General features: G+C 40.5%; 4 protein-coding genes across 8 annotated transcripts in view; 1 reads left to right on the forward strand and 3 right to left on the reverse strand.

Annotated features, from left to right (window-relative positions):
- Positions 1–5,398: 5,398 nt before the first annotated feature.
- LOC124863181 (DNA-directed RNA polymerases I, II, and III subunit RPABC2) lies at positions 5,399–12,703 on the reverse strand. Its single transcript, XM_047357449.1, has 5 exons — positions 12,466–12,703; positions 12,270–12,339; positions 12,001–12,131; positions 5,911–5,982; positions 5,399–5,815 (listed from the first exon to the last, which is right to left on the reverse strand). The coding sequence occupies exons 1-5, from the start codon at positions 12,483–12,485 to the stop codon at positions 5,725–5,727; spliced, it is 384 nt and encodes a 127-aa protein (XP_047213405.1). The 5' UTR covers positions 12,486–12,703; the 3' UTR covers positions 5,399–5,724.
- A 612-nt stretch (positions 12,704–13,315) lies between these two features.
- On the reverse strand, positions 13,316–35,466 carry LOC124862935 (MICAL-like protein 1). 3 transcript variants are annotated; one of them, XM_047357149.1, is made up of 17 exons: positions 35,348–35,466; positions 35,046–35,132; positions 31,949–32,149; positions 25,502–25,550; positions 25,248–25,389; positions 23,291–23,361; positions 23,061–23,200; positions 21,338–21,786; positions 21,152–21,188; positions 19,608–20,262; positions 16,509–16,631; positions 16,233–16,359; positions 16,041–16,128; positions 14,993–15,066; positions 14,776–14,884; positions 14,655–14,692; positions 13,316–14,538 (listed from the first exon to the last, which is right to left on the reverse strand). In XM_047357149.1, the coding sequence occupies exons 3-17, from the start codon at positions 32,089–32,091 to the stop codon at positions 14,414–14,416; spliced, it is 2,370 nt and encodes a 789-aa protein (XP_047213105.1). In that variant the 5' UTR covers positions 32,092–32,149; positions 35,046–35,132; positions 35,348–35,466; the 3' UTR covers positions 13,316–14,413. The 3 variants fall into 3 exon arrangements, with proteins under 3 accessions (XP_047213105.1, XP_047213103.1, XP_047213102.1); XM_047357147.1 differs by lacking the exons at positions 35,046–35,132; positions 35,348–35,466 and adding an exon at positions 32,402–32,484; XM_047357146.1 differs by lacking the exons at positions 35,046–35,132; positions 35,348–35,466 and having other exon boundaries at positions 31,949–32,503.
- Positions 35,365–51,044, forward strand: LOC124862936 (ADP-ribosylation factor-binding protein GGA1-like). Of its 2 annotated transcripts, none has more exons than XM_047357150.1 (17): positions 35,365–35,503; positions 38,314–38,398; positions 40,405–40,480; positions 40,600–40,698; positions 40,773–40,920; positions 41,088–41,188; positions 41,299–41,379; positions 45,935–46,072; positions 46,179–46,260; positions 46,389–46,499; positions 46,605–46,751; positions 46,870–46,943; positions 47,050–47,237; positions 48,476–48,687; positions 48,848–49,017; positions 49,258–49,368; positions 49,868–51,044. In XM_047357150.1, the coding sequence occupies exons 1-17, from the start codon at positions 35,386–35,388 to the stop codon at positions 49,976–49,978; spliced, it is 2,052 nt and encodes a 683-aa protein (XP_047213106.1). In that variant the 5' UTR covers positions 35,365–35,385; the 3' UTR covers positions 49,979–51,044. The 2 variants fall into 2 exon arrangements, with proteins under 2 accessions (XP_047213106.1, XP_047213107.1); XM_047357151.1 differs by having other exon boundaries at positions 35,366–35,503; positions 40,797–40,920.
- Positions 51,045–54,758: 3,714 nt separating this feature from the next.
- Positions 54,759–71,131, reverse strand: part of LOC124862539 (transmembrane protein 184B-like) — a 23,490-nt gene continuing 7,117 nt past the window's right edge. The window contains exons 3-10 of one of the 2 annotated variants that reach the window (XM_047356514.1): positions 69,471–69,636; positions 65,337–65,427; positions 65,107–65,182; positions 63,825–63,916; positions 63,518–63,687; positions 60,403–60,597; positions 60,084–60,110; positions 54,759–57,429 (exon numbers count right to left, since the gene is read on the reverse strand). In XM_047356514.1, coding sequence (XP_047212470.1) covers positions 57,200–57,429; positions 60,084–60,110; positions 60,403–60,597; positions 63,518–63,687; positions 63,825–63,916; positions 65,107–65,182; positions 65,337–65,427; positions 69,471–69,636 — 1,047 coding nt within the window. In that variant the 3' untranslated portion in view covers positions 54,759–57,199. The remainder of the gene's footprint in view (positions 57,430–60,083; positions 60,111–60,402; positions 60,598–63,517; positions 63,688–63,824; positions 63,917–65,106; positions 65,183–65,336; positions 65,428–69,470; positions 69,637–71,131) is intronic. The other variant, XM_047356515.1, reaches the window with a different exon arrangement.

Consider the following 71,131-nt stretch of genomic DNA (forward strand, 5'->3'; position numbering starts at 1 on the left):
TGAAAGTTAACCAATTTGCTCTGTTTATATGAGTGAAACTGATGTGTTACGAATACATTTAAAACCTGACTTCACTGACAATTCTATTGGTCGTGGGGGCCCCCTGCTGGTGTGGAGACCATCAAAAGCTGCTTAGTTTGCTTATGAGTTAAGCTGGCTCTTATCTGTTAAAATATTTCCTCAACCTAACTTGATCGGATGTAGCCTTAGGGAGGTATGACTGTTTTTGGATTCCTGGATGCATATTTCAGATTTCTTCTGTTCTGTATATTTGGTAATGCTTCTCAGTGTACTGTGGGTTTAGCTTGGCTCCTAACTCCCTCCCTGTAATCGGCTGTGTGATACTTTACAAAGACAAAGAGGGCTATTGATGGGATGCTGGGGGAGGAGGGAAAGAAAGAGGGCAGTGAGGGAGCTTTACCCAACTAACTGCCGTGCCTTGTAGCTTCATAGGGATACAAAGGGACCCTTACTCTCTGCAATCCTCACAACTCATACCCTCCCCATCACTTTCTCCAAAGCTTACCTATGAAATAAACCAAATGTGCTTGTCACATTTAATCTGTGATGGAGTAAAAGATGCAACATGTTAGAAAGGAGAAATTAATGGTGTGATTCAGTAAAGTTTGCAAAACTGGACTCTCATTGCAGGTGTCATTAGAGATCTACAGGCCAGCAGCTGTTAGAATTTCTTTTGATTTAAGCATCCGATCCTAATCATAAATCTGAAGAAGCAAACGTTGTATACAAGCTTAAAAGTTATTATAGCAAGAAAAAAGTATTGATTTGAAAGACAAAATCTGACACTGAGCCACAGAACAATGACCATGTAATGCTGTTAAACTTAATTCAAAGAATTAACATTAAAACTCTGAGTATTGTGAATCAGCCAAATTTAAATGGTTTGTTTTTAAGCCAGTCAATCAGAAATCATGAAATACTATTTATCAAATTTGCAACGGGTGAAGAAGAGAGAACATGTTTGAAGTTAAATAAAATCTTAACAAACCAAATATAAGGGACAGCAGCCATTGCTGAAACATAAAGAGACAAAGCATGAAGACTCAACAAGAAACATCCTGTTTGCTGGCTTTGAGGTAGCCTGGTGACCTTGCAGTGGTTGGTACGGGTGAGCATCACATGAGCTGCCCTCTCTACCCCAGGAAACAACACAGTGTCAGCCTCAAGCACTGTCTCCTCCAATCAAGACTTCTATATTAAAGAGGTTTCAAGCAAATTATTAAAAAATAATTATAAGAAATAACTGTCCAGATCAAGAACCCCACATGACGACTACAAAATTGAGGCACGTGACGTCGCCCGGTACGGCTGAGCCGGGGTCCCACCCTGGAGCCAGGCCTGGGATCGGGACTCGTCGGAGAGCGCCTGGTGGCTGGGTTGCTCCTCGCGGGACCCGGCCAAGCCCGAACGAGAGACGTGAGACCATTTCGTCTCTTCTTTTTGCAGATGACGTGGTCCTGCTGGCCCCCTCTAGCCAAGACCTACAGTATGCACTGGGATGAGGATCAGCTCCTCCAAGTCCGAGGCCATGGTTCTCAACCGGAAAAGGGTGGCTTGTCCTCTTCAGGTTGGAGGGGAGTTCCTGCCTCAAGTGGAGGAGTTTAAGTATCTCGGGGTCTTGTTCACGAGTGAGGGAAGAATGGAGCGGGAGAACGACAGACGGATTGGTGTGGCTGCCGCAGTAATGGGGGCGCTGTGCTGGTCCGTTGTGGTGAAGAGAGAGCTGAGCCGAAAAGCGAAGCTCTCGATTTACCGGTCGGTCTACGTTCCTACCCTCACCTATGGCCATGAACTTTGGGTCATGACCGAAAGAACGAGATCCCGGATACAAGAGGCTGAAATGAGCTTCCTCCGTAGGGTGGCCGGGCACTCCCTTAGAGATAGGGTGAGGAGCTCGGCCATCCGGGAGGGGCTCGGAGTAGAGCCGCTGCTCCTCTACATCGAGAGGAGCCAGTTGAGGTGGCTCGGGCATCTATACCGGATGCCTCCTGGACGCCTCCCTCGGGAGGTGTTCCAGGCACGTCCCACCGGGTAGAGGCCCAGGGGACGACCCAGGACACGCTGGAGGGACTATGTCTCTCGGCTGGCCTGGGAACGCCTTGGGCTCTCCCCGGATGAGTTGGAGGAGGTGTCTGGGGAGAGGGACGTCTGGGCGTCTCTGCTGAGTCTGTTGCCCCCGCGACCCGGTCCCGGATAAAGCGGAAGACGACGAGTACGAGTATGAGGACTGTCCAGATTTCCAATAATATCCATCAGGTTTATGCCCATGTATCAAGTGTTCCACCTCAAAGTACAGTGCCATAAAAATGTGTTTGCTCCCCTTGAGACTGTTGAATGATAACGGTTAAACAAAGATGAACTGAGTAAATAAAAAAACATTTTCAAATGGTGACTGCAGCTTTTAAGAGGAGAAAAACTATTCAAACCAAACATGGCCCAATATCAAAAACCAATTGCTTCAATTCTAATAACTGGTTGTACCTCCCTTGGTGTCAACAGCGGCCATCCAGCATTTGGGATAACTGGCAAGGTGTCTTTTACACCGTTGGGGAAGAATTTTGTTCATCTTTTCTCTAGAGAATTGTTTAACTTCAGTCACAGAGGGTTTTCCAGCATGAATGACTTAAGGCCATGCTGAATCAGATTTAAGCCTAGGCTTTGACTGGGCAAGACCAAAACTTTCATTATGTTTTTTTAATCAATCATAAAGTAATGACCAGTCACAGAGAGCAGCAAATTGTCAGGGTCCTGAAGCAGCAAAGCAGCCACAGCCCCAGATCATAACTCTACCACCCCCATGTTTGACAATCATTATGATGTTCTTTTACTAAAACTTCTACCTTGCTACCTCTCTGAGCAAAAACCAAAATAAAAAAGCCAGATTGCATAATGACCACCGTTACATTTGGAAGAAAAAGGAGGAAGCATGCAACCCTGAGAACATCCCAAGTACAGAAGTGGTAGCATGTTGTTTTGTGATGTTTTTCCTCACGAGGGACTGCTGAACTTCTCAAAACAGATGGCATCATGACGCAGGACATTATGTGGAGATATAGAAGTTATAACTAAAATGACAGCCAAGAAGTTAGAACTTGGACACAAGCTGGGCTTCGAAATGTACAGTGAATCTGTTCAAACCTCCAAATTAATTACAAAGTAGCTTAAGGACAACAAATCTAATGTTTTGAAGTGGCCGTCACAAACCCCTGAAACTTTGGGGGCAGAGCTAAAAAGTTTCAGTTTCACCAGTCCTGTCAGGATGAATGGGCCAAAATAAATCCGTCAATCAATCCATCCATCCAACTTGAAAACTGCTTTCTGATGTTAAGTGTAACAAAAAAGCAAAAACAGAAGACATCTGTAATGGGACAATCACTTTTCATGGCTCTGAAGATCCCATGCACACATTGCTAAGCAGATCATTTCTCAATCTTTTCACCAGAGTCACTTAGGCTTTTCTGCAACAAAGCTGGTAATCCTGTTTCTTGCAAACTCTAAACCTCCTCTTTCCTCCAGCTTGCATCTTTCTGCCTGAAGAGCAGGTAATTCCCACAAAAACAATACAGGGACTGTTTAGCTGCTTTGCATGTGCGTGGTTGTATGTGGGAAGAGGAGGGAGTCTCATCAGGATGGTTAATAATGTTGTTTATCAGCTGGAGTAAACTGGCTACTGCGCTTCAAGGCCTTTTCTGCACATTTCCACTTAAAATATATTAGCAGCTTTTAAAACATAGATAAAAGTACACTAATCTGACGACAGTGAATCCCCCATCTGAGTCAGCCCAGATGAAATATTGACACTTCCCTCTTTAATCAAATAGGTTTTAAATTCATGGGAGCTTTAATCAGAGAAGCAGCCAAGAGGAAAATGTTACCTCAGAGGAGCTGCAGAAATCCACAGCTCAGGTGGGAGAATCAGTCAAAAGGACAACTACTGGCTCTGCACTCCACAAGCCTGGCCAGAACATGGGGCTGCAACCTATACAATCCAATGAGAGCAGCTAACGTTACATGACCATTTGAAAAAATATGGCTCATCATTTTTGATAAATATCTACTGTAGGAAATTAGTAGTAATTTTTTTTTAAACACCATTTTAGTTCTATTTTTAGGTGTTACAATAAATAACATTAAACTTTAGCAAAGACAATGAATGCATTTCTTGAATAGACTGTTATGTGTGGAAAATGATTTAGAAAAAAAGCACCTTTCAACCTAATGACAAGAAAATAGATCTAAACATATGATTCGTAGTTTTGGTGTCATTCTGTTTTGGCAATTCAATGCAAATATTCTGTGAAGCAGAAAAATTGATACAACCTGCATTTGTTTTTACATCTATATTTAAAAACATTAATTGGTTCTTCAACATTTTCAACCAAACTTATTAAGAGCCATCGAGTAAGGTCCAAAGAGCCATTTGTGGCTCTAGAGCCACAAGTTGCAGACCTCCAGGCCAACAGAGTTGTTGGAAGAAAGCCATAAACAGTTCAACTTGTAGTTTGCCAAAAGTAATGTAGATGATACAGCAAACGTGGAAGAAGGTGCTATGGCAATGAGACTGAAATTATTTGTGACCAAAAAAAAAAAAACACTGCACATTGCCCTAAACAATCATTACCATTGTGAACCAGTGATAGTGGCAGCATCATGCTGTGGGGGCTTATCTGGTCATATTTGAAGAAGATGCTAAGAGTTGATGGGAAGATGGACGGGGTGAAACACAGATTAAACTAACATGAAATCTGCTAAAAACTTGAGATTGGGGCAGAGGTTCATCTTCAAGCAGAACCGCACTAAACATAGTTAGAGCTACCACAGAATTTCTTAAACCAGGCTTCACAAAATAAGGAAAACATATTGTAATATTATGGCTATTGCTATGCTACTGATTGTGATCAACCCAGATTTTCTTATTTCGGTTATTTAACGTTTTCACCACTCTGCCTGAGCTTTAGGATCATGGTGACCATTGTCTAATGCAGGAGTAAACTCTGTCCATAAAGGACATCAAAACTCCATCTAAGGGGACAAATATATTACTGGCAAGTAGTAATTCATGGGTTCCAAGTTATTTATTTAATCTAGTTTGCACCTCCTGCTTAGATTAAATCATATTTGTTAAAATGAACCAAAGTCAAAACCCATCACACAAAATATAATGCATTAGTTTGTTGTTGCAACAGGACAAAATGTGTTCATTAGATGTGAATCCTTCTACCCCGTACTGTGGAAAAACAGAAACCTGGCACTGATAATTGCATATTTGTATAGTCAAATCATAGACAAATAACTGATGTTTCACATGTAAGTTCACACCCACAACAAACCTGCTTGGCACATCATGGTATAATTAAATAAAATGAGAAACAGTAGCTTATAGAAAAGAGTTTATTCATATCAATAAAACATTTATTTTACACAAATAATTTCTTTGGAAAACAACTAAAGGAATCTTACAACACAGGACTATTTAAAGAATAAAAAAAGGAAAGAAACGTGTTCAGCTAAAGTTTTGTTTCCCCCTTGTGGTGCCTTCTTGCACTACAGCTGTTAAAATTGTGAGAATAAATTAAAACATCTGATGGTGTCTCCTTAAATCTGCGTGAACAGGCATGTGGCAAACTGCAACATAGAAGATTGTGAAACACAGAGAGCTCAGATGTGATGCGTGGAGCTGGAAGACTAGGCTGGGTGAGATGTCTAATCAGTTACTATGAGCTCGTCGCAGCCCCAGTCTTCATAGCTGCCATCAGGGAGGTACCTGCGGATGATGATGGGGATCTTTCTGCTTCTGTTGGAACAAAAAACAAAAAACAAATAGAGAGTAAAACAATGGACAGAAAGGAGAGGATTCAATGAAGTATTATGAACTACTGAAAGACTTACTTAAGTTCCTTCATAGCTATTTGCAAGGGGTCTGTTTCTCCTTCCAACTCCACCATGACTGGAGCACACATGCTGTTGAAACAAGGCATCAGGATAAACATTCACTATACGAATTCACTGGAATCATATCCTGTTAAGATGGTGAATGTAAACACAGGACTAAGAACACAGTGCACTTCCAAATAGGAATGATAGAGCATTAGATTTCCCCCACTGTGTGTAGCATGCACAAAACTTCCAGGAAGAGGTCATGGTTTAATACGATGGTGGCAGCAAATCTGGGTCCTGGGAACAGAAGGGCTGACCTGTCCACACCTGTGCACTCAGCCCGCTGGTCATTAAATAATTTGTATGAATAGCGGCAAGCGTCCTGTGTCAAGGGCATGCCACCAAACAGAATCCCATGATAAGGCCCCTTGAGCATGGGGCTTCCAGTTGACTAGGAGTTCAGAATCAGAATCAGCTTTATTGCCAAGTTCGTACATACATACAAAAAAGGAATTTGACTCCAGTACACTTTGCTCTTTGGTTTTGTTTTTGTATTGTATTACAGAATATACATATTTACAATGTACAATATACACATATATGATAAAAAGGTGCATTTGCACCTTTAGTTGTAGCTGGGAAGAACACACACACACCTCCAAATTGTGCATACAAGACCCAGAGACCAAAGCAAGCTGTGAGTTTTTAAGGCTGAGGTTTAAAAGTAAAATATATTTGTGTTTCTCTGCTTCTTTTAGATGGGTGTGTAGGTCCTGAAACCCATAGGGTAAAATGCTCCTGATTTTAGAGAAATTCATCATTGGACAACAGTTCTCACAGCACTCCTGGTATATATTTCTGATGAGTCTTGAGCCTAATGTATGGCTAGAGAATGTGGGACGAAATATGAGCTTCTAAAAAAACACCCACAAAATATGACTGAGATGTGAAATATTTTTATAAGATATTCAGATACAAAAATAATATGTGGTTAGGTTAGCACTCTGCTAAAGGTTAAAACTTGTTCTCACTTTTTTGTTAAATATTTCCATTCATAAGTATAATTAAATAATTATTTGCACTATGGATGTTTGTCATTTGAATGCATTAAAACTTCATTGTTACAAAATGATATGAACCATAAATCAAACTTCTTCTTGAACTGTAGTATTAGTATCATAAGCTCACTTAGAGCTGGATTTAATTGTGATCACTGTTCCCCCTGTCCAAGTCTCTTTGATTACATGTCTTAACCACGTTAACACTGTGGATTAATTGTTGTAATTGATGAATTTTGTTCTATAGCGGAAAATCCTGAAGAGTATCTGCTCATTAGCTCATGACCTTAAGCACAAGCACAGTTGGGTAATGCACTCCCCTACCAGCTGTGTGCTGATAGGACTATGCGGCCGATTGATAAAACCTCCACCTCTCTTCTCAAGGACAATGTCAGTGTTGACAGTCTAATTCTTGCAAACACACTCAGACTTATAAGTAAACTTAAGTACCGTATTTTCCGCACTATAAGGCGCACCTTCAATGAATGGCCTATTTTAGAACTTTTTTCATATACAGGTCCTTCTCAAAATATTAGCATATTGTGATAAAGTTCATTATTTTCCATAATGTCATGATGAAAATTTAACATTCATATATTTTAGATTCATTGCACACTAACTGAAATATTTCAGGTCTTTTATTGTCTTAATATGGATGATTTTGGCATACAGCTCATGAAAACCCAAAATTCCTATCTCACAAAATTAGCATATTTTATCCGACCAATAAAAGAAAAGTGTTTTTAATACAAAAAACGTCAACCTTCAAATAATCATGTACAGTTATGCACTCAATACTTGGTCGGGAATCCTTTGGCAGAAATGACTGCTTCAATGCGGCGTGGCATGGAGGCAATCAGCCTGTGGCACTGCTGAGGTCTTATGGAGGCCCAGGATGCTTCGATAGCGGCCTTTAGCTCATCCAGAGTGTTGGGTCTTGAGTCTCTCAACGTTCTCTTCACAATATCCCACAGATTCTCTATGGGGTTCAGGTCAGGAGAGTTGGCAGGCCAATTGAGCACAGTGATACCATGGTCAGTAAACCATTTACCAGTGGTTTTGACACTGTGAGCAGGTGTCAGGTCGTGCTGAAAAATGAAATCTTCATCTCCATAAAGCTTTTCAGCAGATGGAAGCATGAAGTGCTCCAAAATCTCCTGATAGCTAGCTGCATTGACCCTGCCCTTGATAAAACACAGTGGACCAACACCAGCAGCTGACACGGCACCCCAGACCATCACTGACTGTGGGTACTTGACACTGGACTTCTGGCATTTTGGCATTTCCTTCTCCCCAGTCTTCCTCCAGACTCTGGCACCTTGATTTCCGAATGACATGCAGAATTTGCTTTCATCCGAAAAAAGTACTTTGGACCACTGAGCAACAGTCCAGTGCTGCTTCTCTGTAGCCCAGGTCAGGCGCTTCTGCCACTGTTTCTGGTTCAAAAGTGGTTTGACCTGGGGAATGCGGCACCTGTAGCCCATTTTCTGCACACGCCTGTGCATGGTGGCTCTGGATGTTTCTACTCCAGACTCAGTCCACTGCTTCTGCAGGTCCCCCAAGGTCTGGAATCGGCCCTTCTCCACAATCTTCCTCAGGGTCCGGTCACCTCTTCTCGTTGTGCAGCGTTTTCTGCCACACTTTTTCCTTCCCACAGACTTCCCACTGAGGTGCCTTGATACAGCACTCTGGGAACAGCCTATTCGTTCAGAAATGTCTTTCTGTGTCTTACCCTCTTGCTTGAGGGTGTCAATAGTGGCCTTCTGGACAGCAGTCAGGTTGGCAGTCTTACCCATGATTGGGGTTTTGAGTGATGAACCAGGCTGGGAGTTTTAAAGGCCTCAGGAATCTTTTGCAGGTGTTTAGAGTTAACTTGTTGATTCAGATGATTAGGTTCATAGCTCGTTTAGAGACCCTTTTAATGATATGCTAATTTTGTGAGATAGGAATTTTGGGTTTTCATGAGCTGTATGCCAAAATCATCCGTATTAAGACAATAAAAGACCTGAAATATTTCAGTTAGTGTGCAATGAATCTAAAATATATGAATGTTAAATTTTCATCATTACATTATGGAAAATAATGAACTTTATCACAATATGCTAATATTTTGAGAAGGACCTGTATAGGGCGCACCGAATTATAAAGCGCATAGAATAGAAGCTACTGCAGTCAAACGTTTGACTGGGGTTGCGTTATGCATCCACTAGATGGAGCTGTGCTAAAAAGAATGTCAACAAAACAGTCAGATAAGTCAGTCAGTCAAACTTTATTAATACACTACAAACCAGCGTTCTGATAACTCCATTCACTCTCATGGTAAGGTCTCCTCTACATAGAAATCTATTGAATAGAACCAACTGCACGTTAGGAATGCATTGGAGTCTATGAAGTTGAAGTTGAAATCAAACGTTAGTTAAAACGTGAAAGGGAACTTTTCCCTGATTCAGTAAACACGTAAAAGAAACAGTTTGATGCACTAAATCAAACGTTAGTACTGTTAACCTTTCCTGTTTCTGTCCCCTGACCGTAGTCTGATGACACAGGGGAGACGCTTTCTCCAGGGCCGAAGTTACTAGTTTCCTCGGGGTTAACTCCCTCACTCATACGTTGCTGAGTTGAGCATGAAGAAACAGCATCAAAACACTGAATTGTTGACGAGATTCTGGGTTCTTTTTAATGACTTTGCAGCACGTAAAAACACAGGGCTTACAGACTCATACACCGCTGCTCCGGTCGCCGTCTCTACCCACCCCACACACACAATAATACCGACGTCACTCCTTCACTCTTGATTCTCAGCTACAGCAGCACACAGCGCCACCTCTGTCCGGAGGAGTAATGTCAGCATCTTCCATACACACACACGAAACATACACCCCACACACTGAGCTTCTAATCACATATAGTTCAGGCAATTCCTGCAACAGTACATTCAAACGTTATACACACACAAGTGGTGTTGGACTAGGAGGAAGCACAGTACAGGTGTTTACCGCTATTACTTCGGCGACGCCCCTGACTACGGTAGCCGTAATGCTGCAAGCGGTGCGGCTTTGTAGTTTACCAGTCGTACTGAAACATTTTGACAGAGCGCCGTGTACAACCAGTATGGATCAACCAATTAACCAATTGATCCATATATAAGGCGCTCCGGATTACAAGGCGCACTGTCATTTTTTGAAAAAATTAAAGGTTTTTAAGTGCGCCTTATAGTGCGGAAAATACGGTAAGTAAACTTTATTTATATAGCACCTTTCACAGACATGGAAAGTCACAAAGTGGTTTACAGAAAAGGAACATAACAGTAATAAAAACAATATAAAACCAGTGAACAAATTTTAGCTAAAAGCCCACCTGAATAAATGTCTTGAGACTTTTTTTAAAAAGAGTCAGTGGAGTCGGAGCAGCGCAGTGATAGAGGGAGAGCATTCCAGAGCCTCGGGGCCACCACCTGAAATGCTCTATCACCACGGGTTTTAAAATAAGTTCTGGGTACTGTCAGCAGCATCTGATTAGAAGACCTCAAAGTCCTAGAAGGACAGAGAGGCTTCAAAAGGTCCACTATACATTTGGGTGCCTCACCATGAAGTACCTTAAAAGATAAAACCAAAATTTTAAATTGAGTCCTAGAGTGCACAGGGAGCCAATGCAGAGAGGCCAGAACAGGAGTTATGTGAGCTGTTCTGTGGGTCTTAGTTAAAAGCCTGGCTGCAGCGTTTTGCACAGACTGAAGGCGAGCCATGAAGGATTTACTTAGACCCGCTAAAAGGCTGTTACAGTAGTCTAAACGAGAAGAAATAAACCCATGGACAATCATTTCTAGTTCCTTCTGTGATAAAATAGATCGCAGCTTTGAAATATTCCTTAAATGGTAAAAACAATTACGAACTAACAGTTTACAATGATTGTTCAAAGACAAAGAACTATCTCAGACAACACCCAAACTTCGGAGACTATTTTTTACCGAAGGGTTTAAAAACGCAAGATGCTTCCTGATTTCAGCGATTTTATCGTCAGGAGCAACAATAAGAGTCTCAGTCGTGTTTGCATTTAACTGCATGTAGTTGTCATTCAGCCATATTTTGATGTGAGACAGGCAGTTACTGAGTTCAGTCAATTTATATATTCACACCCTGAAGATTCCACTGTACTCTTGCTAAATCTTTACTTATGTGTGTGTTGCTTACCCCTGCTGAGGTTTTTTGTACTATTTCAGACTCTATTCTGCTAAGAATAGAGTCTGAAATATGATTTTTTTCCCCTCCTATCTTACTTTACCTAAATGTGTGATTTCATTACTTTTCATAGATTTTCAGATTTCTCAGAAGGATTACCAGCAAAAGCCAATTATTATTAGTATTTGAAAATTTTACAACAGCTGTTTTCACACCAATGACCAGAGATTTTTAGATTTCTTAGAAGGATTGTATTACAACAATTTCATACCAGTGAAAGATAAACATTATTAGTATTTAAAAAGTCTGGACCTACCAGTGACCCAGCTTCTCTACTTAGACTTCAGTGAGTTCCCATGACTGTTACTATTTGAATGATGGGACCACAGCTGCCTCATCCAGCGACCTCAAGGATTAATATTATCATTTTTCTTGTAACAGAGGATGAATTCCTTACCACAGAGGACTTAATTAGCTAATTACCTCTATTAGAAAGATTGGATTAGAACCAGCTCTTACCAGTAAATCCCCAAGGATTATTAATGTCATTTGATTTGTTTTTCTGTATCATTGTAATGTTTTTCCTCATGTGCAGCACTTTGAGTGCCTTTTTGCTGAAAAGCACTATATAAATAAACTTGACTTGACTTAATAAAGGATATAATCATTTGAAAACTGTTTCTATTTAGTCAGGTTATCTTTGTTGGAAAAATTACATTTGTTTGATTATGTTAAACATGCAAGAAAACCTGGAAAATCATTAGAAATCTGTAAAAGAGTATTGCACAGTGGAGAAGAAGTGTTTGGGGTTAGTTTTGAAGCCCTAACGGTGACAGTGTGCTGTGTTCAGGTGTGTAAACACTCACGCTATCTGCAGAGCTCGGGTCCCCAGCACTCTGGCCCTCTCATACTTGGTCATATACGGTGTGGTGATCCTCTTCTGGTTTGCCTGCTTACCCTCTCCCGCAGGAAGGATCTGGACATTCTCCTGATCCTCCTGCTCAGAGGAGAGAAAACACAGAGGTTCAAACTGGACGGCTGCACCACATAGACACAACAGAAACCCCGGTTAGATTATCCACATTATGTTCGCCTTATCATCCATACAGAGGGTTATTTTTTTATCGGCACTTACGTCTTCAACGTTCTCAAGATCGTCTAATCCCTCATCCTCCTCGGCGTAATCGAAATCTCCATCATCGAAGCTACACATTTATTAACACATGTGTTAGTTAACTCGCTACCCCTAGTTAGCATCAAGGTTAGCTCATATGCATATTTCCGCAAACAACTAGCTTAATGTTTTCTGTTAGTGCTGAGTCAGTACTTACTTATCCTCGTTGTCGGACATGTTTTATTTGGAAACGTGTATTCCTTGTAACCGCTAAAACTGTTAATCTATTTCAGGTACACTTTTTGTTGATAACACTGGCTCGCATGAGCATTACATGTAACTTCCGGTTCATTGGTCCGCCAGGAAATAATCCGTGTGCGTAAGGAGGAGGAACATTTGAGTTCTGGTTCTTCTCCTTTATTTTATAAAATTGTATGCTTTGTACCACTGCCATCATCTGGAGATATCAAGTTCCACATTCTTTACACAATTAAATTATCCATATTTCACGTAGTTATACTTAACATTATTAATACTTCTGGCTGAGTTTTAAACTTTTTTCTTTTTCTACCAAAGGTTGAGATCATCTGCAAAGAGTATAAATTTTTAATAAATAAACCTTTTAATTTCCTGTTTTCTCCTCTCTGTTATTGTGAATAAAGAAGAATAAAGAATTGTGAATAAAGAAATGTCTCCTGGCAAGTTCTGTATTTTCTATATTCTGTTATTTTTCAACATGACTTTTGCTTCTTGTCTCATAAATCAGAATATTGAGGAAAGGTATAGTAATTCAATTCAACAAGTGAAACTTATATTGATTCATTATTCCTTATTGACATTTTCTATTCATTTTAATGATTACAGCTCCCAGCTAATGAAAATCTAACATTTTGTTCCTCAAAAAGTGTAAATTTCACACAAGACTAATAAGTAATTATATTTAATGCAGAAACTTTACGTTATTGCCATGTTATCATCTACACAATCAAGGGGAAGACCTCTGACCTGACAATTGACCAGCAGACAGTCACTGACACACTTCAAAAAAAGGTTAAGCCATGAAAGGATGGTTTTATCTAAACATTTTAATGGAAAGTTGAGTGGAGGGAAAACATGTGGTAGAAAAAGGTGCACAAGCATCAGGGTCCACAGCAGCCTTGAAAGGTTTGTTAAGCAAAGTCCATTCAAGAGTTTGGGGGAGATTCACTAGGACTGTAGCTGGAGTCACTGTTTCAAGGGCCACCAGACACTGACCTATCCATAACATAGGCTATAACTGTCACATTTCTGTTGTTAAGTCACTACTGAACCAGAGACCAGGGTCAGTGTATACCATTATGGTTTCTGACTTTTTGATTCTTCTTGCTCTGTGAAGATATCATTGCCATCTGCATCAGTTTTGGTCTCTTTGTTCTCTTGAGCCCCCAATAAGATCCAGAGTTTCCCCCTGCGTCCGGTTAAACTGAAGAGTTGTTCCTCCCATATGTCACCTTATGTTTGCGCTAAATGGGGACAGCTGAACATCACCATTGGAACACTATACCCACAGTAAAACACAGTGGTGACAGCCTCATGATCTGGAGTTACTTCTCTTCTGATGGAAGTGGGGTTTTTTGTTGAGGTGGATGAAATGATACTCAGTGTCCTTTAAAACAGATTTGTCGCCTCTCCCCAAACCTCGGTTACATGTTTCAACACACTATGAAACACCAATACTGTAAAAGATTATGCATATTTATCATTGTAGATCTATCAAGTAATACAGATGGGAAAACATTCGATCATAATGTTAAACTAGGATAAAAAAGCATAATATAAAATGTGAAGCAGCAGATAAACAGTAATTATGAAGCCAGTCTATGCCAAACAAAGCTGAATCATTAGTGAATCCAAATATAACTGCTCGTGTTTGAAGATTCAAGAACGATACATGGAATAACACCATCAGTTTTATCAATGGGCCTAAATGGTGGGACAGATATTCTGTTTGGATCCTTTGGATTCTTCTGGATTTAATACAGACACTCGGCAATTAGAAAACAATGTGCAATTAATGGCTAAGAACAAAATAAGTATTTTACAAATAAAAGTTTAAATCCGTATATTTAGCATTGTCTTGTTGAGTGACCTAGAATATGGGTTGTTATTGTTGTAAGACAACTTTCTCAGTTCTTTTTCTCCACTGGCTCCTTGCTGCTCTCTGTTTTGTGGTTCAGCATTTTAAAGACTTTTGATGCCTTAAGCTTTCCTTTAGACTTCTTCAGCTCTTTCAGCACCTCCTTCTGAAAGCCTGCGAAGAATCCAGGAGACCTATCAGTTAATAATGAGGTCCCTCATAAACGTAGTGCACAGGACACCTTTGTAAAGTAACTTTGTATGTAAAAAGCATTTTTACTGATATCTCACCCTTGTTCCTTGTGCTTTCAACATCTTCATCTCTTTCTCTAAAGACAAAAAAAAAAAAAACATCGTTTTACACTTTCACCCGGTGAATGTTAACAACATTCTTTGTTTTTCCCCTGTATACCTGTCCTGATCCAAGCTGCTGATGATCTGGTTCCTCTGTTCAATGATGGTGACCAGCTCGGCCATCAGCTGCTCTTCTCGGCCTTGGTCCTCCTGACTCCAGTCTTTCTCTGATAAAAAAAAAAAAAAATCCATGGAAATTTAACAGAGACCCATGAATCAATCGTGTTTACACTATTAGGATGCATAATACTGACCAGAAAAACAGAGAAGCCTACCGGGTTTATTGAGAAGACATCTGACCTCATACTCAACATCTGCTTGTCTGTCCTCTAATATTAGCTGTTTCGTGCTGGAAAACAAAACAGGGAATTAAATCACCATATTTTGCCTGTTGAATAATAGTGTCATATACAGCATACAGTGTCTTGCAGAATCTCATCTTCATATCTCTTCTGTACGGGGATTGCCTCCAGTTATTACAAGCTTGTTTTCCAGTGAGGGAGAAGCCACCCCACCCATCACAGTTCCTCCACTAAAAGCTGTCTGGCAATGGCAGAGAGGGTTTGCTCTGCTGTTTAGCCCACAAATGAATTTCTCTTCAAATGTAATGCCATTTAATGGGAAAAATAGGCTTTCAAACAGTATAAGATTTATAGCAAAGAAGGAGAGTAACAAAAAATTCAAACAAACACAAATTTTCTTAGTTTTTGTGCACAGTTTACTTCCAGCTTAGTCAGACTGGATGGAGAGCATCAGTGAACAGCAGTTTCCTCCATGGTTGTCCTTTATTGAGCTCCATCTGTCTTCCATCAACTCTAACCATCTTCCCTATCCCTGCTGAAGAAAAGCATCCACACAGCATCATGCTGCCACCACCTTCCCTGGCCTGTCAGTTTAGGTGGACTGAAAGGTTAGCTCTGTGCGATGTCCAAAGCTTGGAGTATTGTTTTATACTCTACCCACCCTGTTTTTTCCTTCTCCTTAACTTTCTCCCTGATCTGTTTGCTGTGTTCCTCAGCCGTTATGATGCTGTTTGTTCACTAAAGTTCTTTAACAGATCTCTGAGAATTTTACAGAACAACTGGCTTTATACAGAGAATACACCGAACACAGGTGAACAGGGGTTGTCATATTTTAGTTGTTTTTTGGGTGAAAAATGTAAAAACCACATAATATTTTTCTTGCATTTCAGTTCTGGACTTTGAGTTAGTCTATCACAGAAGATCTCAAGACGATTTAACAAGGTTTGTGTTTTTAATGTGACATAATGGAGAAGTTCATTGTGCTCTATACCAGAGGAGAACCTTAGTCTAGTCTACTTACCAATAGACCAGTTCTTTACTTTTGCACAGCAGAGTATGTTGCTCATGGATAAGACCGAGCCACTCTGTCAGCATCTGTTCTTCTTTACCTAAAATAGAAACAAATGCATTTGCCAGAAATTATAAATCAGTGCAAAAAAGCTAGGAAAATCAATCTATCCATAAATTCTTTGGGAAGGAGCATGAGATGTACCCATCTTGCAGTCTCGAATACTCCTCTCCAGTTCGACTCCTCGTTGTTCCAGGGCTCCCAGTTGTCCATCCAAGTTTCTCATCTGCATCTCCAAGTCCTCCGTGGAAACGCCGTGGTCTGTCCTCACCTGTCGTGCACAAAGATAGATATAAGAGAACATTTCAGCAATGGAAAAACTCAATTTGTTTTTCAAAACACCTCAAACATATTATGAATGCAAAGAACCCATACTGTAACTAAAAGCATCAGAGGTTTATTTAAATTCAGCCACCGTACCTGCCTCCTGATGAGAGGGAAACCATGTCCAGGAGCAGGCCCGCGAGTGGACGACAGGTTCTGAAGTGTCTTTGACCTGGACGGTTCGGGTTGTTGAGCCAATGAATTTGTTTTACAGAAAAACTAAAAATAGAAAAAATAGATCATTTTGGCATCCTCTTCTATCCATCCATCCATTTTCTATACCCGCTTCTTCCGTACAGGGTTACAGGGAAGCTGGTGCCAATCTCCAACAGTCTACAGGCGAGAGGCGGGGTACACCCTGGACAGGTCGCCATTTTGGCATCATCTTAATGCAATTAAATATGGACTCTTGAAATAGTCTAGTAAGTATTGTATGGACATTGTGGAAATTAGAAGATTACATTTTATATAACACTTTATTACATGGAAATTAAATTTTGCACACATCCTAACACCCGCCATCATCTGTGGTGGTTGATCTTTGGGGCCTACACTTTTTTATAAATGATTTGGGACAATAACTAACTGCAGCCAAAACACATTTACAATTCATATACACTGTATAAAAAGGACATGTAGGCTGTTGTTTTCACTGTCTGACATTAAATTTGACTAAACCTTCCATGTTTATTAGTTCTATTTGTCAAATGCAGAGTAAACATAGAGATAATCTTTCAGAGATTTTTTAAGTTACTTTCTTGAAAGTCAGAGGTTCACATATAATAAGGCTACTATGCCTTTAAATCATTTGGAAAGCCTACATAATGATGTCAAGGCTTTATAAGCTTTTGATTAATTCACAACATTTGAGTAAACTGAAAGCATACCCATAGACATATTTTAAGGCAATACTGGTAAGAAAGAGCCTTTATTCACAGTGAAAGGAGTCCCATACTGACTGGAAGGCCACTCCGAGCGGAAGAAGCCTTAACACCAAAAGCATCATAAAAAGCAAATGTACCCTTTAGAAATGTACTTGGGGACAAATAACTTAATTTTTAGAGACATTTCCTGTGGTCTAAAGGAACTAAAACGCTTGAAGGCCAACGTTACATTTGGTGGAAAAAGGAGGAAGCTTGCAAACGTGAGAACATTATCCCAACTGTGAAGTACAGAGGTGACAGCATCATGCTGCGAAGGCATCGATACGGCCGTAAGGTCTGCGGTACCTGTCGTGGCGGCAATCTCCGAACCCGGTGGTGGACACCTGCAGTAAGGGATGCTGTCAAACTAAAGAAAGAGTCCTATCGGCTGTGGTTGGCTTGTGGGACTCCTGAGGCGGCTGACGGGTACCATGAGGCCAAGCGTGCTGCGGCCAGGGCTGTGGCAGAGGCAAAAATGGTGAGACCATGGAGAAGGACTACCGGTTGGCCCTGAAGCGATTCTGGCAAACCGTCCGGCGCCTCAGGAGGGGGAAGCAGTGCTTCGCCAACACTGTTTAGAGTGGGGTTGGGGAGCTGCTGACCTCGACTGGGGACATTATCGGGCGGTGAAAGGAGTACTTCGAGGATCTCCTCAATCCTGCCGTCAAGCATACCCTGGTGGAAGCAGAGGCTGGGGACTTGGGGTTGGACTCTTTCGTCACCCAGGCTGAAGTCACAAAGGTGGTTAAAAAGCTTCATGGTGGCAGGGCTTGGGGGGTGGATGAGATCCGCCCTGAGTAATTCAAGTCTCTGGATGTTGTGGGGTTGTCATGGTTGACACACTTCTTCAACATTACGTGGCGGTCGGGGACAGTGCCTCTGGACTGGCAGACAGGGGTGGAGGTCCCCCTTCATAAGAAGGGTGACCGAAGGGTGTGTTCCAACTACAGGAGTTCACACTCCTCAGCCTCCCTGGTAAGGCCTAAGGAAGGGTATTGGAAAAGAGAGTCTGGGTTGATAGCTGTACCTTGGCTTCAGGAGGAGCAGTGTGGAACACTAGACCAGCTCTACATCCTCTACAGGGTACTCGAGGGTTTATGCGAGTTTGCCCAACCGGTCCACATGTGTTTTGTGGACCTGGAGAAGGCATTTGACTGTGTCCCTTGCGGTGCCCTGTGGGGGGTACTCCAGGAGTACAGAGTCGGGAGTCCTTCATTAGGGGCCATCCGGTCTCTGTACAAGCAAGCAGGAATTTGGTCCGCATTGCCGGTACTAAGTCGGACCTGTTCCCGGTGCATGTTGGACTCCGGCAGGGCTGCCCTTTGTCACCGGTCCTGTTCATAACCTTTATGGACAGGATTTCTCGGCGCAGCCAAGGGCTGGAGGGGGTCTGGTTTGGGGACCAGTAGATTTAGTCTTTTCTTTTTGCTGCTTTGACGTATTTGACGTGATGACGTGGTCCTGCTGGACCCTCTAGCCAAGACCTACAGCATGCGCTGGGGCGGTTCGCAGCAGAGTGTGAAGCGGCTGGGATGAAGATCAGCTCCTCCAAGTCCGAGGCCATTGTTCTTGACCGGAAAAGGGTGGCTTGCCCTCTTCAGGGGATCTTGGGTTCTTGTTCATGAGCGAGGTGAGAATGGAGCGGGAGATCGACAGACGGATCGGTGCTGTTGCCGCAGTAATGGGGACGCTGTGCCGGTCTGTTGTGGTGAAGAGAGAGATGAGCCGAAAAGCGAAGCTCTCGATGTACCGGTCGGTCTATGGCCATGAACTTTGGGTCATGACCGAAAGAACAAGATCCCGGATGCAAGCGGCTGAAATGAGCTTCCTCCGTAGGGTGGCCGGGAGAGAGATAGGGTGAGGAGCTCAGCCATCCGGGAGGAGCTTGGAGTAGAGCCATGCTCCTTCACATCGACAGGAGCCAGTTGAGGTGGCTCGGGCATCTATACCGGATGCCTCCTGGGCTCCTTCCTCAGAGGTGTTCCAGCAATGTCCCACCAAGAGGAGGCCTAGGGAACGGCCCAGGGCACGCCAGAGGGACTATGTCTCTCGGCTGGCCTGGGAACGCATTGGGCTCCCCCCGGAGGAGCTGGAGGAGGTGTCTGGGGAGAGGGACATCTGGGTATCTCTACTGAGTCTGCTGACCCTGCAACCCGGGCAAGGACGAAGCGGAAGACTCAGAATAGATGCTGAACATAAAGCCTTCTAGAACCCCAAAAAAATAAAGTATAAATATATATTGGATTTTTTCTCTAGTAGTTGCATCTCTTACCTTACTTTCACACGACAAGACGGAGAAATTGTCCTCATGTAACCCTGAAGGCATAGAGTTGGTTTCAGAGCACTGAGATAGTATTGCTGGCACAGACAGACTTCTGGGTAAAATGGGGCTCTGTGCTGAAGATAACAGCAGTTCTGATGCTGATTCTGTCACATCTGATGAGCCAGTCTGACCACTGTCTGCAGGTTCTTCGCTGCTTCCATTTGACCCACTGTCAGCAGTCACCCCCTTAGCAGGGTGAGTTTCTACACCTTCGTATTCCTCTTTGAAACGTCTCCCCGGACACTGTTCATTCGGTCTTTCATCCGTATTCGGCTCAGACTTGCTGGCAGGTTTTTCTCCATCATGTGAACCAACCTCAACATTAGCGATATCACTATTCTCTGGATGAACAGCAGCCGCAGAAGGTTCAGTCTGATTGGCTGACGCATGTTTAGGAGCTTTCTCCTGAGCCTCATCAACCTCCTCCTCTTCGTCAAATGGATTAGGATGATACGTTCTGGGTCTGTTCCATTGAATCTGTGTATTAGAGACGGATTTGGACCGAGGTAGAGGTACTGGAGGTGGAACAGGAGGCAGCTGAGTCCATGGTCCAGGATGCACGATGGTCATCCAAGGATGGTTGGTTGTCACTTTAGGGTTTGCGCTGCATACAAGCATTAACACATGGAGAGCAAAAACAGGTGATGTCACAGGTTTGCTCTCACACTATTTTAGCATTTCCTGTTTGAAACAGGCACTCATACTTAAAATTATAATTTCACTAAGTCTCACTTAGGCTTTTTATATAGGAGCCATCTGAATCTCCATTGGACTCTTGGATGAGACAAAACAAGGGACCATGAAGTAAAAACCCTTTTTATCATGAAGGATTTCCTTTTTAGTAAAATAGGTCAGTAATCTCTAAATGTGCATGCTGTCAAAATTCTGAATGTGAAACTGCTTCTACTGAGCAGAATGGTTTTAGGTTTATAATACACTGAATAAGGAAAAGAACAGGTTAAATTTTCACATTGTATTTAAGGTATTTTAGCCTACTTCATGTTGTAAGACAGGTTCTGTTTAAGGTGTTTTTTTGTTGTTTATTGTACAGGTCAAGCAATAATCAGGCCTGAGTTAAACTAGTGTAAAAAAACCAAACAAATATGGTCAATCAATGTTAAAACAATTAGTTTGATGATCTAAAATATTTAAGTTTAACAAAAAAGCAATAACAGAAGAAATCTGTAGTGGTGGGGTGGGGGGCTAGTGTACGTGTAGCATTGGGGGCAGCAGAGAGTGCTGACGTTTTTACAAGCAAACTAAAAACATATCTTTTAGGCCTGACTTTTAATCAGATAGAAATGTAAGACAATAATTAGTTACCAGGGGTTTTCAGCATTTAATCTAAAAGAAAACCCTAACTAAAGCATACAATATATAAAACCAGCAACTTTTGAATTGTTCTTTCTGCCATCAGTTTTAAATCAGTTTATCAAAAATGTGCCTTATATTATTGTTTCAGTGAGACCAAAATAAAGTCTTAGTACACTTACATGCAAGAAGGATGTGGTTTAGATTCCCTTTGGGTTTCTGAAATCAGTCCACAGAAAAAAGGGGGAAACCAAAAATATCTTATTTTGATGCTTTGTACTGCCATGTATCAGATAAAGATGGAAAATGAACAGACACAACGTCATTCAGAGAACGTTAAGCAGCTAAAGTAAAACAGTGTTGTTTACCTACAGCAGGGGAGCTGTTTATTGTTTGAGCAGTTCTGGACCTGGGTCCAGGAACAGGAACAGGAACCACAGAGGAGTCCACGCTTCTCCTGGGAGCTGGGACAGGATATGCATTTCCCTCCGTTGCTTGTGTTGAGCTTAAGGAGAGCTCAGAGGTCTTTGATGCCGTCTTTTGTCCCTTACCGTCTACCACAGTGAGTTCAGCCAGTCTGCCCCGTGACTCTGCTCTCTGAGCATAACGAGGCACGCTGCAGATAGCCAATCCACTCAGAGAGTAAAGACCTGTCTGGAAAGAACCTTTAGGCTGATTATCAGCAGATCTAAATTGTTGGTTGCTGTCAAAACCAGCAGCTTTTTTGTCTGTTACATGATGAGTGCAGGTGAAGGACTTCGTATCACTTCCCTGAGAATAGGACCCCGGTAAAAGAACACAGCTGCACACTTTGCACCTGAAAGATAAGTGATCAAATAAAACATGTTATAATATTAAAGGTCTCACAAACTTTACAGTTCAAATGTGCTGCAAATACTGAATAACGTGCATTGCTTGAAAGGCACTCTATTAATTTCTAATGTGGTGCCTTGCAAAAGATGCATGTGACTTGAACTTTTTAATTTTTTACATTACATCAACAAACCTCCATGTATATTATTGGGATTTTATGAAATAGACCAATGCAAAGTGGAAGGAAAAGAGCACATGATTTTTACAAATAATCTGGAGAGCCTGATGTTTGTATGTATTTAGCCCCCTTTACCTTTACTCTGATACGCCCAAATATGCAACCATCTGCCTTCAGAAGTCACCTTATTGGTAAATTGACTATTAGTTGTATACTATACAAAGCATTTTCCATCAAAACATATTCCATCTATTCATTGACGTTTATGGAGGATAGAAGAAGCAATAAGAAAGCCATTGCTGAAAAAATTAAGAGTTCTGTTTGCAGTTAATGTCATAATTTGGTTGGGGCAGCATGTAGAAGATCATGCTCTGGTCAGATGAGACCAATATTAAATCGTTTGCCCTACACTCAAAAGGCCTATGTGCTGTAAAAAATTGACTTGCACATCGCCCTGAATGCACCAGCTCCTCTGTTAAATATGGCGATGGCAGTATGATGCTGTTTTAGTGCTTTTCTTCAGCGGGGACAAGGAAGCTGGTAAATAGAAGGAGCTAAATAAAGGGTAGTTCTGGAAGAAAACCTGACTTAAGACTGGGAACAAGGTTCAGCCTCCAGCAGGACAATGACCCCAAACATACAGCCAGAGCTACAATGGAATAGTTTAGATGAAAGCATTTCCATGCATTAAAAGGCTTAATCAATGTCCAGAAATATAAATTAAAGGTGACATTTGGTCTCTATCTAATCTGACTTATCTTGAGATATTTTGAAATAAATAATGAGGAAAAAGTTTAGTCTCTAGATCATTTTTGTAAAACAAAAATGCAAAAAAGCATTAATCATTTTTCTTCCACTTCACAATTTTGCCTAACTTGTTACCTGTCTATGTTTCATTAAAATCCCAGAGAAGAGTATTACAGTTTGTTGTTGTAACATAACAAAAACGCAATGTTCAAGAGATATGAATATTTTTGCAAGGCACTCTGGAAACACAGGCAGGCATGTATTACAAATGTCACCAGGGGTCACTTGAGACACATTAGAAACGTTGAGTCAATTTCAACTAAATGAAGGCAGTAAAGATAAGTGTCTCTCACCTGAAACAGCTGCGATGGTAAACCTTCCCACCAATCAGATGTCTCTGTATGAGATGTATCGGCTTAAAACATAAATCACACTCTACCCTGGTCCTTGTGTTAACATAACCTGCTTCTCTGGTTTCCTGTTCAGTCAGGCTCTGAAAGCAGAAAAGAAACCAACCACTCAGACGGAGAATGTTCCGGCTGATGCTGCAAGGTGAGAGAGAGCAGAAGCTAGAAGACACTACCTTTTGGCTTTTCAGCGTTTTAGAAACCTTTGTGATGCTTAAAACATGTGATGGCTGTGATCTGGAGGGACCTGTCAACAGAGAACAGTTTGGGAAATGAAACCTGAGGCATGTCTGAAGATCTCAGTCACATGAATTGCAGAGTAAATATATTACAGTAAATTAAACAAACAGAGAAGGAGCCATTTAAAGTTACTTCAGGGTCACTTTGTAGACTGTTGCCTCAAAAACAACACTTTTCAAAACAGGTTTTCAAAATCTTACGATTCATATGCTAACAGCTTTGCTAACACTGCAGTTGGTTGAAATCATAGCATACAGCAGGGGTCCTGTGTCAGCTCTCTGCTTGATTTTCTTCCCTATTTCTTAGACATGACTTACAAACATTGTTAATGTGCAGCTGATTGTTGTTCTAGGCCTGACAAATCTTCCTTTGTCCTAAAATTGTCTACTTTACCTCCATTTAGTTTTTCAAGCACATACTGAGTATCATGTTGTCATGGTCGGGTACATGAACAGGACTGAAAATGGGTGAAAAAGGCAGCCTAAGTATTAATGAAGACTGGTAAAAACCTGGTAAACTATTTATCAAGATCACTTTTACAAATTCTAGAAATCAGTGGGGGAAAAGCTTCTATATTAAGAAATAATAGTAAAAAAAAAACAACACTTATGGCAGTGATCTCAACAGTAGTACTCCTAACTATCAATTTATATATATAAATATACATTATATATTAGAAATATATGTAATATAAGCATTTTATTTATTAACCATTATTTTTTATAACCTTCACTTTTAACTTGATGAGAGTTTCTAGGAACTTCTACTTAGTAATCTACGACTTTCTTTCCCTCAGGAACAAATATGATGTGACACAGAAGCCCATTCCTTCTAGCCACTGCCTACAAGGCTGGACTCTGACCCTTATTTATTTTGCCACCAAACACAGTGAGCCGGATGTTAATGGAGATAACAGATCTCTAAAGCTCATTGTTCGAGAACTGCGGCATTGATAGCATTTTGGGGTTACTAAGTCTCCATGACAACCGCTATCTATATGCCAACTGAGTCCTTTTGTCAGATGAGACCAAGACTGAGCTTTTCAATAACAAACTCTGCAGGTGTCCACTGCAAAGTACAGTGGAGAATCTGTAAGGCTGTGGGCCCGGGAGCTATATACATCGTTAACTCTGAAATACTCCAGAAGTTTTAAAATATACATTTTTGGCCTAAGAAAAAAAACAAAAAATTGATCTTTCAGCAGGATGGTGATGCAACACAAAATGGCCAAGTTAGAACAGAAAGGGTTCACCAGACATACCTTCTTCAGTACCCAAATCCTGACCTAAATCCTATAGAAACCCTGTGAGATACGATGCAGAGAAAAGATCATACGAGAGAAAACAGGATGCTCGACAATTTTTGAGGAATTATATAAAGATATATTTTTAGGGTACAGACTTTTAGATTAAGAAGTGTCTGCAGTCATTAATAATTCAATGGTTTTCTAATAGGAAGGGAAGGGAATATGGTTATTGTTTGTTAATAACAAAAAGTCACGACCCCAGTCCAACACAAGTGAGCAGATCATGTGAGAAAGCCCCGAACCGAAACCGTTGAAGATACTCCAGTACAAAGAGGTCAGACCAGATACTGGAACAAAGGTTTGTATTCCTATTGCAGTCTGAGAAATGTGATATTTAGCTACTAACCTCAATACATAAATGATAGACCAGAATTGTCACAGCTTCCCTTTACCAATTCTCAGGTCAAAGGAAGTCCACAAACTCTTAAACATGGTTGTTTTTCAACAAATACACCTCAAAAAGTGCTTTTGAGCATCAGAGTAACCGTCTGCTTATCGTTTTACTGCAACAATCAAAGAACAACACGTGTAAGTAAAGACAATAAATAAATAATTAACTGAAATAAAACAGGTTACTCTCAACTGACCATGAGACTTTCCACTGAAGAAGTTGTAGTATTGAGAAATGTAGGTGATGACACTCAGAAAGTCAGGCACGCTGGTAGAAACCATATCCTTTGGGTCCAGCAGAGGAGGGATTCCCAACTTTGCTTCAGCAACCTCAAAAGCCTACAGATCCAAGAGGATAAATTAGTTTTCACCAACACAGGGTACATTAAACACAATGGTGCCTGAGAAATTCTTTCCGTCTTATCTGCCGACAGGGATGCAAATGACTCACCAGCTTGTTATTTTGAAAAACATTTTCCCTGGAGAGAGAACTGAAGTCTCTGGAGCAAAGTGAGAAGAAAAGAGAGATGTCATAAACTGTCAGAAACAGATTAAAAAAGATGGTGGATTATCATAAACATAAAGTACCAAACAAGCAACATTTATGAATGACAGATCACTCATTACATAAGACTGGAGAAAGCAATACTACAGTGCCTTAAACAGATATTCACATTCCATGAAGATTTTTGACATTTTATGATGTTTCAGTCACAACCTTCAGTGTATTTTATTGTGATTTCATGTGATTAAACCAGCACAGTAGCGCACAAAAGTAACTTGGAAGGAAAAACTAAATGAAAATCTGAAAATTGAGGCATACATTTTCATTGAGACCCCTTTATACTGATATGTTTAAATAAACTCCAGTGCGATGATTTGCCTTCAAGAGTCACATAAACAAAAGAAAACTTGGGTCGATATTGATATCCAATATTAATGTTGCAGTTATGGTAGATAACCAATATTAACCAGTATTATATATTTCGTGTACATTTCCCGACCCTTCCGACACAGTGAAAAAACAACCACACTGCTGACATTGCTTCTCTGCTTTGGATAAACACCCCACAATCCAGCACTGCATCACTCTTACTGTCACACGCCCAAAAAAATAAAACCACATGGCCACCCCCTCCCAAAATACATATACACAAACGTCACCAAGATGGAAATAAACAGCTGTTGTTAGTATTGGCCTACTTTTACATATCGAACTGATACCAATATGTTAAAAAATGGCTAACATTGGCCAATACCAATATGACGTTAATGCAGATATATCATGTATTCCTACTACATAGAGTCCACAAGCAAGGAGGTAACTCTGGGGGAGATGCAGAGATCCACAGCTCAGATGAGAGAATCTGTCAACAGGACAATTCAGTTGGGTTTATTGATGTAGCACTAATTTACAACAAATATCATGTCAAATGATTTTTGCACTAAAAACAGGTCCAATTCAATTCCAGTTACAGAATTAGAATAAATCACATTTATACTAATACAATCTAACAATTTAAACAGATTAGATTTATTGTCACAGTCCAATTAGATGCTAAATGTAATACAACACAGGCAAATGTAATGTATAATGCCAGCCACCATCTATGTAAGGAAGCCTGCCAATTGTACTGAAAATAACCTTGGACCAGTCCCTCCACCTGACCAAGTATTTGGCAACAGGGGGATAACTGGGATTGACAACTGTTAATGTTGGACTCCACAAATCTGGAAGAATGGCAAAAAGAAAGCTATTTTTTAAGCAAAGCCATATTAAGTCCAATTTGCCACAAGCCACTAGGGGACAGAAGAGATCAAAATTATACTTTTTGCCCTAGATACTATGTGTGAAGAAAAACGAACACTGCACATCACTTTGAGCACAATATCCCCACATTGAAACTTGGTGGTGGTAGCATCATGCTGGGGGGAAGCTGATATTCAGTATTGACAGGGAAGATGTTCAGAGTTGATGGGCAGATGGATGGAGCTAAATCCTGGGCAATCCTGTAGCAAAAAAACTGTTAGTCTACAACGACTTGAGATTGCAGTGGAAGTTCACCTTTTAGCAGGATGATGACCGAAAACATACAGCCAGAGCCCCAAAGGAATGGTTTAGATCAAATCATATTCTTGAGTTAGAATGGTCTAGTCCAAGGCCAGAAAAAAAATCCAATCGAGAATCTGTGACAAGACTTGCAAACTGCTGTACACAGATTCATCTCCATCCAATCTGAGATCTATTGAGCTACTTTGCCACAAAAAACATTGTACAAAAAGTTATTGGTTATTAGTTGTGTAAAACTGGTAGAGACACCGCTCAGCTGTAACTGCAACAAATTGTGGGTCTGCATTATTTTAAGGGTGCTTAATATAAATATACACCACACTTCTAAAATACATTTTTGGGTAAAACATTTAAAAAGTAGAAACGTTTAAGAGGTATGAAAACTTTTAATTAAATTCAATTAAATTCAGTTTTATTTATATAGCGCCAATTCACAACACATGTTGTCTCAAGGCACTTCACAACAGTCAGGTACATACATTCCAATTAATCCTAACAATTGAACAGTGCAGTCGGAGTTAGCTTTTTATTCAAATTGGATAAAAAGTTTTTCTATCTAAGGAAACCCAGCAGATTGCATCCAGTCAGTTACTTGCAGCATTCCCTCCTCCCGGATGAGCATGTAGAGACAGTGGACAGTCACTGGCGTTGACTTTGCAGCAATCCCTCATACTGAGCATGCATGTAGCAACCGTGGAGAGGAAAAACTCCCTTTTAACAGGAAGAAACCTCCAGCAGAACCAGAACCAGGCTCAGTGTGAGCGGCCATCTGCCACGACCGACTGGGGGTTTGAGAGAACAGAGCAGAGACACAAAAAGAACACAGAAGCACTGATCCAGAAGTACTTTCTATGGGAAGGAAAAGTAAATGTTAATGGATGTAGCTCCTTTAGTCGTTTCACCTAGAAAGAAAGAACAGATAAACTCTGAGTCAGTTTTCAAGGTTAGAGTCTGAAAGAGAGCACATAGAGTTTGTTACAGTTAAGCTCAGTCAATCGCCATGTCTAGGAGAGAGAAAGGGTTAAACACTGAAAGACAGGGCTATGTGGATCATCGGTAGAGGGTGAGCATTAAGTTGTTGCCAGCAGAAGCTCGGACAATTCCCCTCTCCAGAAAGGTGTCACAGGCAGACACAGAGCCAGGCCAGGTGTAGCTTCTAGGAAGAGAAAAGAGAGAACAAGGTTAAAAGCTGAAATAACAGCAAACAATGCAAAATTGGAGAGTAGTGTGAGAATGTAGCGAAGAGGGTGAAAGTGGTCGTTATGTCCTCCAGCAGCCTAAGCCTATAGCAGCATAACTACACAGATAGTTTCAGTTCAGATTATTTAGTTAAACGGCGCTTATTTACAACAAAGTCGTCTCAAGGAACCCCACAAAGGGTCCCACTGATGGTCATTGTTATACTAAAAACCACAAGGATTGGGATACCTCCCTCTGTCAGACTGATTATAACCATTGGAAAAGAGAAGGGGTCATACAGGTAGCTGCAGCATTTTGAGTCAGCTGAAGGCTTTTAACTGCATTTTGTGGACATCCTGATAGTAACAAATTACAATAGTCCAGCCTTGAAGTAACAAATGAATGGACTAGTTTTTCAGCGTCACTCCTAGATAGGATATTTCTAATTTTGGCAATGTTACGGAGATGAAAGAAGGAAACCCTAGAAACCTGTTTAATATGGGATTTAACACCAAGGTTTTTTACTTTATTATCAGAGGTCAATTTAATGCCATCTAGGTTAAGTGATTGACTAAGCAGTTTCTTTTTTAAAGACTCCGGTCCAAAGACGACAACTTCTGTTTTGTCTGAATTTAGAAGCAAAAAATGTAATGTCATCCAAGTTTTTATATCTTCAAGACATGCTTGTAGTCTATCTAACTGGTTGGGCTCATCAGGATTTATGGATAAGTAAAGCTGAGTATCATCAGCGTAACAGTGAAAATTTATCCCATGCTGCCTAATAATTTGACCTATTGGAAGCATCTACAGGTCCTTCTCAAAATATTAGCATATTGTGATAAAGTTCATTATTTTCCATAATGTCATGATGAAAATTTAACATTCGTATATTTTAGATTCATTGCACACTAACTGAAATATTTCAGGTCTTTTATTATCTTAATACGGATGATTTTGGCATACAGCTCATGAAAACCCAAAATTCCTATCTCACAAAATTAGGATATTTCATCCGACCAATAAAAGAAAAGTGTTTTTAATACAAAAAATGTCAACCTTCAAATAATCATGTAGTTATGCACTCAATACTTGGTCGGGAATCCTTTGGCAGAAATGACTGCTTCAATGCGGCGTGGCATGGAGGCAATCAGCCTGTGGCACTGCTGAGGTCTTATGGAGGCCCAGGATGTTTCGATAGCGGCCTTTAGCTCATCCAGAGTGTTGGGTCTTGAGTCTCTCAATGTTCTCTTCACAATATCCCACAGATTCTCTATGGGGTTCAGGTCAGGAGAGTTGGCAGGCCAATTGAGCACAGTGATACCATGGTCAGTAAACCATTTACCAGTGGTTTTGGCACTGTGAGCAGGTGCCAGGTCGTGCTGAAAAATGAAATCTTCATCTCCATAAAGCTTTTCAGCAGATGGAAGCATGAAGTGCTCCAAAATCTCCTGATAGCTAGCTGCATTGACCCTGCCCTTGATAAAACACAGTGGACCAACACCAGCAGCTGATACGGCACCCCAGAGCATCACTGACTGTGGGTACTTGACACTGGACTTCTGGCATTTTGGCATTTCCTTCTCCCCAGTCTTCCTCCAGACTCTGGCACCTTGATTTCTGAATGACATGCAGAATTTGCTTTCACCCGAAAAAAGTACTTTGGACCACTGAGCAACAGTCCAGTGCTGCTTCTCTGTAGCCCAGGTCAGGCGCTTCTGCCGCTGTTTCTGGTTCAAAAGTGGCTTGACCTGGGGAATGCGGCACCTGTAGCCCATTTCCTGCACACGCCTGTGCACGGTGGCTGTGGATGTTTCTACTCCAGACTCAGTCCACTGCTTCCGCAGGTCCCCCAAGGTCTGGAATCGGCCCTTCTCCACAATCTTCCTCAGGGTCCGGTCACCTCTTCTCGTTGTGCAGCGTTTTCTGCCACACTTTTTCCTTCCCACAGACTTCCCACTGAGGTGCCTTGATACAGCACTCTGGGAACAGCCTATTCGTTCAGAAATTTCTTTCTGTGTCTTACCCTCTTGCTTGAGGGTGTCAATAGTGGCCTTCTAGACAGCAGTCAGGTCGGCAGTCTTACCCATGATTGGGGTTTTGAGTGATGAACCAGGCTGGGAGTTTTAAAGGCCTCAGGAATCTTTTGCAGGTGTTTAGAGTTAACTCGTTGATTCAGATGATTAGGTTCATAGCTCGTTTAGAGACCCTTTTAATAATATGCTAATTTTGTGAGATAGGAATTTTGGGTTTTCATGAGCTGTATGCCAAAATCATCCGTATTAAGACAATAAAGACCTGAAATATTTCAGTTAGTGTGCAATGAATCTAAAATATATGAATGTTAAATTTTCATCATGACATTATGGAAAATAATGAACTTTATCACAATATGCTAATATTTTGAGAAGGACCTGTATATAGTAAAGAGAATTGGCCCAAGTACTGAGCCCTGTGGTACTCCACAATTAACCCTGGAGTTTTAAAATTATTTATCATTTACATGAACAAACTGGAATCTGTCAGACAGATAAGATTTAAACCAGCCTAGCGCTGTTCCCCTGATCCCTACAGCATATTCCAGCCTTTTTAAGATAATTTTGTGATCGACTGTATCAAATGCAGCACTGAGATCTAACAGGACAAGTACAGAAACAAGTCCTTTATCTGAGGCCATAAGAATATCATTAGTGACTTTCAGCAGAGCTGTTTCAGTGCTATGATGAGCTCTGAAGCCTGACTGAAACTCTTCAAACAGGTCATTGCTGTATAAATGCTCACACATTTGATTAGCAACAATTTTCTCAAGAATTTTAGATAAGAAGATTGGAAGAGTGGATATAGGTCTGTAATTTTTCAAGACATCTCGATCAAGCGAAGGTTTCTTAAGTAAAGGTTTAATTACAGCTACCTTAAAAGCTTGTGGTACATATCCATTTACTAAAGATAGATTAATCATATCTAAAATGGGGCTGGTAATCAGAGGGAACACTTCCTTAAATAATTTGGTTGGGATTGGGTCTAACATACAAGTTGAAGGTTTAGATGAAGCTAATATTTCTGATAACTCAGGAAGCTTCACAGGATCAAAACAGTCCAAACACAAATCAGATTCTGCAGTTATTTCCAATGTTGTCTCACTTGCTGAGGATGAAGTAATCATCTTCGGGAGTATGTCAAAGATTTTCTTTTTAATATAATCAATTTTATTTAAGAAGAATCCCATAAAGTCATGGCTGCTAAGAGCTAAGGGAATGGATGGCTCAACAGAGCTATGACTCTGTATAAGTTTAGCAACTGTACTAAAGAGAAACCTAGGATTATTCTTGTTCTCTTCTATTAATGATGAGAAATAAGCTGTTCTAGCTTGGTGAAGTGTCTTTTTACAAGCCATTGTAGAAAACAAATCTGATGATCCCTTCAAACTGGGCCTGGAAATGTTAAGAAGTGGGGTTAATCCAACGGGGACAGCAGATTAGTCTCCACAGTACACTGTGCCAGTTCTCTTCAGCTCATTTAAACAGAAGGTCCATGAAGAGGTTCCAGTCAAGAGAACACACCGATCTCTGCAGGATAGGACCCCCAGAGCAAATAAGCAAGAAAACGTACAACGCTCACTAGATCAGGGACTGAAACCTTTGGTCTACTTACATCAAGTCGGGTCGGTGTTTGTGGATGATGGCACAAAACGCCAGCCCATCCCTGAAAGAGGTTGACATGTTTTTTATTTCCACACTGACGTAACCGGCGCATTGGACGCGGCACCATTCCAGTAGAGCCGTCGGCGATGCCATTTCTTGCGCGACTTTCAGGTGTGGACGAAATCAGCATTTCCCTTTACGAGCCAGACATCTAACAAGAAGCAGAGCAGCTTTGGTTTGGTGATGAGAACAGGAAACGATCATCCTCCTCCGTCAAACCACTAAATTGCACAAACCCTCAGCGTGTGCATCGACTCAACAAAGCAACAAACACGAAGGAAGTTATTTCTTTACACTTAAATGTGCACCTTCATCACATAAATATATCCACGCGGAGCATTAAGAGCGCAGCTTTTTGCGTTGATTTTAGCCACAAAGTTAAAGAACGGTTCTTCCCACTCACAGAGCCGCAGACTCGGTTTCTCCATAAAAAACTACTAGAAAGCTCAACATGGAGAAGCTTTATTGTCAGAATATCGCCAGCGCCACAAAGTCCCCTTAAAAGACCCGATAAAATAGATGTTAATTTGAATAAAATCAGGTAACTTGATCGCTCCTCCTTGTTGTGCTCCACAGTCCATGAACTGCAGCCGCTAGAGGGAGCCGTAGAGCTGCTCCTTTTCTATAATTAGGAGGGAGAGGTTTCCAGTTACGAGATTACTGTCAGCAGCACAGGGCACATGCTTTCTTCCTAACTTACAATTAAGTGTTATTTCTTCCCCTTTATAAAATTAGATGTGTTTTATATCTATATATTTTTTTTGCTAATGACGTCCTTAGTTATTCGTAGTGTTTTATTAGCTGATTCATCTGAAAATTTTAGACCTCATTGAATTACAAGTTCTGTCAGATTAAACGAATAGTGTCTATGAATATCATTTTTTTAGGTCCTGCCACAGATTCTCAATTGGACTAAGACATGGACTTTGACAGCGCCATTCTAACACGTGAATATACTTTGAGTTAAATCCAACCAAGTCTGACCAGCTTTCCTGTCTCTGCTGGAGAAATATTCTCAAGAAAATAGCTGGCAGATTTAGTTGCTCTAAATGTTGTTTGGTATGAACATATCTCTCTTTGTCAGCTTATTTTTGTTTATTGGATGTGGTACAATTTGCAGGTCTGCTTTTGCATGTTAAGGCATTGATTTTCCTAGGAGAGTTAAATTAAAATAAAGAAAGTAATCTAATAATTGCACCATAGTTACTGTATGACTATTTAATGGGGTGCAACCCCTTTTATTTTATAAACCCACAATCTCAGCTAAATAATTTATGTTGAATAAATTAAGTAGTCTGTCTGTTGCAGGTGCATGTACTGCTTGTTATGTTCTACATCTGTCCTGGACAGATCCACGAAGGACATTTTTGACAGATCTGTCCCCATTTCATAGCTGTAAAAATAAATTTCTACCTTGCCAAAAAAATTTCTAAACCTCCATATAGACAGAAAACAATGTCTAACTGTAACTTCCAAATGGACTCTAATTTTCTTTTTAATACAGTTTTTCCACATATTTGAACTTACTTCTCCAGAGAAATCTTTTTTTAGAAAACAACAGTATCTATCATTAAAAACTATGTTAAAACTTTCTATCATTATACTAAAAATTGCAGATTTAAATATATTTGATGGTAAATAAAATATATAGAAAATGTATAGAGAAAATGTATTTAATGATTAGATTTTGCAAGATTCTTTAAACATATGTAAAATATGTTTAAATACATTTTTTGTTTCAGTGTTAAAATATATGTATTGCCTGCATGTGACAGTATTAGGTTTCTCTTTGCACAATATGAACATATAAGTTTTTTCAATATAATTTCTCAAAGCCGGCTCTCGCCACTCAATCATGGTTTTGCGACCCATGGTTTGATGGTAAGCTATATTTACCATCAAATATATTTAATTTTGCCATTTTTAGTATAACAATTGAAGGTTGTAAGATAGTTAACCCAGTAATAATCTTTGGACCAAAGGAAGAGCGTTTAAAAGTTAGCACACAGCTTCAGTTAATACAACTAGAAACCACCAGTCAGGCTAGAAACCTGGGTGTAGTGATTGTCTCAGACCTGAACCTTCAGAGACACATAAAGATAGTAGCAAGGTCGGCCTTCTATCACCTAAAGAACATCTCCAGGATTAAAGGACTAATGTCTCAGCAGGACCTTGAAAAACTAATTCATGCGTTCATCTTTAGTAGAATTGATTACTGCAACGGTGTCTTCACAGGTCTGCCTAAAAAGTGGATCAGACAGCTGCAGTTGATCCAGAACGCTGCTGCCCGCATCCTCATTAGAACTAAGAAAGTGGAGCACATCACCCTGGTTCTAAAGTCCCTACACTGGCTCCCTGTAGCTCAGAGAATAGAGTTTAAAATACTTCTGTTAGTCTATAAATCACTGAATGGCTTAGCACCAAAATATATTACAGACTTGTTGTCAGTGTCAACCAGCCAGACCTCTCAGGTCATCTCGCTCAAATCTACTCTGCAGAACCAGAACCAGAACCAAACATGGAGAAGCAGCTTTTAGTTCTTATGCTCCACTAATCTGGAATAAACTCCCAGAAAACTGTAAAAGCGCCGAAACCCTAAGTTGCTTTAAATCACGATTAAAAACGTATTTGTTTAGAGTGGCCTTTGACTGTGCCATCTAAACATTATTAGTTATGTTTTCAGTCCAACTTTCCTTTAATTTTCTTATCCATCATTCTATTCTCTTTATTTTATTTTTATTTTTTATTAAAATTACCTCTGTTGTTTGATTTTCAGTATCATTCTATTGTTTTTCCGTATGTACAGCGCCTTGAGTGCCTTGTTGCTGAAAAGCGCTATATAAATAAACTTGACTTGACTTCTCTTGATATAAATGTATATACAGTCATATTCAGTAAATTAGAATACACTTTCTGATGAGGCTCATTTGTTAGAATAAAACAATCTTTTGAAAGCCCACATTTCTGTATTGAAAATGTTTTTTATAGGTTTGGTGTAATATTCTAATCTTACACAAAAGGGTTTATCTGACAACTGATCCTCTCACCTGAGTGATGTCTCTGCAGCTCCTCCAGACCTACCACGGTTCCTTTGGCTGTTTTTCTTATTAATTCTCAGTGAGGTATCCAAAATACTGCAGTAACAGAATAGAAAATACACTTTCTAGGACGGATGTCCCCTTTAATGCGAAAGTGGCACAAATGTTTATTGGCACCAGTGTTTTAAAATATTTATAATACTAATTCTTTACAAATAATAACTGGTAAAGAATTTCATAGAAAATTAAATTCCTTTTTAGTTCCTTTTAAATAACTGAAAACGTCTCAAACAACGAATATAATTACTTACATACAGTGCCAATTAATAAAAGAAAAGGTGAAGCTGTAATGTTTCTGTCCAGCCCTCCTCTACGTGGCTTCCGCCTCGCTTTACGTGACCCTACGTACATAAATCTCGCAGTGATGGCTGCGCCGCCCGATACGGAGAGTTTGGAGTCTCGTATCAGTAAGTCTTTCAAACTTATCCCTCCGAGTCGGTGTTGCCTGTCGGTCTGAGCACGAACTAGTTATTATCCGTGAGCTGTGGATGAAATGGCAGCGCATTAGAGCCGTACCTGGCGCAGCAGCAGGGGCTCAAAGCCCGTCGCCACGTCCAGGATGCTAACCTAGCTGCGGAGCTGCGGTACCTGGCAGCTGTCAACACTCTGGACACATCCAGGCGTAGCTTTAGCTTCACGGCCGACAGCTGCTATCGGGCTGTGGGCGGCCGAATGAGGGGGGCAGCGTTTTTAAAGTCACCTATGTTATAACACGGCTTTGACATGGTTATGGCAGTTTTAACTCGTAAGAAAGATCGAGAAAAGACTCCCAACTGCCGACAGAAAGCTAGCTACAGTGACAGTGGTAGCACCTGAGCATTGCACTGCTTTCCTATGCATTGCTATGGCAGGCACCTATTACTATGCACCTCTAAACTGGACTCTTTATTATTATAATTATTTATTTTTCTTCCGTCTCCGTTAATGCGGCCCGAACCGCTGCGTGCACCCCCACAATATATACATCAAAACGACCGGCTCGGTCCCGTGAGGTGTGCTGTTACTTTTATTGGCGTTTCGAGTTACCATGGCGACGTAATTAATGAAAACCACCCCCCAAAATCCCATAGGAATGAATGGAGTCAGGAGAGGAAGGAATCCTCAAAATTCACTGTTTTTGAGGCTCTACTGTATCGCCATACTTTCACCTAGAAACAGTTTAACTTTCAGTTTGTAGGAAAATCCGCCGGCTCTTCAGAAGTGAAAACGGTTTGTTGATAACTGCTACGGTTTCTCTAAAATTAGACTCCAAGCGACACAAAGTTTGCGAGAAAATCACACTCTTAACAGTGGAGATGGCAGTTACTAGAGTGTAAAAAGAGGGGATTTTTTCAGGAAAAATGAGTTTCAACTGCCACTCACGGCCACAGACTTCGCTCTACAGTCACAATTTTCGGTCAGATTGTAGGGCCGGGCCTCTGCTTTCACACAATAACTTCAAAATTGTTCCAAGTCTCATAGTTTTCTGTCAAACACCCCTCCATCGCCAAGAGTCAGTACATTTCTGTAGGCCTTCTCCCATGTATTTTCAATGAGAGCTTGACCTGTAATCCATGAGTGACACCATTTATTTCCATAATCATATTTTATACTGTGAATGACATAGAGCTATGAAAATCTCCATGATTGGGGACGAGGGATAGCTGTCGCCCACAGTTTAAAAAAATTTCATATACCATGTACGGATTCCCAGATATTAGACTTTGTTCAGGAGCAGGTTCAGGCATTTCTGTCTTTTTCTCCATTTTCCTACTCTTTTCACCTTGTGTTGTGCCTTTATTATTATATTTTCAACAGAAATGTGTTAATATTCTCGATCCCCTGTCCGTTCTGATAAAAACGGTCCAAGAATGACATCGATCGCCCCTACGGTTTCAGAGTTATGGCCAGTTGTTCGGGAGCATGCGCCTCCATGTTATAAAGCCTAGACCAGGGGAGACAGAGAGAGAGGTGCTGCGTGAGTGAGAAACAGCAGGTGTCAAGTTACACTGACGCTCTTTGCTGATTGGCTGATTCATTCCTCACTGTTCTATTTATAGCTCTGTGTATCTCCTACTGTATATGTCTGGATGTGATTCTGTCTTTCTTTCTGCCTCTCTGTGTCTCACACACACACCCACACACACACACATACACCCACACACACACACACTCCCACACACACATGCATGGATTACTATCTTTCTGAGGACTTTGCATTGACTTTCATTGATATTCATTCATTTCTATGGCTTAAACCTGACCTGACACCTAACCCTTTGACCATCTTCATAGGAGGCAACTACATGGCGGCCATGTTCTGTGGGGAACTTAAACAGCATGTACTGCTGTTCCAACACCCACACAACAGTGATTAACCCTAAAGGGCAATTTCTTTTATCAACCCTCCATGCTTACTAATGATTATTTAAAGCTTATAATAACATACACTATGGTTTTAGAATAGCATGCTCTACAAAATAAAAGCCTTTAAACAATAGATGATTGCAGGAGTGGGCTTCACACTAATGTTGGAGCTCACCCAGTGTTGGCCTTTTAAAAAAAGGCTTACTGAAAATTTCAAAATAAAAGCCTCAGTCTTCCAGAGTTACTAGTAATATTTTAACCTGATAATAGCATAGACAATGAATTTTAAATAGCAAGCTGCGGTCCGAGAAGCACGCACCAAGAGGCAGGCCCCGTCTAATTTTTATTATTATTGCCCTTATTATTTTTTTTTATTAGAATAAACGTTTTATTGTCTAAATTACCAAATTAAAGCAGGATTTGCCTGCCAGTTTATTTAGTTTTTTTTTTTTTTTTTTTGATAAACTTGCATACTAGAACAAAACTGTCTGAATTATCTTTAACAACTGTTATTATATTGTATAGATTTTTTTTTAATTAGTGTAAATATTTTGTAGTATTTCAACTTTTTAGTTTTGTTGGAGGTTGGAATTATGTTTTTATTTGCATGACAATAAGCTAAGGATTTGTAACAGTGTTTATGTAAAAAATGATAATTTCATAGGGGGTATAACAAATAAAATGACATTTGTTTTAAATGAATACATATTTTAAACTGGAAGGCATTAGTTACACATGGAACGTTGTAATGACAGCCTTACTGTAACCAAAGTCCCAGCATTTGCGTTGAAATGTTGGGGTAACAAAGCTTTTGCAATGCATTTTTGTTCAGCTTACTGTCTGTTTGGTTCGTCTTTTGTTGACATTTCAGACAGAGCCACAAATCCACTTAACAGAGACACAGATTGGAGCAGTATTCATGCCTTCTGTGAGCAGCTCAACAATGATTTGGAGGGGTAAGAGAAGAGTCACGAAGCCATATTGATGTTTGCAAGTTATTTTCAAATGTTGATCCAACTATTGTTGTTTATAAAATCTTGGGAATCCAACTGTGGAAGTCTATACAGACTTAAAGACTCCCCTTGAAGTGGAATGCATTAATATATTCTTCATTGCTCACTACAAGGAGAAAGAAACACTCATTTAGACTTTTAATATTGAAATACAAGTTGTTTTAAAAACCCCTTTTTCAGATTTTGTCGCATTACAACCGTAGGTCAATGCACTTTGTTTGGGAATTTATGTGAAAGTCCAACAAGAGGTAGTCAATTGTGAAGTAAAGGGAAAATTTTTCATGGTTTTCAAACCTTTTTTCAAATAAAACTCTGAAAAGTGTGTTGTGCATTAGTATTCAGCTCCCCTGAGCCACTTTTCTCTACAGTTACATTATTTTGACATGTCTCTACCAACTTTCAATTGAATTAACTTTAAATCAAAAATACTAAATCCCAAAGAGAAATTAAATAATGCACATTTTGCTACAGTGATAATTATGCTACAATTTACATAAAAAGAGACTTAAGTTTTGTCCTGTACCTTTTTATAATAGCGAAGTCAGATTGGATGGAGAGCATTGATGAAAAGCACATTTTAAGTCTGGCAACAGATTCCTCATTAGATGTATGTCCAGACTTTGAGTAGGCAGTTCTAAGACATGAATATGCGTTGATCTAAACCGTTCCACTGTAGCTCTGGCTCAATGTTTTGGCTAATTGGCCTTTTTGCAAGGTGAACCTCTGCCTCAGTCTCGAATGTCTCCAACAGGATTCCTTCCAGGATTGCCCTGTATTTAGCTCCATACATCTTCCCATCAACTCTGATCAGCTTCCCTGCCTCTGCTAAAGAAAAGCATGACCACAGCATGATGCTGCCACTATTGTGTTTCACTGTGGGGGGATATGGTTTCAGGATGATGTCCAGTGTTAGTTTTCTGACACGTATAACATTTCACGTGTGGATCAAAAAGTTTAGTTTCGGTCTCGTGTGTCCAGAGTTGTTTTCTAACAAGGTTGAGTCCTTCGCAGAACAGTTCTTTACTAATTAGGCGACCTCTGCAGCCATTTGGCTGTGCTTGATTTTATTTAGCTAGCATTATAACAGTAAAGGTTATTTAAAAAATCATAATACATAATATTACTTCCTTTTATTAGAGTGAAACCAATATGTAGGGGACAGTTAAACCCTTATTTAGAACAAAATAGAATTTAAAAGTGTCACTTCCCTGGTGGGCAAAACAGTAGGCTAGATACCACTTAGTATATATGCTAATAGCCTTTATTGAAGTATGTACCTTTGATTCAGTTGTGAAATAATTTTATACTGTTTTTATTTGCCAGTATGCTGTTGCTCTACTATTTAGTAGCCAACTGGTAATTCATGCTGCAGTAGAACGGAGCATTACGTGGTGCTGCTTCACTGTTGTTGATCCAGGAGCTTTACTGACCTTTTTAAGTTTCTTGTAATCATCAGGGTCATAGTGTTAGCTTGTAGCATTAGCACAGCTAATATGTGGTATTGTTCAGCATATAGGTTTTTACCTGTCTGTCTGACTCATAAGGAAAGTACTTCCGAAAAACTATTTTGTTTGCCGTGTTTGCTAAAGAGGGTCGCATAGGTTTTTTTTTTCTGGATAATGTCACCATGTTAGCAGAGTTTAAAACTTCCAGCAGCAGCTCATTGGTTTGGTCAGGTGGAGCTGAGAGGAGGAGCTGAATGTCTCTGTTATTGCGGCGCTGCCGCCAGTCAGTTTATATCAATTTTGACGCGAGTGAGTATATATGAATAATACGTTTTTTATAGCAATTATAGCGAATTATCGATTATTTTGACAACCCTAGTTCTAACACGTCAAAATCTGTAAAAGTTCAAGGGATATTAATACTTTTCCAAGGCTGTATGGCCACTGAACTTGGATGGTTTAAAAAGTTCTCTCCTGTAGCTTGAGAAATTACTTCTGTTGCAGACCTCAGTTGGCCACCAGGCTCCTGGCCCATAAAATCCAGTCTCCTCAAGAATGGGAAGCCACGCAGGCACTACTGGTAAGTTAAGACCCACGCTAGGCTCCGCCACTCAGAATTAGCTGTCTTTACACTATAAACTGTTTTCTACACCCAGCTGTTCTTTTTTTTACGACCTGTATCTACTGTTTCAACACAAGGTTCTGGAGATGTGTATGAAAAACTGTGGGAAAAGGTTTCATAGTGAAGTGGGCAAGTTCCGCTTTCTCAACGAACTCATCAAAGTAGTTTCACCAAAGGTAAGACTTTTCAGAATGTGTCAGATTTGGTCAGTAACCTTTTGTTTGTCCTGGGTAAACTAATAAATATGCAGTTTTCTCTTGAATCTCATGCTCAGTATTTAGGCTCTCGCTCTCCAGAGGCAGTAAAAAAGAAAGTTCTGGAGTTGATCTATAGCTGGACGTTGGCGTTGCCTGATGAGCCGAAGATCTCAGATGCCTATCAGATGCTAAAGAAACAAGGTAGGAGGCTGTGAGCATTAAAATGAGTGGAAGTTATAACGGCACATACTGTTTTTAAAGCTTAACAGTATGTTTTATATTGATTAGAAAAGCCAAAGCAGCTCATAACTCTCGTCTTGAGAGATTTTAAACCCGTTTCTTGTTCTTACTCTGTGTCTGTAAATCAGGTATCATTAAGCAAGACCCAGAGCTGCCCCCTGACAAACCTCTAAACCTTCCTCCACGCAGACCTAAAAATGCCATTTTTGAGGATGAGGAGAAGTCAAAAGTAAGGATCTTTCTAACAATTATCAAAATGAAACAATTAATTTAATGTGGTAAAAAGCCATTTGTATGTTTTAAACTGTTAATAACTGATTCTGCTGTTTCCTTGAATAGATGTTGTCTCGCCTGCTAAATAGCTCCCACCCCGAGGATCTAATAGCTGCTAACAAACTCATCAAGGAAATGGTCCAAGAGGTAGACTCTCTTTTTATTATTTCTGCTACGTTATGTATCACATTTCCTGTTAAATGTACATTTACTAACCAACCATGAGGGTCAAGCTTTTTAATGCTGCATTTTAATCATTCTTTCTTCCAAATGAAGTGATTCATACAACGTTCCACTTTGTTGAATTTTACAATCAAAAATTGGGTGCACAGTTTTGAATTTAATGCAGATTTTGTTTACTCCAAACTGGATATAAACTTGTACATACAGGCTTAAATATGTACCTGCACCCCACTAATATTGGGTTAAATGTTTATTAGCAAGTTGCAGAGAACCAACACACCTATTCTGGCCATCAGCAAGGTTCTGCTGTAATTCTGGCTGGATATTTGACCACTCTTTCTGATAGAGTTGGTTGAGTTGGTTTAAACTCGTTTGTGTCTTGGTGCAGAACTGGGTTTTAAGCATAGTCCATACATTTTCAATAAAGTTGAAGTCTGGGTCATTACAGAAGTTTAATATTAGCCTGCTTCACCCATTCCAAAACCAGTTTTGGTGTGTGTTGGGAATTGTCTGGTTGGAGCACCTAACTGTATCAAAGTTTCACTCAATTCTAGAATTGCGCCGCTCAAGGTGGCAGCAGGTTGGAGTAGCTCTGTTACTTTTGATTCAGATTTATTCTTTTTTGGGAACTATTCCTCTTGTGGTGGATACAGTTGATTTTTTTTTTTGGATGACTGTCCACTCCAGTGTCGGATGCTGTGCAGCTTGGAGGATTTTTCTTAATACTTTCTATTTTTGGACATTTGTTATGATGCATTGCCATGGCAACGGGATTGTTTCTTACAACCGGGAGCAGTTGATTAATATCTCAAAAGCTCAAATAATACTTCGGCTACAACCCCAAATCCCTGATGAGTTGAAAAGGAGACGCCGTGGATGCAGAGCAGGGGCTAAGAGAAGAGAGAGAAGGAGGAAGTTCAAACCATCTCTTCCGTCAATTTTGATGGGCAATGTGAGATCGTTGGGAAACAAGTTGGATGAACTCCAAGCCCTACAAAGGACCCAGCCAGAGTACCGGGCATGCAGTATCATGTGTTTTACTGAGACATGGCTGCAGGATCATATCCCCGACTCCAGCGTCTCTCTGCTGGGCTTTTTAACCATACGAGCAGACAGAGATTTAAAGAGGAACGGCAAATGTAAAGGAGGTGGACTGGCAGTACTTGTGAACAACAGATGGTGTAATCCAGGACATGTTACTGTGAAGTGTCATCTCTGCAGTCCAGATATTGAACTGTTAGCAGTAAGTTTTCGTCCATATTATTTACCCAGAGAGTTCACCAGTGTTATTTTGGCAACAGTTTATGTTCCACCTTCCGCTGTTGCTGACACTGCATGTGATGCCATCAGCTCAGTTGTTGCTAAGCTACAGACACAAAACCCCAATGCTTTTGTGGCAATTTCTGGTGATTTTAACCATGCTTCACTCGCTGCTACACTTCCAACGTTTCAACAATTTGTCAGCTGCTCTACCAGAGAAAACAAAACATTGGATTTGTTTTATGCAAATGTCAAGGACTCATACATCTCTACAGCAAGACCTCCTCTAGGTAAATCAGATCACAATCTTGTTTTTCTCTGCTCGAAATATAAGCCCCTTGTTCAGAGGCAACCTGTAATAAAGAGGACTGTGAGAAAATGGTCACAGGAAGCTGAAGACGCTCTGCAAGGTTGCTTTGAGGCTACAGACTGGGATTCACTGTGCCAGCCAAATGGAGAGGACATCAATGCCATGACTGAGTGTGTAACCGACTATATAAACTTCTGTGTGGATAACAACATCCCCACCAGAACCGTGAGATGCTTCCCCAATAACAAACCTTGGATCACCAGTGACCTGAAGGACCTGCTTAACAAGAAAAAAAGAGCCTTCAGAGAGGGAGACAGAGAATTATTGAGGATTATACAGAAGCAACTTAAAGTCAAGATAAGAGACAGCAAGGAGGTGTACAAGAAGAAGCTGGAGAGCAAGCTCCAGCAAAACAATATCAGAGATGTGTGGACAGGGATGAAGAAGATCACAGGCTTCAAGCAGAAGGATGATCAGACCAATGGAGGTCTGGACAGAGCCAATGAACTGAACACATTCTTCAATAGGTTCAGTTCAGAAACAAGCTTCGCATCCTCCTCTCCTGCTCACAGCCAAACAGACATCCCACCCTCCTTTGACCCACAGGACCCACAGCTGTCCAGTAACACCTCACATTTTTTATCTTCCACCTCAGCCCTAGAATCTTCTGCTTCTACATGTTTGCCTTCAACCATATCAGAAGATGCTGATGCTTCCTTTGCTTCCCCCTTCCACCTGTGTGTCTCAAGAAGTCAGGTGAAGAGACAACTGGAGAGACTGAATAGGAATAAGGCTGCAGGTCCAGATCATGTCTGCCCTAGAGTCCTGAAGGCCTGTGCAGAGCAGCTCTGTGGGATTCTGCAGCACCTCTTCAACCTTAGCCTGGCCCAGAAGAAGGTTCCGGTGTTGTGGAAGACCTCCTGTCTTGTTCCGGTACCAAAGAAAACTCACCCATCAGTCCTCAATGACTATAGACCTGTTGCCCTGACTTCCCACATCATGAAGGTCCTAGAGAGACTCCTGTTGGCCCACCTGAGTAAGCAAACAGTAAACCATCAGGACCCCCTTCAGTTTGCTTATCGCTGTGGAGTTGGAGTTGAAGATGTCATCATACACCTGCTTCAACAAACCCACTGTCATCTGGACAAAGCCAGCAGCACTGTGAGGATCATGTTCTTTGATTTCTCCAGTGCATTTAATACAATCCAACCTGATTTGCTTTGTCAGAAACTCCAGAAGACTCAGGTGGAGGCCTCAACAATCTCCTGGATCAAAGACTACCTGACAAACAGACCACAGTTTGTGAGACTGAAGGGTTGTGAGTCTAACCAGGTAGTCAGCAGCACAGGAGCACCACAGGGGACTGTACTCTCACCATTCCTTTTCACTCTGTACACCTCAGACTTCCAGTACAAGACAGACTCCTGTCATCTGCAGAAATACTCGGATGATTCTGCAGTTGTGGGGTGGATCAGAGATGGACAAGAAGCTGAGTACAGGAAGGTGGTGGACTGCTTTGTGGCATGGTGTGGAAACAATCATCTAATTTTGAACGTGACTAAAACAAAGGAGATGATTATAGATTTTAAGAGAAACAGGAATAAGTCAAAAACTATTTCCATCATGGGAGAAGAAGTGGAGGTGGTGGAGGAGTATAAATACCTCGGTGTTCACCTGGACAACAGACTAGAGTGGAGATGCAACTGTGAAGCCATCTCCAAGAAGGGACAGAGCAGACTGTACTTCTTGAGGAAGCTTAGGACCTTCGGTGTTTGCAGCAAGATGCTGCATATCTTCTACAAGTCTGTTGTGGAGAGTGTGATCTCTTCTACCATCATCTGCTGGGGTAGCAGCATCAGAGACTTAAAAAAACTCAACAAGCTGATAAAGAAGGCTGGCTCTGTTCTGGGGACTCCTCTGGAACCTCTGGAGATCATTGTGGAAAGAAGGATTCTTCATAAAATGAAGAACATTATGGAGAACCCTGAGCATCCTCTTCATGAGACTGTCCTACAACAACAATGTCTTCAGTCAGAGGCTTCTTCAGATCTGCTGTAAGACGGAGCGCTACAGGAGATCCTTCCTGCCCACAGCCATCAGCATCTACAACGGCTCTTTGAAGAAACCTTCATAATATGAGCTACAACAACATTTAATTTCCCTTTGGGATTAATAAAGTATTTTTGAATTGAATTGAATTGAATTGAATCTGACCCAAACTCCTACTTCTGAGGGTAGCAGATTACCTAGATATTTAGGAACCACCAAGGCTCAAGCCTGTCATTAACTAGAAACAGCTGGAACACCAGTGGCTCAGTTTTACTTCAACACGGACTGAGAGTTCGCTGACCAAGAAACAAGCTTCAGAATACACACCTTGAAGCTGGTCGAGACAAAGATTGAGCTAATTACCCACAGTGACAAGAATAACGTTTGGAGAAGTCAAGATGAGGGTGTCAAACCTAGAAATGCTGAACTAACTGTTTAGCATGGTGGCGGTAGCATCATGCTGAGGGTCTGTTTCACCACCAATGGTTCTGGTGTTTAACACAAAGAGGGTAGAGCAATGAAGATGGACGACTTCAACCAAATTCTTAAAACTTCCTCTCAAATCGCACTTGGGCACACCTTATTAACCAAATATTAGTGAAGATGTCTTTTTGAGCCTGTATGCATAATTTTGGATGTGACTGGATTAGACAAAATGCACAATAAATTCAAATTTTGTACCCAATTCTTTTTAAAATACATTCAAGTTATCACCCTGGAAAAAGAAATGTTCAAGTGTTTATTTAAGACCTTAAATTAATATGACATTCATGCAGAGCAGTGGATGGTGTCTTCTGATGGCCACTATTAGGCCGCCTTCAGCATTTGTGGGAGTTAGTAAAGTAGTGCTCCCAGGTCAATGGTTAAAACTGACAGAGAAAATCCCCGTTGTCTATTTAGGATCAGAGGCGAGCGGAGAAGGTGTCGAAGCGGGTGAACGCCATCCAGGAGGTGAAGGAGAGCGTCGCTCTGCTGACTCAGCTTCTGCAGGACTACGACAGCACGACTACCAATCAGAGCAACGCTGACCTGATACAGGTGAAGTAAAACCCTGATGCTTTGAGTCAGTGGGCTCTTGGGTTTGTTCTTTCTCACACGCAGCTGCAGCTTGATTTGTAAACATGAAACCTTTCTTTGCCACCAGGATTTGTACCAGCGCTGTGAGAAGATGAGGCCGACGTTGTTCAGGCTAGCGAGTGACACGGAAGACAACGACGAGGCTCTGGGTGAGCGGCGGGCTTTTTCTTCAACTATTAAGTAGTTTGTGAATGAGGAGGATCCATCTTTGTTTTATCAAAACGTTTGTCCTGAATTATGTTCGAAATAATCAGTCATTTCTCGTGCTTCTGCACAGCTGAGATCCTCCAGGCCAACGACAGCCTGACTCACGTCATCAACCTCTACAAGCAGCAGGTGAAGGGGGAGATTGTGAACGGAAACACGACAAATGCAACGAAACCTGCTGGTGGGTCAAGAACAGAGGCAGAACTGAAGATGCACAAGAGGAAATTCTTGTGTTTAGGAGTTTGGAGTAAGCTTACTAATATGCTGTTGTTTTGTGTGGGTGCAGGGACAGCACTGCTAGATCTGTCAGGATTGGACACTTCACCCCAGTCACCCCCTTCCTTCCCTGAGTTTCCCACTCCCACAGACAGCCTCAACGCTCCCTCACAGGAGACGGGAATCAGCCTCCTCGATGATGAGCTCATGTCACTTGGTAACATCCTCTCAGGCTGCTGTTTTGTTTTTTCTAGAAAGTCACATTACGGGGCTTCTGAATTAAATCTGGAGTTTTTTGACACATTCTAAACCATGAGTCTTTGTGTATTTCGAAGGTTTAAGCGAAGGAACACACACCTCCAACCCCCTGTCACAACCAGAGGACTCCACAGCGTGGGATTCCTTCCAGGTGAGGGGTGGGAAAATGTTTTACAACTGTGAAGCTGCTCTAATTGCTTTTAAAACCCACCACACCAATTTAGAATTCATGGTTAATCCTCACTTTTACCTTGCAGTCCTCTGACAGCATTGACGCAGATGTTCAAGCAGTGCCTATTCTCCTCCTGAGCCCAGACCTTCCTCCTCACTCTCAACCTCTTTCATCTGGCTCCAACACCGGGAACTCAGCTCTGGATGAGCTGGACCTGCTGGGAAAGACTCTGCTGCAGCAGTCCCTGCCACCGGAGTGTCTGCAGGTCAAATGGTAATTCAGTTGAAAAGTGGTTTGCTTTTAGCATGCACACTGCATGGCGGGAATGACCTAGAGACGCTGTGAAGGGGAGGGAATGTAAGAGCTCACAGCACACTCTCACTTTGGACATCTGCCACAGATTTTCTTCAGTCTTGCTGTTTAACGTTCATATTGCTTTCCTTTTACCCCATGTGGCTGGTGACATTACATAACTGAAAAACAGCCAAGTAGGCTTGTTTATCTTTCTTGAGATCCTTCCTCTCCTCCCTCTGCCCCATGTTTCCCTCTGGAAGCCTGTAAGGTGGCTTCTGACTCATCTCCAACAGAAGATCTTCTGCTGTGAAGGTCTTGTGTTTATAGAAATGCAGAGACCAGAGAAGCAGACTCAAGTCTGAGACTTGGAGGCGAGCCTCACTCCAATTGCAAAAACAAAGACCTGAGACTTGACTAGGTCCAGGACTCGAGTTTTGTGAAAAGTCCATATCTTCTGTACCTCCTGTAAAAATAAGCCCTACACCACAGCGCTGACAGTTGATGTTCATGTTCTCCCATGAAAGGTGAGTTTCTCTATTACCAGCGGCTGTGAGGTTTAATAGTGTAGTATCTCAAAGTGAGCTGAACAAGATTATCTTGCCTCCAACATCTTGCCTCTGTGTTAAGCTTTGGGCATTTTGAACAAAGACACTTGTTAAAATGGAACCACTTCCTGTTTGTTCAGTAATGCCACATTCTCTCATTCACCCAGTTCAGAAGACCTTGGTGTTTTATAATTAACGTGTATCTGAACATGTTTACTGTCGTGACTCGATAACAGAGGTTTTAAATTAACGGAGCAACGCCGCTGGTAATATCTTCAGCCTTCTTGTTATCTGTCACGATCTTGCTCTTATGCAGCCTGAATGAACCACAGACGTGTCTCAACATGTTGTAGAAGACCTGGATTCCTATTAAACAGCTTCTCTCTGCTTTCTTTGACCTTTTTAAACAGGGCGCTGTAGCTAAGTTTTCTTCATTCAGGAAAAACTTGCGAACGAAGTGTTGTTGACAGTGCCTAGTATGGTGTGTTCACTAAGGGGGAAAAAAAACTAGATTTCTAATTGGAGTTCTAAAAAAGAGAATTGTTTCATTATTTATGTGTTACTAAAGTCTGTATAATCTTTAGGAAATGGCCTCAAAATGATCCGAGTCTGCTCAGTGGGTGTATTTAAAGCTATCATAAGTAGGTCAGCTGCTCATCTTTCTTCTTCAAGGGACAAGCAGCAGTCCAAGCCAACTCTGAGGGATCTCCAGAGCAAGTCAGGAACCAACGCCAGTACACATCCTGTCGTACCCTTTGTGTCCGGTCATCCCGCTCCCATCCTCGGAGGCACGCTGCTGGACAAATCTCCGACTCACTCAGAAGCGCCCTCCCCAGAAGTTACCCTGGCTAATGTTTTTGTACCACTAGAATCCATAAAGCCCAGTAAGTACATATAGTTGTCTTGCAAGATTGATTCATTATGCAATCTGTTGTTTATTTTGTATAATTGTTTTTGGGGGTCAGATTTTGTTCATTTCCCAGTATTGTTCTGCTGCCTGAAACTGAACCAATATATGCTCCTTCTTACTGTCTCCTCCTGCAGGAAGTCTGTTACCCATAACTGTGTTTGACGGACACAGTCTACGAGTTCTCTTTCACTTTGCTCGTGACTCACCTGTGTCTCGACCCGATGTTTTGGTGGTGATCATATCCATGCTGTCCTCAGCCCCTATTCCTGCCACCAACATACACTTTGAAGCTACAGCTCCAAAGGTCAGCAGTGATGAACTACAAAACCTTTCTCTCGTCTGATAAATGCTGTACAGTTCCTTGGCTTACTATATGCAAGTACCCCTTGACCTTTACATTTACTCAGTAGATGATTTCTGATGTTATTTAGGGATATCAGAGTGAAGGTAGTGGTTTGCTGGGGGTTAGTGGAAGATTTATGCTGTAAAAGATTCTCAGCAGATTGTTTCAGTAAAGATTGTTGTTTTTGTTTATTATTTTCAGTCTGTGGGAGTGAAGCTGCAGCCTCCATCAGGATCTGAGCTCCCAGCTTTTAACCCCATCCTCCCCCCTGCTGCCATCACGCAGATCCTGCTGATAGCCAACCCTAACAAGGTAGTTACAGATCTATTAAGATTAGATTGCACCGAGTCAGGTGACTCTTGCATGGACACACCAGAGCTGTATGGTCCCCTTCCCCGTCTGTCGCTTCACCCTGCCTGTCAGCTGGCTTAAAGAAAGCTACTACACTTTTCCCTCACTAAAAGAAAACTTGGCTGTTGCTTGAAAACATCTATAAAGTTTTTGTTTTGGCTTTAGTTTGTGTATATAAATTCCACATATGAATTAACATCATAACTAAAAATCTGTATATTATTTTGCAGCAGTAAAAATTGTTTTTCTTTTTCTAAATAAAAATTAAATCACCTGGTAGAATTTTTTTGTTTAGTTTATATGTAAATACCTTGAAACCCTGGTATTTTTACTCAGTTATCACTGTTAGAATATGATACCGATCCCATGCCGGGTCATTACCTCTCCATCTTAACTGGGATTTGCTGACCCAGCCAGTAGTATCTGATAGTCTAACTCCCTTCTTTTCTGTGTGATTTAGGAGAAATTTCAGCTGCAGTACAGACTAACCTTCTCCATGGGCGAGCAGGAGCACAAGGAGAGCGGCAGCGTAGAACAGTTTCCTAATTCGGAGAAGTGGGGGAACCTATAGCACCTAAACACAACCTGACAGACTTTCTGCTTTTGGACTCAGCCTTCCTCCCCTTTGAAATGCTCCAACTCAGCCTGTCTTCAGACCCGGTTTCTTTGCAGTCATATTGATGTACAGTACATTTGTTGAACGGTAATGTTTTTACCGCTTATACTCACACAGTTGGTGTGACGTGTGTCTGCTTTGCTCTAAATTAGCCATTTTTGTCCGGGTCTAGTTGGTTTTTATGTGGCTACATTCAACCAGGCCTGCAACTGCTTGTCATCACATTTTGAAAGGAAGAAAACAAATGTGTGCATGTTGCTCATTCGGTCTGCTTTATCCAGTTTTTTTATCCTTTTTTCTAACTTGTCTGGGTTTGCCTCCACGTTAGCATGCTCTACAAACATGGGAGAAATCTTGGAAGATTCCTGCACCAACGAGCTACATTTGATTAACTTTTTGTTGTGTTTTATTTTTGATTACTTGCTTCTTCCTCAGTGGCTGAGTCACTTTTTGATTGCACAAAGAATGATTATTCTGACTGTACTGTTCCCCTTCATCCTGTGTAATGAACAAAATCTACTGTAACATGAGAGCTGTGTATTTCCTGCCATATGTGCCTATTTTGCTGTTGTATTATTTAAGGTTTTACGTTTTTGACTGGATTTTTCCCCCGTCATCTGTTACATGTTAATCATTAGATCTGCTGTATACATCTTTATGTATTCAAACACTTTGAGTTACAGTGTGATTGCTTTGGGTTTAAGTTAATATAGAAGCATTTATTGGGTAAAACTGAAGATCAAACTTAAATATATGCAAAATGAGCTGTACTCTGATGCTCTTTGTGCAAAGCATTTCACAGACATATTAGACTTGTTTTTAAATCAGTGATGCATGGTAGCTGTGCCCCCTCACAGCCTCTTAACCACATTCCACTGCATTAATTCCTTGTAAGAGAGCTCTGCAACGGACAACACTATTCCTTTAGTTGTGTAAATTTGGTCTGTGCATTGTAGCAGAGCGCAACGATAGATTCTTTCACATGGAAAATAAAGTTGTTTTTTTTTCTTGGTTATCTGAAGAATTTGTCCTGATTGTAGTAAGTATCCAAGTTCTACTTCTGTAGAGGGAGACGCTATGCACAGAAGCTCTTAACCAGAGATTCACAATGCAAACAAAATGACAACCATATTTTACAGATGGTATGCATGATGATTAAATTGCACCATCATCTTCCTCACAGCCTGGGACCTAGGGCCCCCATCAACCCCTGGCAGCAGGCAGGGGACCAAGGTATTGAGGGCACATAACCATCCCAGCTGGTGAGCTGGACCCTAGGAGGTCAAGAGTGCCCTGTGTAGCCCCAGCAGCCCACGGCCAGCTGAAATATCCCCAGGAGCCCACTAATCCAGGCTGTGGCCTGAGCAAAAACATCCCACCAAGGGGGAACAGCGCATCACAATTATGCACTAATGTTGGTCTGTTGTGACTGTAGTTGTAGTGTGACAAAATATGAAAACGTTTTAAGAGATCCAAGTACTTCTTCATATTCTGTGAATACACAACAAATACAGTACCATCAACGATACAGTCAAAGTTGGGATAATTATAACTGATGACAAACTTCCTCCACCACTTCACAATGAAAATGGAGAGCCTGTAGTAACAATGTTTCAGGTTCTGAGAGAGGAAGACCAAAAGCAGAAGTTAAAACAAATGTCTCTGTTGTAGATTAAGGTGTCTTGCAGCTCAGGATTTTAAGATTAACAATACCCTGCAATAATACCCTACACTGAAAAGTATCACCCATGAACTGATTAACGGCAATGATAAGGTGTAGCAGGAAAATGACTTACAAATTGGAGCTTAATGAGCCCGAATAATGAAAAACATTCAGCAAACATGCAAATGGTTTACTTGGAGTCTATGGAGTCTAAAATTCAGATGTTTATTTTTAATCCCTAAGAGGTCTTTGAGACATTTTGTGCCATTTGAATTTTAATTTCCAAGCTGTGCTGAATGGATGGCTCTTAATTAAACTAGACAGTTATGTTAAGATTTGATTGTGAACTACGAGCTATCTTATTTTTTGTCTACCAGCTGGCACTACTTTTCCCGTCTTCCCAAGCGAGCCGTAAAATTTTGCACTTCAACTGCTTTCTGTCGGGGGAACGAGCTATAGAAACAAGTGTCAGTGTGTGTGTGTGTATTAGGAAAATTATTTTTGTTTCATGTTAACTCATGCAACAAAGACAGTGTAGCTATGAACATACTGGCCTTTAAAGGGTTAAAATCCCACAAATATTCTTAATATGTTATATATGTATGTACATAGTTTTAGGAGACTGGCATGTTTTAAGTGGGAAACTATTAATATATACATATTTGCAGCTGATTTGGGGAATTGGGCACTTTTTTGTCAATAGTGGCCAGTATGTTTAGATTTTAGATGAGATTTTAAGTGTTAACATAACAGTTTGTGTAAAAGGATAAGCAACATATCAAGAAACAATTATATTATCAACTAAATAGACCTGAGGTTTGTTTCTTATTACAGCTGACAAAAGCAGTCTGAAAACCATGATGGTTATATATAACAAGACTTACTTTGAGGGCTGGCAGAAGAGAAAACAGAGAAGGGGGCGAGGGATGGTGCTTATATGTCAGACTCTTTGCCCCTTACCATCTCCTGCCCTGGCAATGTTGCAGGGATACAAGAACAACTAAATGGACTCATACCTGCCATTTTATAAGTGCCAGGTTCAGATTGTATTTTTTATTTGAATGTGATGAAGCTTTTCTGCTAACTTGCAATGGTAACCTAAAGAATCTAATTTGCTCCTAAAACAACTTACTAAGTCCTGTTTTTGCATAACTGAACAGTGGGGATGAATACGTAATATCTGAGAACTGGGACAGTGAAAGGGGCTGATTTTCTGATAGGTTTTCTTTGTAGGTTGCTCCAAATGCCACCCAGAACATTTCCGATGGCAGTGGAAACACAGTTCAGCTTTTCAAATCCAATAACAAGAAACAGGCTCTAAAGGGGAGGATGGGTAGAGATTGTAAAAGTATGCTACAACAAATTTGATCTTTTTTTGGTTTTATGTGATAGAACACAAAGTACAGCAAAATTATCAACTGAAAGGAAATGAGAGTTTTTGTATAATGTTATACAAATCTGAGTCTGACAAGTGTGTTATCCATTTGCATCCATCCCTTTTTACTCTGATACCCCTAAATTAAATCCAGGGCTACCAACTGCCTTGAAGAGTCACCTAATTAGCTCAGCATTAATGCAGGTGTTCTGTCTCAGAGTTGGTTAGAGAACAGTTGTGAACAAACACCATTTTGAAAACAGGTCAGGTATAAAGCTGGTGATAGTTTAAAGCATAGTTGATAAAACAATATCTGGAGTTTGAAACATCTACCAGACCACTGTTTAATCTATCATCTAAATAATAGTAAGAAGCCAGCACAACTGTAAACCTTAAGAGGGATAGTCATCCACCTAAACTAACTGGCAGTACTGGTCAGAGGTAGGTAGGAGATACTGAAAAAAGAAAGAAATCAGCAGTAAAAGAAGATGTGTCTCACTGCTAAGGTCTTCCTGGATCCAATCTGAGAGATGCCCAGCATGCCTGTCCCTCAGAGGGCCAGAGGGAAACCCTGCGCCCTGATGGCCGTAGATTCCCCAATGTTCTGCTACATTAGGTAATCCATCACATATTCTGAGTGGAAACATAATGGACATTTCGGTCCAACACACCCTGAGTCAGAGGTTGCAGCTAGAGCAATGTGGCTCTCTGCCCAGGGAAGTACGGCCGCAGTTGCATACCTGACAGGTTTTCCTTGGAATCCAGTCTATTGGAATAGATCTCCCAATGGGAAAGGTGTAAGCGCAGTAAGAAAATATTAAATGGATGGGTTTGGTGCCCAAATAACGGGTGATTTCTGTTTTTCCAAGGGGTCTGGACTGAATTTGACCTTTACTTTAAAAGGTTATATATTTACACAGGTCAGGCCTCATGTGGCTTATATTACATTGAATAGACTCTTTTAAGATTTATGAAACTTTTATTCTACTTGTGGGACACACAAAAAGGCAGTTTCAATGCTTTTTTTTTGGAGAAGCACCTAAAATCGAGACAAGCATAAAAGGACCAATATATGGACTGCTGAATCCTGGACTCAATAATTAAAGATCAAGGATTGATCGTTTGAAACTATCATCCATTTATAATTAAACATTTTTTAGACTTAGGGCGACAGTTGTCCATGAACCGCCACTGGTTGCAGCTGCTGTGTAGCTCCTTAGTGAATTGGGGAACAAGAGCTTATTTACCGACTTACCAGAAAACTGCACCTTATGGAAGGTGCTGCTAGAAATTAAATGTTTTAATTGCGTGTCAACCAGCGAAGAAAAGCTGCTATGATTGGCCAAATTTCCTACAAACCCAATTAATGATTGAGGTTTTTTTATACCAACCTGGCATACACATTTTTCAAAATAATCTATTTTAATGAACTTTTTGTCGTCTGTAAATGCCTTTCCTTTTTAAGCTAGTATTATTAGTATTATGTAATATTTTACATTTCTGAAAACTTATGGATTAAGTTAGAATTTTTGAAGAAAGTAAAAGGCTTTTCAAATATATTCCTATTCATTGAGATTCATCTGTATTTTGTTGCACACTGCTTTTAAGTAAAATATAATATAGAGTATTTTTAGTCCATGATGTCACAGAATGTCGAAATGATTATGTCTAAAGCTGAAAATACCTTAGGAAAAACATAATTTTCCCCATATTTCCTTTATTTGCTTTCCAACATCAACTGAAGTCAATATAGCATCAAAACAAATAACCCATATACATATGAAAAAGTATACAACCAAAAACAGCAGGAAATATAAAATTGAAAAACTCAATGCTAAAATATTCAAACAGAGCGTTATATATAGCAATGCCTTACACATTCACCCCCTACAAGTATCTCACAGGGCTTGAATGAACTATTTACACAACTCAAAAAGCTTTATACCTAATATCAAACCTATTTTATATTGTTTTAAATCAAGATACTAAAATCAAGAGTAAAATATGAATTGACACTGAAGTTTCATTAGTGAATTTGACTTTTTCAAACTAGTGTAGTAAGCACAGAAGATTTGAGAGAAGGATACACAAACGATGTATTTGTTATTCTGAACAGATAATAGTTTGACGAAGTATATTAGCAGCCAACTGCAAAACTACTATAATAAACCTATATTCTGCAGAATATAAAAAAACAATACTCTAGGGAAAAAAAAGAAAAGGCATGTACTGATCGGGACTTTTTTTTTGGCTCCAATACAAATTGAATTCATTCAACAGCATTTCATCATAATCAACTCTCACCAATTCCAAATGTTATGTTATGATTTTCTTCAGTGACACATTTTATCTCAAGTGGAGATACAGGACCGCCTAAAGTTTCCAAAGATACATCAGTCTTGACACATACCACTAGTCTTTTATTGAACTCATCTTTTTTGCTGAAATGGTAGACTAACGCTAGCATATTTGCTCTGTTTTGGTATGACTTATTAATAATTCAGTGTGGCTTCAGTTGATTGTGTCTGAACAAAACTTGTAGAAAAATGTATTCTCATGCATCATTAACTTAGGGCTTTGCTTTGAATGTCATAAAATGTAATAACTGCCGTCTCAGTTGCTCTCTGCGCAGTTCTCTCCTTTCCAATAGCTGTCTGGGAACAGCTGAACACAGCGCGGAGCAGGTCCACATACATATAGGCTTTGATTTTAATCAATCGAGGAAACGATGACCACAATACAATAAACATATAGTGGGTGTTGGGTTTCGTCAGATACATGGGATACTTTGGATCAGAACAGGACATCCCTAATCAATAATAAGATACTCGTCAAACTGAGAGTCCAACTTCACTGAATTCCTTGATTTATATGAGCTGTACTCTGAGGTGCCTTGTTTTTTGCCTGCAATCATCAACCTAAATTGATATGTAAAACATGATTGGATTATGAATTCATAAACACAAGATATACATTCAAGGCGTGACAAAGCCCAGCAAGTAATGGCTGAGATGTAAAAGTTAAGGATTTCCATCATGTCTTGGAGAAAGGTCACAGAAATCACAATTTTCTGCTTTGATACATCCTTAAAAGATTATTCTTACTTTTCAACATAACATTAAAATTTTTGTACGGTCAGGAATATGAATCCCCCTACAGTTAGAGCCTTCCTTTAACCAAAGTATCATGATATTAAATCTGAAATGCCATTACATGTAAGAACCAGCAGGGGCAGGCCTGATCCGTGCTCAACATAGCATCAATTATAAGATTACAGACTCCAGCATATCACAGCTGGGGCAGCTCAGCAGGAAGCACTGCTTCTTCGGTAATCTGTAATCTGCGTGGGCGCCGTCCTTCTGCTCGGCCCTTCGCCCACGCTGAAAAACCCCAAAACAACCTCTCCTACAGCTGTTCTGTCAGGGCTGAACAGACCATAAACCGAAGGTTGGATTCACTTTCACTTCTTTGCATCAAACAAACCTACAAGAACAACAAAGTACATAGTATTTCCATAATATAGCTGACATACATTTCTCAGACAGTGTGTTAATGAGTTGTACACACAGCATAACATATAAAATTATTTGTGATAAAAAAAAAAGATCATAAAACACCTAAAGCCAGCAGATCAAAGCTCTGTACCTTTCACTTTAAAGCAGCTCTATGCTTAAAATCAGTGGAACTCAGAGTTCTTTTTGGCAATATTTTAATATGAAAAAAAAAACTAAGAAAGCCATGTGTTTTATATGAAGGTGGCACTTATTTTCTCTGGCTTATCTTTAGTGCTGTACCATCTAAAGTGCATTAACCAAATGCTATAAGGAGGCACGGTTATTTGTACTAATCCATATTCTGGAGATATTTCCAGATATTTAGCTAGTTAGCTAGTTTAGCTGCTATATGACATCAACACAATTAACAACTTGGCCTTTAAAGAATCTGATGGTCCACTTGTCACTCCTCAACTCTCTGAGCTCACTCTTCATGCTCTCTCACACCTCTGTTGCTGCGGTCTGATCACCACCATCAGTCCAACATAAATCTGAGCTCCCATTCTAATCCAAATTAAAACTAATTTAACATTTAATGTTAAGGCTTAAATAAAAGATCAGATTCATGTAAGCTTTAGAGAGTCTTAGAACTCATCATCAGAGCTCAGCAAGAGGGTTTTCTCGTTGTCCCCCCGGGTGCTGATGTTACTGTGGCTGCGGGACAGGGACGGCCCCCCGCCTCGCTCCAGCGTGGACTGCTGGGTGTACTGCTGGTACGCCGGAGAGAAATTATGGATGGCGTCCTGGACCATATCCCCGGGATTCATGGTTTCCTTAAGGCTGCTGGAGATGCTCTTCATCGGAGCGCAGCGACCTGGATGCGGGATGGCAAGGTTGGAAAATTAATGACACAACACTGGAGAAGACATACTGGGAGAGGGATGAAAGTGGCAGACAAGTGACAAAAAAAGCTTTTTTATAAAAACCAACAGAAATAGTTTGCAAATTAATATTTTCATATGTGCAAAAGATGAATTAAATAAAACAATATGGTTAAACGTTTAAAAAGATCAATAAAAGTAGCTGATAGTAGAAGACCCTAATTACCAGCAAAGTTTTTTTTGTGTGCTTAAAGTTTTGTTTCTCCTCTGTGACTTATCGCCTTGCAGGACGCTGCATTAGACTGCATCACCTGGTAGAAAAATTATCAGGTTTATTTAATCCAAACCAGGCAATTTAAATAAAGTTATCTGCAAACGTTTTGCACCAATGTGCTAATGTTTGCTAACTCTGGTTCAAGTTCCCACATTTTCTTTTCACAGTTTCTACCACCTGAGCTACAGTCGCCCCATTCATAACACCCTTTCAGATCATGCTTGCAGTCTGCGATCGACACAGAAAGAGGGATCAAAGTTGTCCCACCTCTGATTCAACTCTGATCCGTAGTTATGACCATGAACCATATGGGAAGGCAGAAACCTAGAACCAATGCAGTGATACGATACAAAGCAAATACTGCAAACGTTCAACTTCTTAAGAAATCTGATGATCTGCAGACGGATGGTGATACAATGTTGGACATATTGCACAACAGCCTTGCTCCTCATGCATTTTGACAACCTGCATAAGGACGAAAATACAGACCGCAGAGAGATATTAATTGTCATATAGGAAATGCCAGAGACATATTATGCTCAGTCTCATGTCTGAGCTGCTAGGCTACAGGCCATACCTATTTGGTGAAAAACCCAACTGCATGCTCTGAAAGCACAGAGCCCTATTGACTTCGATGGATCGACTTGAATGATGTGAATAAAAATGCAGTTTGTAAAAGGGGGTTTGTGTATTTATTGTGAAACTAGGATCTGAAAGGGGCTACAATTGAGGATGTCGACCACAAACATTTGTCGACATAAACACTCGTGATCAAAATTCTTTAGGTATTTACATTCTTTTATTTCTTAAACCTTTGAAAAAAGAAACAGCTTTTTACATCAGCTCCTGGGGAAAGCAAACTTGGCGGCAGTCTAGTTGGGTACCTACAGTATGTGTGTTATTGTCTCCTTCAGGGCCAAATGAGCCAATAGCATCACAGTTTTTAAAAGTAAACAGAGTTCGAAGTGGTCTAAAGTATGGGAGCGTTTCAAGTTAGTGGACAATACATGAGCGGAGCGGGCGCCCTGCAAAGTACCTTGGCTTTCCATTACAGCATAATCACAATACATGAGCATCTGAGAAATATATAAATGCAGAGACTACTGGCAGTTTATTTTAAGCTGCTGAAGGGACTCTTCAAAGTTAGACAGTTTATTTTTCTACAACATTTCCCACTGAATAAAAGGTTAGGAAATCCTTAGAATAAAATCTAAGCCTGTGTTTGACTGATGACTGTTTTAGCCGTTTGTGTTCATGTTTAGAGGGCATGAAGCCTTTTCTATCAGCTTTGCATGGTTTCAATCACATTTAATTGTGGGTCAATGCCAATGTCAAAATAAATCACTTTTAAATCACATAACTCATAAATCACATGTATTATATGCTGAATAAACATTTTACAGTCTCTTCTATTGGGTTTTAAATAAAGGGTTTAATGAAAATCTGATTATTGGTTCTAATTTCTTTATTACCAGTTCAAACTCATGGCTAACAGAGCGACCTAACTTGTTGACATATTTGAGGTTTAGAACATGTCGAATATTGAGATTTTATTAAAAATATAAAAAAATTATATTCACTTTTACTTTCCTAAAGGTTTAAGTTCGCACTTAATATCTAACTTTGTTCTTTAATATGCAATACTTTTTTAGTTATCTTTCTATTTTGCGGTACTTAATAATGTCAGAGTTGACTGGTAAAAATTAATTAGAAAAAATAAATTTTTTTTGGAGTTAAATCAATCGGTTGCTTTAATTGACAAATTAGTTGGTAGATCAGTCCAGGGTTCAGCAACCGTTACAATTCAATGAGCCATTTTAGTCCTCGGACCCACTGAAGAAATTAGTTTGGAGACGTAAAAAGTTGCCTCACCTTCCAAAAATAAACACCAACTTTTTATAAATGACTCTTAATTAATTTACTTAATTCAAGAACCACCTTTTATTTCTATTTTTAGATTTTAAAAGAAAAAAACCCATTATCTTTTCATAAAAACCAAATGAAAAATGGAAATGTGCCAAAACAAGCATTTTTATGACCTTTATACCTAAAACCCTTCAGATGAGCATAGGATGAATGAATGTAGCTGTCATAAAATTCATGTTTTAAGCATTTAGTCCGCAGGGTGATGATATTATGGAGTGAGAGGAACTGCCAAAAACGCAGACTGAACAAAATTTCGCAAACAGAAATGAAAAGGCAATAAAGAGGGCAGCTAAAACACATTTGAAATGGTAAAATAATACCACAGAATGTTCACATGAAACACTGACAAGCCATCAAAGTAATGAATAACTAACCACATCTAAATCAGCCTTCTGACATACAATACTGGGAGGGGTAAAGACCAAACAGAGCCAACGTCAGACCTACCGTATTGTCCATAGATTGGAAATGAGCCTTTAAGTGCAGCAGAACAAGGAGAGAAAGAGAAGGAACAAAAGAAAGTCAGGATGAAAATACAGGTAGAGAAAAAAGAAGGAGAAAGGAGAGCAACTATTAATAGTTCATTGTGTTATGAACAAGAATCAAAGTGAAAAGGGGAGGAACAAGCAAAGACGGGTAAGTTCTGTCCTGAAGCACTGTACCTACAAGGTGTTATTCACCATATTCTACCTGTTCTACTGTCATTACAGGGCTGAGTTACACCCACCTCTGAACTCCGACAGACCCTCCCACAGATGTCACCTACCGTATGAGTCCAGCCTTTTGTCCATGTAGACCTTGTAGGTAAAGGCGTGGCGCAGAGCCACAGCAGCGAAGAACATCTCAATGCAGATGATGAAGTTCTGATAGCCGGCTGCGACCGTTCCTTCACCCACAGAGAAGTCGGAGGAGTTGATCTGAGGAATCGCGCCGCATTTCTCCAGGATGGCCAGGAGCATCCCTGCATCAAATGATCATGCAGAAGGATATTAGTTTCAGGTGTGGTCCTTCAACTACAACGTAAGAGATCAAGGAAATATCTGGAATCAAAACAGCTTGACCTATTGTTGGGCTCATAATTGTACATACATTTTTCACTTTTTTCCCAGTGGGGAATATTTCCACAAAATAAAACTGCGATGATTTGAAAAATTACATTGGGTCAACTAGTTAGAATTTATTTTGGAATTTCTCAAATCAGTTTAGCGTCAACATTACAGATGCAGGGGAACCTCTCCACCATAGTGGCAGGTCAAAGACGAAATAAGAGGTATTGAAGGCTCTACAATGTCTCGACCTCATGAGGCCAGCGTCAAATAACCTCTCACTGATTACAGCGATCGCTGTAGCTGGTGGTTTCTCTTTACCTGAATAACAAGGATTAGTTTGACAGCAGGGTTGGAAAGCCTTTTGGAGCCTTTAATAAACAAGTGCAGATTCCAGGAAAATCAGCTCCACTAATGTGTGAAGAGGACGCCAGCTGTCCACCCCAGACGAAGAAGATGTTCATGAACAACCCAGGAATCACCAAGGCTCAAGCTTGCCGTGGACTGCAAACTGCTGGAGTCACTAGTGTTACATAGCAGTGGGCTGAGAGGGTACCAAATAAGACACATTTTGGACCTCTACTCCAGAATTGGAACTTTTGCAGCTGAACATGTAAACAAGCCTACTGCCTACAAAAGAAAGGTTTTAGGGTCAGACAAGAAGAAAAATAAACAACTGAAATGATAAGAAGTATGTGTAGAGAAGTCAAGTTGAGGCTCCACCTGCTTTTGTCAAGCAGGTGGTGGCAGGATGATGCTGGGGACTGTTTTGCTCCCAGTGGTACTGGAGCATTGCACTACTTAGATGAAATTAAAAAGGAGAACTACGTCCAAAATATCAACTTGACCTGAAATTGACATAACTTGAACACAGCAAGTAGTTCTAACAGGACAATGAGTCCAAACACACGTCTAAGCTGGTTTTGCAATGGATAAAGCTGGCTAAAGTTAAGCTTCTACAATGGTTCTTCAACCCTAAAATATGCTAACTATGCTCAAAAGCCAGTTTATCACCAGGAGGATAAGCAACTCAAATGAACACTCCTAATCCTGGCAAGAAGAATAACATCCAGACAGAATTATGCCAGAAGGTTGTTGATGTATACAAAACCTGTGTGATAATGGACATGTAACCAGATAATAGTAAATCAGACAAAAATCCAAAACACAAATCTAACTGGTGCACCAATCTTTTCTGCTCATGTCATTATTCCACGCTAGAGGAAGCACAGTTCAAACAAAAATACTAAAGGCCAAAATGAATGTGACCTTCAGGTCTATGATGAGCGTATGTAAACATCTGATTACAGCTGAATCACTTTAAACACATGATCCAAGAAGGATGATGGAAGCTGATGCCAACTTCAGCTAAATGAACAGTTCTGATGTCCTCAGGCCAAACAAACAACGCTTCACACACAGCAAATTCATCAGTGTTAAAATGCTGGTCTTTTTCAGAGTGAAGTATTGATGTATTGGTGTTGATTTTGGTAGTATCAACTCTCCACTAATGAAACATAAGAGTGTTGGTGTCGAATCACGGAGTTGACGGTATTTAACATTAAGGAGTGACACTTTGAACATCCGGGTACTTGGACAGGTACCCCCCGTGAAGGAATTTGTCAGCAGCCATTTTCTCACACTCACATGGTGCATGAGAAGGAGAGACTGGTGAGTAAAATTTCACAAATTAGTCATCGTGCCATTGCTACTTTTATTAAAATGTGTTTACGCTGACTCGTTGTTTCTAAATTTGGGGACAGATTAAAATTTATTGGCATTTATAACAAGTTTTCGTCGCCATTTTTTGCTAACTTTAAGCAGACCTGCCCGAACGTTAGCGTTTATTTCATGTCATGTTAAGACATTGTGGCTTAACGTCAAAGTAAATTCCTCTCTAAAATATAGTTTTGAACAATTTAGGTTAAGTAGCCAATTAAATTTTAAATGTTTTTTCTAAACGTCCTCGGTCGTGTAGCGGGTGTTAGGGTTAGGGGTTAAGGTTCATATTTAACACTGTAAGAGTTTGTTAAGCAACACTGGCTAGTGTTAATAATTTTAACTAAATAAAAAGTGTTAATTTAACACTTTGCCAGTGGTTCCCATATAAACCCTGGGAAAGTGTTCATTTTAACTCTGAGGGTGTTAAATTTGCGATTTCAGATTTGCTGTGCAGTCAGTAAGTTGTTTTTCCTTTTTGCAGTTACTTTCAATTCACCCTTTCAAAGACTAATAAATGTTTTAGTCTGTTAGGAGGCTTTAAATAATGCAGACATATAACTGTGCTTTTTCTTTTCTAGATTTATACCTTGACCTAAATCCGCCCATCAGGCCTGTTGGACCTGTCTAAAACCACATACATGGTCAACTATTTCTGGTTGTTTTTAGAACAACTAAGAGTTAAAATCGGCCAGAGCTCAGTGACACAAAAAATACTGAAATAAATGCGTAGATTGGCAGAAAAAGTGATTGAGTTAATATTAAGACGGAATTTTAGGTTGAAACATTTGGGGAGATTTCGATATTTGATATTAATATTGCTGTTATGGCTGATAACTGATATTTTTAGATAATATAATACATTTCCCTATCCTTTCAACCTTAAACAAACCCCAACCACAGCGCTGAAATTAAAACTACCACATGGTGGCCAACACCCTCCCCTCCTGAATTGGAAATAAACAATAAAGTTTTTTACTCTGCCCAGTTTTACTTATCGGACCAATATGTTAAAAGCTTCGGACTGTACCGATATATCGTGCAGCTCTGCTGGAAAGGCTTCGTAACGTTTGTGTTGATGCTGCGTTAAGCAAGATGAGTGTGTGGTGTTCTTACCCTGCCAGAAGGAGAGAAAGATGACCGACTTCACCATGAAGAACTTGAGCACGGGGTTGTAAGGGACCAGCAGCTCACGTGTAGCAAAGTAGAAGAGGAAGAGAGCGTAGAGTGACAAAGTCACAGAGATGTTGTTGATGATGGTGACGTACAGGTAGCCACGGGTCACACTGGAGAGGACAGAGAAGGTGAAGGAAAAGTCTAATTAACATACATACTGTCAAACTGAGGCTACCCAGTGATGTACTTGGTTTAAGGCTTAAAGTATAAACTATTAATTTATCAATGGGTTGCGGTCGACTCTTACTTGAAGTCTCCATCTTTGTATTTCCCAAAGGCCTGAAGAATGACAGTGATCATCGCCATCAGAGGTTTAACCACACAGAACTGGAGAGTGGCCTGAGGGTGCAGGTGACGTTGGTTACAGCGGTGGGACACAACAGGGTAAAGCAAGTATGTTTTATATTCATATATATTCGAGATGCACTGAGAGGCGGCTGGTGAATGGTGATTGGCTGGCTAGAAGCGGTAAAAACCAACATTTTTCCATTCTGTGAATGCACCATGTGTAAAAGCTAGCAGGTCATGGTAACAACAGTACCCTTCAGGCAGTTAATGACTCACAGTTGGCCATTTTCAGTATCAGTCAGTAGGTTAGAATAAAGTCAGGGAAAGCTCAGCTTTTTAAAAGGAAACTATTCTCTGCAGAGGCCGGTCAGCCATTCATCCGTTCAGGCTGCTATGACAGAGAGCTGGACTGCAGTAGGTGCTCGTCATTTCACTTCTTTGCCAGATTGGACTTTTGAAGATTTGGCAAAAGCTCAAGGGGCTCAAGGTGTGTGGCAAAGGATGACAATCAGCATGAAGCAGCGAACTGACCTGGAGAAACCTTAGGAACCAGGAAGGCTGAACATAGAAAGTTGTTTTCTTTTATTGTTTTAGACGTTAACTTGCTGGATTTGGAATTGCCAAAGAGTTATTATTCATCCATCCTTTATCTATACTTGCTTGTCAGTGCTGGGTGGTGGGGGAGATGGTGCCTATCTCCAGCAGTCGTTGGGCAAGAGGTGAGGTACACCCTGGAGAGGTCCCCAGTCCATCACAAGACTATTATTATTAATAATAATATTATTATTATCTACTTTCATTTCATTGGACATGGTATTCCAAATAAGGCTCGGTTTAATGGAGAACCGACTGTCCAAATGTGGATCTGCGGAGGGTTATGTTGCAGTTGCTATGGACAGAGCTTTGAGCAACTCTGCAGGCCTCCTGTCTTTGGATGAAACCACAGAGTGGCTGTGGTAACTCAAGTCATGTCGTTTTGTGTTAAATCAATAAAGCCTTGTTTCACAGCAACTGGCCCGTCGCACAGATGGAGAGCCGTCACCTCCTAAATAAATAATTAATGCATATAACAGGAGGGCTGGGAATATGTTTTATATGCTGTTGATTGTGTCTGCACCATTAATATATACATATTGCAGCAATCCTTGAGCATCATAGGTCGAATTAGACCTCGCACTCATTCCAGTCACACAGCTGCAATTAAACAGCGTGCAGCAAGAAAAAGCAAAAAGCATTGATACCTGTTTGCAAAACCTGAGAAAACCAATGGAGTAGGCCTTGCCCCAGAGACAGCAGGTCCCGTACATGCAGCTCGACCTGCAGGAAGGTACAGGATAACGCAAGCTCAGCTAACAACTTAACGTCAAAAAAATCTGGATCATCTTCTTGTAAAATAAGTGACGTAAGTGATTGAAGCAGAAACAGAGTAAGGATGAAACTGAAAGCTAAGCTGGCAGCAAATGAAACTCACTCAATGGGTTTCCCTCTGATTTCAGCCATGATGGCGCTTTCTCCTCCCAGATATTCATAACACAAACTCAGGAAGTTGTAGATGACAAAAGCTGTAAAAGGCAGGAATGCAGAAAAGATGTTTTTTTAATGTGAACATTGCTTTTTATTAATGAAATAACTCATCTGGACTATATTAAATACATAATTAACAGTTTTCAATGTTTTACTTTATAAAAGGATTTAATTCGTTGGAAAATAAAGCAAAGCTTCATCTTAGTAAACAACTGAATATCAGGGATACATTTGAACCACTCTACCTGAATAAATAAAGTCCTAAAAACACACAGCCGTAACAGAAGAAGCTTCACATGGCCTGACGCATCTCTCAGAATTACAGCTCTGTTCTGCTGATGCTGCCAGATTCAGGAACCCATCTGCTGGTTGTGTCTGAGCATAATACTAAAGCTGGTCTCTAATGTGGCAGTGGATCAGCACGGTAAGAGGGAGCCTCTGGGAACTTTCGGGGAAAACAAACTCCTGGGAGAGCTTGTGTTCGTGGAACTCTGCCACATATTGGAGAATATGATGCTGATGTCATGTGTGGGGTTGTTCAGACGCCACGTTGTGTTCCTGGTTGGCCCCAGTTTGTCCTTTGTAGGCATGGACCCTGCATTTTAATGTCAACATCGTGTGTTTGGTGCAAACAATGTTGAATTCTATCATTTCTACTCTTCATACAATCTATCAACTGTACAAAATGTTGTAAACTGTGAAAACACGTAAAAATCACTTAAAGCCCAATAAAAATGTTCTACATAAAACGATTCAAACACTGAATGTATTTAGAAGGATTTTCATTTTTTCACTTGTAAATAAATAATCACAATTATGATCTACTTAAAATCCCAATGAAATTTATAGAAGTCTGTGGTTCCAATGTGAGAAAATGTGAGAAAGAAATACTTTTGTAAAGCAAGTAGGCAGGTAGGACAGTGGCATGTTACATAAAAGGCCGTGTTTCTATTGCTTCCCTGCATCGTGGAGCTTGTAGTTTTGTCCCAACTTTAAACACCCAAATTCCTCAGCTGGAACTACAGATTATGAAACTAACGAACGCCGCAGGGGCATTTCTCAAAAGCAAGACAGAAGAAGAAATGAAGGACTAAACTAAAATTCAAGACTTAACTGAATAGAGTTTACAAGCCAGCATTGAGAATCTGGGTATATTTAAGACTTTTTATGGCCTCAACTTAAGCGGATTAAATTGAGGACTTTTTAACACCTTGCGGAAACCCTGTATGTGTTTTGAAGTAAAGACATAATTAGAAACTCGGCTCTCAAGCAGCTCAACAATGACGTGTTTAAAAACCCGCAGCCAACTGGCCATGTTGCTCAAATAACCATGTCAGGCACTATCCGCTCCTCCCTTTTAAACATTTAGATAGTTCCATCTTTACACTGAAGCTGCTAAATGCATTAAAATAACATAAACATCTAACCCTGGGGTACTGGTCCATGATTTATCAGCCTTTTTGCTGCATAGTACCATGCACATTTAGATAAACGTGGAAGCACTGCACACCGATGGCAGTAATTGGTGTCGCTGAGTGCACAGACTGTTTTTCATCTGCTGCCCCAGGTGGAACCCACAGATGCCAGCTCTCCTCTGCCTGCACTCTTTCTTTTTATTTTACTGTCCAAAGTGGCTGAGCTTAAATCTGCAGCATAGTGAAAACACGCCAGAGCACAGTCAGCAGCAGAAGCACAGTGCTGGCTTTGTTGGGAGTTGCATAATCACAGATGCTGTGTTTCTCCCTCTAAAATGAACTCACGCCTTGTAGCTTAGAAAAGCCAAGCAGTGCATGTAAGGAAAACATTGTTGATGCAAACTTTTCGGAGAAAATACCCAAGAATAATCATTTTAACAGCGCATGAAACAACACACAGATAGTCATTCATTGAGATTGCAGTTTCATATGAAATGCCTCACAGTGCACAATAAAGACAGGAGCATAAAGGCTGCTTTTAAAGAAATGAAGTCAACCTGAACCGCAGTTGTTTTCAGAGGTTTGTTGAAGAGAAGCCCCCATCAGCTTTGTTCCTCACTCATTACACATGTTTTTTCAGCTGGCCAGAAGTTCTCCTGTTCTTGATTTGAGAATTTTCTGACACTAAGATCACTGCAGCGTTGCAGTCACAGCTTATAAAATGAAACACTGTTTAAAGCTGTTGGAAATAACACTTCCAAGGAAGGGTACAGGAGAGGGCCACTCCACACGCTGCAGCTGATGTTTCTTGGAAGAATTTATGGCGAGCTGCAGGATGTGGTTTGCATCACGGCTCAGTTCCTGCGACTCCATTAACCAAAGTATTCACTCAGATTAGGACTATCGGGAACAGATCAAGTGTCAACATCTAAAATTCATCCAAACTTATCATTCCAAAACTGTTTCCAACAATGACCTCTATGACCAGGAAGCTGCTGGATATTTCTGCTGTACAGGTATCAGATGGCAGATCCTTGCACATTTATTTGAAGGCAAATGTTGCCTTTAACAGGCAATTTATTAGGCACCACACAGGTCAGTACAGCTTAATGTGGAAACTGCTACTATACATTACAGATCAATTCAGCACCACGTGTGAAAACAGTGATCCCAATAAAGCCCAGGTGATGGTCAGTAGTGCCTTGGAAAACTATTCACACCCCTTATACTTTTACACTTTTTGCCAGACTACAACCATACACTTCAGTGCATTTTATCTTAATTTTATGTGATAGACCAACACAAAGTTGTTCAGAAAGTGTGAATTTATAACCATCCCTCTTTATCTAATACCCCTGAATAAAAGTCGGTGCACCAGGCAGGTCTGAGTTAGGTTAGAAAATAAGATCCCAAAATTTCAGCATCTCATGAAGCACTAATTAATCCACCTGACATTGAAAAGAGCATGGCTCAAGTGCAAATCTAAATCATCAAGTGAGAGAAACTGTTGTCAGGGCAGCTGATAGTTGTGCTCATCACAAATCTGGCCTTTAAGGAAGAGTAGAAGGAAGAAACCCATAAGGAGTACTGTTTTTAGTCGGCCATGTTTGAGGCTAAGCAAACATGAGGAAGAAGGTTCTCTGGTTAGATGAGACTGAAATAAAATGTTTTGGGCAACATGCAAAACATAATGCGTGAAAAAAACTAAAACTGCACATTGCCCTGAACACACCATCCCCATGGTGAAGCATGGTGGCAGCAGCATAATGATGTGGGGATATTGCTCTTCAACAGGGACAGGGAAACTAGTAAATTAATGGGAAGATGGATGAAGGAGAACGACCACAAACATCCAGCCAGAACTACAATGGAAGGGTTTCAGTCAAAGCATAATCATGTGTTAGAATGATCCATTCAAAGTCCAGAACCAAAGTCCGATGGACAATCTGTGGGAGGCCCTGAACTGTGTTATTCCCACATGCTTTTCATCCAGTCTGAGTAAATTTGGACTATTTAGCAAAGAGAAATGGACAAATTAACATAGTTGTGCAAAGCTGGTAGAGAGATACCACAAAACACTTGGAGCTATGATTGTAGCAGAAGGTTCTGTGAAGTACTGACTCAAACAGTGCAGAATACAAATGTATGTTACTCTCTTCATATATTTATAAATCATTAATCTGCTTTCGTTGACTTTACAATTATGCAATTAATTAATTAATTTCTAGTAAAACACTTTAGGTTTTGTGGTTGTAATGTGAAAAAAGGTTCAAGGTTTCAATACTTTTGCGAAGCATTGCAATCAAACTTTGTGTTTAATAATCTAACCATCATTTGATCATCATCTGGGATTTGCCAGACAGGTCATGATCAATGTGCTCAAAGGTGGGATGATTTGTAAAGGATTTGTCCGTGTTCACACAGTTGCTAGGTAACTGGTTTCCCCTCCTCTGCAATCCCAACAGGCCTTGGAGACGTGACAACAAAGATGGCAACCTTTGTAAATGAAGACATTACAGAGGCCATCTGCCAGCAGGGTTTCACATAAATCCTCACCATCTTATTTCTAATGGGGAGTCAAGACTTGACTCGACTGTTCCCGGTCTTGGATACTGACCTGAGGTTTGTCAACAGCAGTCAGTTTTCTGCTTCAGTTGTGTACTAACCTTCATAGCAGTCTCGGACTGTGTCGAAGTACACGTAATACTCCTCAGTGGTGAAGAAAAGGAGGCTGAGCCAGGAGTCGAAGGCGTAGATGGGGACTATGAAGAGGATCCTGACTATGTGCCTCTGCTCATTTGGAGAGCTGTAGTAACGGAGGTGCATGTAGATCTAAGAGGATTTGGAGAAGAAACAAGAAATACAACCACACATTTATATTTATAACAAGCTGTGTACAATAAGGAGCTAGAAAATTACTATACAAAGGTAAAGCTAGTGTCTGTGTAAACAAGAAGCAAAGAGGTTGTAACAGAGAACTGATAATGTTTTTCCACTGAAAAAACACTATCTAGAGTGTTGTTTCAAGGTCAAAAAACCCTTGGTAGCAACACACTATTTTGTTTTCACCCATAAACTACAGTTAATACGAAAATGGAGACACCAACTTTGTTCAAGAACAATGGTATGTACAATGTTTTCATTTGCATAGGTTCAGCAGCCCTGAGCGTAACAGAAAGGAGTAGTTATACAATGCGTGTTTAGTGTGTTTTTACAAACATAACTAATGTTTATGCGATTTGTTCTCCATCTTCGCTGTCGCCACAGAGACATTACGGTTCCCGCAGAAGAACCAAGTATTTTGCGAAGCCCGAGCTGATCCAGAGTTTGTACTCTGGAACCTCTTTTCATTGGTGGAAACACCGGTTCAAATCACGTTCGGGAACCGGAACGGGCTCCGAACTGTGTTGGTGGACCAGGGGTGTGAGAGAACCTGAGAACAAAGTGTGGTAACTGGGAAGACTCAGTCAGTCAGAGGTCTCAGGTGTCTGTTCTACTGTTTTAAAGAGTCGTGGCTATCTAGGTGTTCATGTCAACAGTGAAAACTGTATAAACACATTCAGCCTGGATATACAGGTCCTTCTCAAAATATTAGCATATTGTGATAAAGTTCATTATTTTCCATAATGTCATGATGAAAATTTAACATTCATATATTTTAGATTCATTGCACACTAACTGAAATATTTCAGGTCTTTTATTGTCTTAATACGGATGATTTTGGCATACAGCTCATGAAAACCCAAAATTCCTATCTCACAAAATTAGCATATCATTAAAAGGGTCTCTAAACGAGCTATGAACCTCATCATCTGAATCAACGAGTTAACTCTAAACACCTGCAAAAGATTCCTGAGGCCTTTAAAACTCCCAGCCTGGTTTATCACTCAAAACCCCAATCATGGGTAAGACTGCCGACCTGACTGCTGTCCAGAAGGCCACTATTGACACCCTCAAGCAAGAGGGTAAGACACAGAAAGAAATTTCTGAACGAATAGGCTGTTCCCAGAGTGCTGTATCAAGGCACCTCAGTGGGAAGTCTGTGGGAAGGAAAAAGTGTGGCAGAAAACGCTGCACAACGAGAAGAGGTGACCGGACCCTGAGGAAGATTGTGGAGAAGGGCCGATTCCAGACCTTGGGGGACCTGCGGAAGCAGTGGACTGAGTCTGGAGTAGAAACATCCAGAGCCACCGTGCACAGGCGTGTGCAGGAAATGGGCTACAGGTGCCGCATTCCCCAGGTCAAGCCACTTTTGAACCAGAAACAGCGGCAGAAGCGCCTGACCTGGGCTACAGAGAAGCAGCACTGGACTGTTGCTCAGTGGTCC

The sequence above is a fragment of the Girardinichthys multiradiatus genome, chromosome X (assembly GCF_021462225.1).
Source record: "Girardinichthys multiradiatus isolate DD_20200921_A chromosome X, DD_fGirMul_XY1, whole genome shotgun sequence".
In the NCBI taxonomy this organism is placed as follows: domain Eukaryota; kingdom Metazoa; phylum Chordata; class Actinopteri; order Cyprinodontiformes; family Goodeidae; genus Girardinichthys; species Girardinichthys multiradiatus.

Coding starts and splice junctions, on each gene's coding strand:
- LOC124862936 (XM_047357150.1), top strand. CDS start 35,386: ATGTTTCTGTCCAGCCCTCCTCTACGTGGCTTCCGCCTCGCTTTACGT. Junction 40,481..40,599: donor AAGCCACGCAGGCACTACTG/GTAAGTTAAGAC, acceptor TTTCAACACAAG/GTTCTGGAGATGTGTATGAA. Junction 46,752..46,869: donor TGATGAGCTCATGTCACTTG/GTAACATCCTCT, acceptor TGTATTTCGAAG/GTTTAAGCGAAGGAACACAC.
- LOC124863181 (XM_047357449.1), bottom strand. CDS start 12,485: ATGTCCGACAACGAGGATAA. Junction 12,340..12,465: donor ATGTCCGACAACGAGGATAA/GTAAGTACTGAC, acceptor ATAAATGTGTAG/CTTCGATGATGGAGATTTCG. Junction 5,983..12,000: donor ACCCGAGCTCTGCAGATAGC/GTGAGTGTTTAC, acceptor TTGTTTCAACAG/CATGTGTGCTCCAGTCATGG.
- LOC124862935 (XM_047357149.1), bottom strand. CDS start 32,091: ATGGCATCGCCGACGGCTCTACTGGAATGGTGCCGCGTCCAATGCGCC. Junction 16,632..19,607: donor TCTTGTCGTGTGAAAGTAAG/GTAAGAGATGCA, acceptor TTCTATTTTTAG/TTTTTCTGTAAAACAAATTC. Junction 15,067..16,040: donor AGTAAAGAACTGGTCTATTG/GTAAGTAGACTA, acceptor TTTGTTTTCCAG/CACGAAACAGCTAATATTAG.